Below are 71,263 nucleotides of genomic sequence, written 5' to 3'. Positions count from 1 at the left end.
CTTCCCCCTCCTCCCTTTCCTCCCCTCCTCCCCTCCTCTCCTCCTCTCCCTTCTCCCCTCCATCTCCTCCTATTGAATTACCAAAGGGAAGAGGAGTGTTCATTCACCTGGGCTATATTTTTGGACATGTATTGAAAAATGATTCCTGTCTTTTTCTACTCTGTAAAAGCCTTCATTGCTGATACATTTTTACTTGTACTTAAGCTAAATACTTTAATGCTGGTTCCTCACGTTTGTTATCCTTTGAAGTGCCCTGCATATGGGCTCTTGAGAATAGGTATAAACAAAGCAAAACAAAACACCTCAACTTACTTTTAAAAATTTTTAATTGAGAGGTGCACACGTTAATCTAGTTCTTTTGTATTCACATATGACATTTGAAATTGCTTGCTAGAACAAAAAGCAATATATGGAACATAAATCCTATAACACAACAGTTTCTCTAAATACTAATACTCTAGGTGTCAAATTGCTTTTGAAATGACCACAGTTACCTGAGATTTAATCATGTGTCATATTGAGCAATACCTGAATCAGTAGTAATGCTGGCAAAGGTTGGAAGGGCTGTAATGCAAAAGAAAAAAAAAAAAAAAACTTTGCTAAACAACTTGAAACTACTTTTTTTTTAAAAAAAGGATTATATATATATATATATATGTTTTCAGTTAAAAATTAAGTCTGTATATATAATTCCTTCTTTAATTTTCAGTTAATTGGCTAACTGCCAGCCCCCATCACATTGGTAAGATGGTTCCTCTGTACGTCTGTCTGGTAACTTTTGAGAATTATAAAACAAAACTAAACATTCCTGGAGGGTAGAAACCATTTTTCATCCCACTTTATATCCACACTCCCTCACCATTTGGCAAGTTGTATTACACAAAGTAGGTACTTGTTACATTTCTGCTGATTAATTTTCATCTTGGTTCTTAAGGTAATATAAAACCAAATTTTTTACTTTTTTTCTAGGCAAACATGTATCTAGTAATTTTATTTACATATGATAGAATAAATATTGAGAAATAGAGAAGTACAGAGTTCCATAATTTAACTGTCAGAAATAAGAATTTGCTGTTTCAGTGAGAGTGACTATTTTTAAATAGAACTAGAATTTAATAAGATGATACCATCACAATTTAATTCCCAATTATGTGGATAATTTTCTTCCCTTCTCTGGGAAGAAGGGAAACCAGAATTTATGCATTATTGATAGTCATATATTTATAATGTAGCCAATCACTCGAATTCTCCTTATATTCCTGAGACATAAGATGTTCTAGAATCATTTTCTGAAAACTTGCTCTGGTAATGACAGTCATTATGAATTTTGGCACCCAAAGGAGACTATATGAAAAATCTTAAGACAGTTGCATACCTTAACTTTTACTGTACTTTTCCAATACAAATGATCTTCTAATGTGTTAATACCTAGTATCAAGAAAAATGTTTTGAATTTTAATTGTATTTTTTTTAACCTTTATAAGGAATCAAAGATCTAATTTTGCTGTGTGGCCGGATTTTCTTACTGCTTACTCTCCTTACATTAATTATTTCTGTGACTACCTCATGGGTTAACTCGTTTAAATCTTCCCAAGTTTATCTGAAAGGTAAGTTTATTGTTTATGCTACCCTTTTATACTTTTCTACCGAAATTTCTTTCCTTTATTTATTCTAGAACTTTGCACAATAAGAATCATTTTACCATTAAATTGTGCTGTGTAATTTCAAGGTAGAGTAATCATTACAACTTTAGTTACAATTTTGGATAGGCTATAAATCCCAATATTTTTATGAGAAATTATACTTTTTTCTTGTATATACATTTGAAACTATAGCATTTCTGCACGTTTGCTAATTTTAAATTGTCTGTGTGTTTGTGCATCTTAACTGCTGTTTGGTACGTACAGCTTGTAAACTGTTCTACAAATGGTAAATATATCTATCGTTAAGATTAAGAGTTAAAGATAATTTATTTTTCATTCCATTCTGGCAGTTTTTATTTACGCACTTATATCGTATGTATAGTTAAGTGCTCTTAATTTTAGGAAACCATGCTTGTTCTTATTTTTGTTTTGTTTTGTGGTAAGTAAAAGTTGCGTTAGAAGCCTTTTAAAAAAATATCGTAGTGACTTCCCCGGTGGCGCATTGGTTAAGAATCCGCCTGCCAATGTAGGGGACACGGGTTCGAGCCCTGGTCCGGGAAGATCTCACATGCCATGGAGCAACTAAGCCGGTGTGCCACAACTACTGAGCCTGCGCTCTAGAGCCCGCGAGCCACGACTACTGAGCCCGCGTGCCTAGAGCCCATGCACCGCAACAAAGAGTAGCCCCCACTCACTGCAACTAGAGAAAGTCTGCATGCAGCAACGAAGACCCAACACAGCCAAAAATAAATAAGTAAATAAATTTATTAAAAAAACAAAACAAAACAAAAAACAATATTGTAGTTCACCTCAGAACAGATGAATCCTGAAACTGATGTCTACTTTCTTATATCCTATTAGAAAGAAGCTTGCCAATAGTGAATTTGGTGCATTATGTTCTGTTTTACTGTTTATTTATTTATTTAAATTTTATTTATTTATTTATTTATTTATGGCTGCATTGGGTCTTCGTTGCTGCACGCGGGCTTTCTCTAGTTGTGGTGAGCAGGGCTACTCTTTGTTGCAGTGTGCGGGCTTCTCATTGCGGTGGCTTCTCTTGTTGTGGAGCCCAGGCTCTAGACGCTCGGACTTTGGTAGTTGTGGCACGGGCTCGGTAGTTGTGGCTCGCGGGCTCTAGAGCGCAGGCTCAGTAGTTCTGGTACATGGGCTTAGTTGCTCCGTGGCATGTGGGATCTTCCCGGACCAGGGCATGAAACTGTGTTCCCTGGATTGGCAGGTGGATTCTTAACCACTGTGCCACCAGGGAAGCCCCATGATTATTCTTGAAGTCTCCTCACCAAAACTGTAACACACAATACATGTCAGAGAATTTTAGTTTTCAGAATAGACCTTTTCTTACAGAAAGAAATTTCTTGCAGATTTCCTTGTTTCAACTGTCTGTGTGTATCTCATTTTCATTATTTGAAAAATACAGTCTGTTTTTTGAAGGCTTTTCTCTCCCAAAATGTGAAGATCTACAGAAGATTTTCAGAGAAAATAACATTCAACGTACTGATACTTGGGAATTAAAAAGTACTTATATGTTTTGATGTCTTAGAAGAAGAAGAGAAGAATGAGAAAAGGCAAAAACTTGTGAGGAAAAAACAGCAAGAGGCACAGGGTGAAAAGGTAAAGCATACGTTTCAGAGAGTATATAAAGAGAATACAAAAATGTCTGGGGCATTTTAAATTTAGGTCTGTTGCTTTATGTGTTTGTGTTCAGATTTTTTTTATTATTGAGGTCAAATTCTCATGACATGACCATCTTAAAGTGTATAATTCAGTGGCAGTTAGAACATTCACAGTGTTGTGCAACCACTACCCCTGTCTAGTTCCAAAACATTTTCTTCACCGCAGGAGAAAACCCCATACCCACTAAACATTTATTTCCCCATTCCCCACTCCTTCCATCCTCTGGCAACCAACAATCTGCTTTCTGTTTGTATGGGTTTATCTATTCTGAATATTTCATACAAGCGGAATCATATAACATGTGACCTTTTGTGTCTGGCTTCTTTCACTTGCATAATGTGTTCTGGGGTTCATCCATATAGCATATATCAGTACTTCTTTCCTTTTTATGGCTGAGTCATATCCCATCGTATGGATGGATCAGAATTTGTTTATCCATTCACTGATAGACATTTAGGTTGTTTTCACCTTTTGGCTATTGTGAATCGTGCTGCTGTGAATATTTTTGTGCAAGTATTTGAATACCTGTTTTCAATTCTTTGGGGTATATACATAGAAATGGGATTGCTAGCTCATATGGTAATTCTATATTTTAACTTTTTGAGGAATTGCTGAACTATTTTCCACACTGGCTATACCATTTTGTATGCCCACCAGCAGTTTCTGAGTGTCCCAGTTTCTCTGCATCCTCACCAACATTTATTATTTCCATCCCTCACCCCTCCAGTACTCATCATAATGCATACGAAGTGGTATCACATTGTGGTTTTGATTTGCATTTCCCTATTGACTAATGATGTTGAAATCCTTTTCAAGTGCTTGTTGGACATTTGTATATCTTCTCTGGAGAAATGTCTGTTTAAGTTCTTTGCCTGTTTTTAAATTGGGTTGTTTGTCTTTCTGTTATTGAATTATAGGAGTTCTTTATATATTCTGGATACTAAACTCTTATCAGATATCTGATTTGTGAGTATTATCTCCCATTCTGTGGATTGCTTTTCACTTTTTTGTTATTGTCCTTTGATGCACAAAAATGTTTTTAGTTTTTTTTTTGTTTGTTTGTTTGTTTGTTTTGTGGTACGCGGGCCTCTCACTGTTGTGGCCTCTCCCGTTGCGGAGCACAGGCTCCGGACGCGCAGGCTCAGCGGCCATGGCTCACGGGCCCAGCCGCTCCGCGGCATGTGGGATCTTCCCAGACCAGGGCACGAACCCGTGTCCCCTGCATCGGCAGGCGGACTCTCAACAGCTGCGCCACCAGGGAAGCCCAAAATGTTTTTAGTTTTGATGAGGTCTAGTTATCTATTATTTTTGTTGTTGCTCACGCTTTTGGTGTCATATCTAAGAATCCATTGCCAAATCCAAAGTCATGAAAATTTACCCCTCTATTTTCTTCCAAGAGTGTATAGTTTTAGTTTTTATATTTAGGTTATTAACCTACTTTGAGTTAGCTTTTGTGTATGGTGTGAGATAAGAGTCCAATTTCATTCTTTTTCATGTGGATATCTAGTTGTCCCAACAGCATTTGTTAAAGAAACTATTCTTTCCCCATTGAATAGTCTTGGCACCCTTGTTGAAAATCAATTGGCCGTAGATATATGGGTTTATTTCTGGGCCCTCACTTCTATTCCATTGCTTTATATATATATATGTATCCTTGTGCCAGTACCATACTATTTTAATTACTGTAGTTTTTTAGTAAGTTTTGAAATCAGGAAATGTGAGTCATCCCACTTTGGTTTTCTTTTTCAGTGTTGTTTTGGCTGTTGAGACCTGTTGCAATTCCATATGAATTTGAGAATTGGCCTTTCCATTTCTGCAAAAAAGGGCTGTGGGATTTTGAGAAGGATTGCACTTAAATCTGGATATTTCTTTGGGTAGTACTGACATTTTAATGATATTAAGTCTTCTTTGCTGCGAGGAGTATTGGCATCTTAATTCTTGCAATCCATAACCATGCAATATCTTTCCATTTATTTCTGTCTTTAATTTCTTCCAACAATGTTTTGTAGTTTTCAGTGTACATAGCTTTCACCTTCTTGGCTAAATTTATTCCTAAGTATTTTATTCTTTTGGTTGCTATTATAAATGCAATTGTTTTCTTAATTTTCTTTTTTGATTTTTCATCACTAGTGTATAGAAACACAAATGATTTTTGTGTGTTGATCTTGTGTGCAGCAATTTTACTTATTTTTTATTAGTGCTAGTGGTTTTTGTGTGTGGATTCTTTGGGATTTTTAATGTATAAGCTCGTATAATTTGAGAATAGGGATAGTTTTACTTCCTCATTTCCAAAAGTGATGTCATTTATTTCTTTTTCTTGCCTTATCACTCTGGCTAAAACTTTAAACAGTGTTGAATAGTAGTGATGAAAGTAGGCATCCTTGTCTTATTCCTGATCTTAGAAAACTTTTAATCTTTCACTATTGAGTATGATGTTAGCGATGGATTTTTTTTCCTAGATGCTTGTTATGTTGAGCAAGTTCCCTTCTATTCCTTGTTTCTAAATAGTTTTATCATGAAAGAGTGTTGAATTTTGTCAGACGCTTTTTCTTCATCAATTCAGGTGATCATGTGGTTTTTTCCCCACTTTGTTTTATTAATATGTATTACATTAATTGATTTTCTTATGTCAAACTCTCTTGCATTTTTGAGATAAATTACACTTGGCATTGGTATATACTCCTTTCAATAAGCTGTTGGATCAGTTTGCTAGTATTTTGTTTAGGATTTTTGCATCTGTATTCATAAGGGATATTGGTCTTTAATTTTCTTGTAGTGTCTTTGCCTTGCTTTGGTATCAGGATAATGTTGACCTCATGGAATGAGTTAGGAACTGTTCTCACCTCGTCTGTTTTTTGGAAGAGTTTGAGAAGGATTGGTGCTAATTCTTCTTTAAAGGTTTTATAGAATTTAGTGGTGAAATCATCTGGTCCTGGACTTTTCTTTGTTGGGAGGTTTTTTTTTTTGCGGTATGCGGGCCTCTCACTGCTGTGGTCTCTCCCGTTGCGGAGCAGAGGCTCCGGACGCGCAGGCTCAGCAGCCATGGCTCATGGGTCCAGCTGCTCCACGGCATGTGGGATCTTCCCGGACCGGGGCATGAACTCATGTCCCCTGCATCGGCAGGTGGACTCTCAACCACTGCGCCACCAGGGAAGCCCCTGTTGGGAGGTTTTTAACTACTGACACAGTCTTATGTTAGGTCTGTTGAGAGTTCCTATTTCATATTGAGTCAGTTAGTTTAGGTAATTGTGTGTTTCTCAGAATTTGTCCATTTCATCTTGGTTATCTAATTTGATGGCATACAATTGTACATCTTTATAATCCTTTTTATTGCTGTAAGGTTGATAGTAATTTCCCCACATTCATTTCTGATTTTAGTTGTCTTCTCTTAGTCAAGTTAAAGTTTTCTGGAATTTGTTGATCATTTTAAAGAAACAATTTTTGGTTTCATTGGTTCTGTTGTTTTTCTATTCTATTCTCTGTTTATCTCTTCCTTATTATTTGCTGCTGTGTGCTAGCTTTGGGTTTAATTTGTTCTTTTTCAAGATTTTTAAGGTGTAAAGTTAATGATTTGATATCTTTTCTTCTTCTTTAATTAGATATTTACAGCTGTAACTTTACCTCTGAGCACCGCTTTTGCTACATCCCATCCAAGTTTGGTTTTGCTAGCTAGGAATTGCATTTACCATGGATGATTATCTAACAGTTATTTTCGTGACCTTGACATGTCAGGTAGCATTTGGGCAGTTGCCAGATTGATGATTGACCTTTGTAAAAGAGGAGACTCATCGTGGACTTTTACCTAAATATTAAAAACACAAACCCTTTACAAAGGCCTAGGTACAAAGGCATTAAAATTTTGACATCTACCACTTGTTTTTCTGGTGAGCAGATTATTCCTTTTTTAAGTAAACAAGTGAAGGCTGAAAGAAGATCCCAAGAGTAAAAGCCTATATATTTGTTAGGGGGTGGGAGTAGTTACTGTTCAATATATTTGTAACTACCCTGATCTGAATTCAGTAGCAAGGAAAGTGTCCTTGCCAGATCTTTTGTAAGAAGTTCTCTCGTAAATATTTGAGCTTCTAATGTTTAATGTTATTTCCTGTGGAAGTTACTATTCATTTTTAAAGATTTGCATGTGAGATGGATTAGTTAACTATAATTCCATCTATATGCCAATTATATACTAATTGGCATCTGTAATTCCTGAGGGTTCAAAAAAAAAAAAAGTTGGGATTCTTCTGTTTGGCAAAAGTCTAAAAACTTTAACCCTCTGTCTTCTCTCTTTGGACAAAGGGAAACTAATAAATCAGTATCTCACAGTGTATCTGTGTACATGGTGAAGTGCCCAGCCTGGGCAGACATGTGCCTGGTGATGCTAACATTTTTGAGTCTTTGGATTCTAAAAAGGTGACTTTTCTCCTCAGACACATTATTGATAGTTTGATTTGGTATAGAATTACAGGTTGAAAATCATCAGAATTCTGAAGTATTGCACCATTAGCCTCAAAATTCCAGTGTGGTTTTTCAGGTTCCGTTTTTCTGTTTGTTAGTTCTAGTCTCCATTTTTCGCGTCGGAGGCTTTCCTTAATCATCTGGTAATTCTTGGCTCCGTCCTTTCAGTTTAAGAATCGTACACTAAAAGCTAACTGATGGTGTCAGTATTTGTAAAATTTCATCAAACTTTGTGTTTTACTTCAAAGAAAAAGGAAAATCAAGCTAATTGGAATTTCTGTGTATGGGAGCAAAGCTTGATGGGTTGTCTGCCGATATAGGGTAGACACCAATTTAACTGTAGGGTTACTGAGGAGTAAGTTAGCTTTGTCAGTATCTCCGGGTTTCTCTTTTGCAATTCACCTCCTCTAGACAATGCATCTCCATTCTCCCAGGTTGGGTGGGGGTGGGGGGGGGCGGGGGGGGCGCTGTTAAGGCCTGGCTGCCAGCAATCTGAGTCAAGTTGGGAAGGGCTGGGGAGTGTCACCTTCCAGTGGGAGCATTTTCATGTGCTCTTTCTGTTTTAGTTTGCATTCCTGCCCTCCACTAGGCCTGGATCTGTGACTCAGCAGCCTTTCTGGTTCATATTCCCAGAGAATAAACCTTCATGCCTGGATGTGTGGTAGAGTAGTGGGTCTGGGGGTCCAATAACTCTTTTATAATTTTCCCCCCTTTTCTCTAAGAAACTCAGATGCAAGGAATTGGAATAGTCCTAATCCTTGGTTCAGTACAAACTCATTGTGAGACAGGCTGGGACCTGGGACCCTTTACTGCAGTTCTTGCCCCTGGACAAAGCAACAGAATCCAAAGAAACTATAAGGGACTAAAAATAACAGCATGCCTGTGCAGTGAGACAAATTATGAACAATAAGATACAAAAAGGCCAAAATCCAACTGCCTCTCCTGAGGTGCCAGGAGCAGAAGCAGGGTACTGCTCGTGACCCCTGCACACAGTACCACCATGGGGGTGGGCAGGCCACCTAAGCGCCCCTCCAGGCCTCCCCTCACCCTATTTAAGGGACCAGCTCACCCCCCTGCCCCAGGGAGTGAGCAAGGGAACCTGCTACTTGTTCCCGCTCCCAGGTGCTGCAGCAGGAGTCCCAGTAAAACGTTGCCTGAATTTCTCATCTGGCTTCTTACCAACTCTGTTGATTAGAGTCCCAGAACTCAGGTTGGTAGCACTTGGCTGATGCATGGTTTCCTCCGACACCCCCAATATTAGCTCTGCCCCTCAACCTGTGTCCCCGCCAGGGAACCTGGTGTCTCTCTTCCTGAGCTGTTCCAGTCTGTGGCGTGCACGGCTGGCTTCCTGTTGCTGTCATCCTTTGCAAGCACCTAGGTTGCAGTTTTATCACTCAGATCAGTTATCATTCCTCTATCTGTCCTTACATATAGTGGTTTGGGGGTTATAGTGTTTCTCTGTTTTTCATTGGTGATGGAATTAGGGTTTCTGTTTCTTGTTCCCTTGGTTGTTTTGGGGTGATTTTTCAAGAGGCAGGGGAGGCAGAAATAATTTCACTCTGTCATCTTAAAACCAGAATCTCCATGTCTTTTGAGTCTAAAAATATTTTCTACTTTACCATGATCGAGCAACATTTAATTAATGCTCTTCCAAACCAGTTCATGCCTTAGGCATCATGCCGTGAGCAAACAGCTTTGGGTTTAAGTTCCTGGAAGTCAAAGGCCTTGTCCTCTACATCTTTGTATTCCAGCCCCTCGTAAATTTTTTGTTGCATTGAAAACACATTAAAGGATATATAGGTACACTGCCATACAAGCAGAAGTGTAGAACATTTGTTTTTATTTGCATTAAACACGAATGCAGATTTTTAGAGAGTGATGCAGAAGTGGAGGATGTTGCTTTTTTGGCAAAATTGAATTAGTGTGAAAACACCGTTTCTTACTTGGTTCTTATTTACAACATTATAGACAATGTAAATAAGATCTTAGGAATGTTAATGTATAGTAACACCACCTAATTTATGTTTTTTGGAACAGGCCAGCAGATACATAGAGAATGTTCTAAAACCACACCAGGAAATGAAATTGAAAAAGCTGGAAGAACGCTTTTATCATATGACGGGTGAAACCTGGAAGTTAAGCAATGGTCATAAACTTGGGGTTAGAAAATATTATATTTTGAATTCTGCTACTGCTTATGTTTTCTTTAGCATGTATTGATTTTTAAAAAATTACAAGTGATTAGTCCAGTCTATTTTTAGGAGTCTTTATTTATAATGATTGTATATCAGTTTTTATTTAGCATATTAGTATGTCACATGTGTTTAAGTGGTTTTTGATGTCTAAAGAGTATATAACTTAGATCCTCGAAAAGCTCTAACAGAAGGCAGTCTTTGAGAAGACTGTTGACCAAATCACATCTTTCATTTGAGGGAATTCAGATCTCTAAGGTATTATAAGCTCTCATAATATTCATCATGTTTAGCTTTGTTTTTTTAAAGCCAAATTGACCTTTGACTCTTTTTTCCTTTGGCATTGAGTATGAATTTTGTCATTTGCTAATGGATGTTTACAATGTTAAGTTTTCTTACAGAGAAAAAAAGGCTATTCATAAAGGAATTCAGTTTTAGAACTGGCCGCAGACTTTTTGTGTAAGATCCTTTCTGTCCCAAAGACATTTTTGTTTGTTTTGTTTTGCTTTCTGTTTATACTGCACCTTTCACCATTTTGTAAAGAAAATGATCCAGTAGAGGTAAGCAGGATTCTGACAGTGAAGCAGAGTGTTTGTGTTCATTTCATAATGGTAAATACGTCATAAAACATCAAGCGTGGGTAATAAAATTAATGTGAAAGACGGCAACATAAAATGCAACTACTCTATGTAGTGACTTCACTTCTGAGTTGCATTTGTCTTCTGTTAGTTTTGTATGTTAGACGTTGACAGCGTGACCTTAGCCTGCCACGTTTCTTTCTGAAATGGTCACGGTGTGAATTAGTCATTCTGCCCCTTGCTTTTAGGCTATGTCTCCATGGTACTACTAGTATATATTTTAACCTAATTAATGGAGACAAAAGAAAGTCAGGGAGCGAGTAGACTGTTGGTGTTATGACCTGAGACTCTAGGAAGGAAAGTGTACCCATTGTTGATCCAGCCCCTAGTTTTGCAGTGAGGCGGCTTAAGTTTGGCCAGTTAATTGTTCAGGATCAATCTCTCTCTTTTTTTTTTTTTTTTTTTTTTGGCGGTACGCGGGCCTCTCACTGCTGTGGCCTCTCCCGTTGCGGAGCACAGGCTCCGGACGCGCAGGCTCAGCGGCCGTGGCTCACGGGCCCAGCCGCTCCGCGGCATGTGGGATCTTCCCGGACCGGGGCACGAACCCGTGTCCCCTGCACCGGCAGGCAGACTCTCAACCACTGCGCCACCAGGGAAGCCCTAGTATCAGTATCTCTTGACTCCCATGCCCCATGCTCCTTCCAACAAATTCTCTTAGGATAAAGGAATGGGGTAAACAGCCCACCAAAATGGTGCCCATTTTTAGTTTGATAAAGAGAACTTTTCAAAGGTCAGTACATATAGAAGAAAGGCATTATTGAACTAATAAGTATATATTTGAGACTTTGACATTTAAGTGAATTATCTTGCTAAGGAAAAGGTTTTAATAGATAATAAAAAGTAATCTTTAAGATTTCTGGAATAAAATCCTATCCCTCCTAAAGTGATTAATTCAAATGGAAGATCAAAGTTTGAATTTGAGAGCTAAAATATATTTATATATAACAAGATACTAGGGCCACACGCAGCTATGGAAGTATTGCCTGGTCACGTGCATAGACCTGTGTTTTTACACACATGTTCTATTTTCACAGCCTTTTAAAGACACAGTCTCTTGCACTGCTTTGCTTCCTTTACTGCAGGGAGGAAAGGATATTCAGGTTTTCTTCTTTCTTCTTACTGAAAAACTTAGGGGTCAATTAAAATGGAACAGTCCCTCTCAGCCTTGTACTATCAGAGGGAGCCCCAGAGCTGGATCAGGGTGGTTTCTATGAGATGTTAGTTAAGTTCCATGTGTTTTTGGTCTAAGGAGATAATGCTTTAAATTTCTGGGTCTAATAATGACTTAATTATATATTTTTTACTGAAATGCCATCAGGGTAAAAGAAATAACTATTGTGAATAGAATAAAGTCGATAGAGAGCATCTCTTTAGAACTTGTCTTGTTTTTGACCAGGGTCATGAAGATTTGGTGCTTGAACGTGAGAGTCGAACATCTTCTGAAACATCAAACAGAGAAGCAGCAAAGAGACGGAACTTGCCTAAGCCTGTAACCAAAGTTTCACCACCCGCTGAACAGCCCACGCAGAAGGAGGTTCATTACTTAATGCCTGCTCACTGAGCTGTATCCGCGTGCAGTAAGAGTATTGTTCTGTGGGTGAAAGTGTTATACCGAGGGAAGATTAGGACTGGCTTTTAATCCAGATGGTGTCTCCATCTGGATTCATTAAGCTTCAGCTTCATTAAGAATCACTTTTCCTGTTTAATATTAATGTTCTGAGCCAAACTTTAGAAGGAATCTAGGAAGCTAAATGGTGATAAATTTAGAAAATAGTTCTCTTTGAGGAAGTAATTAAATTATATAGAAATGAAAAGTATTATGTTTACTAAGGGAAATATTCCTATGGGTAGGTAAGACACAATGAAGTCATATTTAGTGAGTGGCTAATATTATTAACATGAGTGTAGCACTGTTCTCAGCGGCCCTTCTAGGGAATGAGTTAGCAACTGTTCACTTTGGAATGATGCCCAGGTTTATCAGTCCTTTTTTTTCCCTCAAATCTTTAATCCCTAGGTTGACTATGATTTGGAGCTGGTTAAGGTTGAAATAAGTCTGTTTTTATTGAGTCTTAGGGAAAGCTAGTAGGCTATCCAGTCCCTAAAAGTAGTTTCTAACATATTGCTTTTCAGTCTGAGGTTTCCTGGTCCCTTCATGGAGCTTGAGAGTAAGAATCAGATCATTGAACTATGTCTAACATTTAGTCCATAGGACTAATTAAAATTTCAAGATTCTTTGCTTTTTGTTAATAGCACAGATTATCTCATGCTGATGGTAACCTTCGGTTGACCGTCACATATGCTTTTTATACCAAAGAAAAACAAATGGTTTATTTAATAAATGCAGTTAATGTTTGTTAGACAAAATGTTATAAAACATGGAATCTGTGGTATTAAAAAATAAAAAGCATCCCTGGAGGGGAGGTGAAATTGTTCATAACAAGTGTTTTAATGAGAGAAAATGGTCCGTACATCTGTTTTTTTAATAGATTAACAGAAATAGGGAAACATGAGTAAATCATGAAAGCAACCGAAGTGAATGGTGGTTATCCAGTCCCCTAGAAGATGCTGGTGAAGAAAAATAAATATGCACTCATCTTACTGTGTATATGTATGAACCAAAATAATTTGGGGGTCTTATTGAACTTAATTAATATTTACCCTCTGTTTCTGTAAATAGTACATTTTTGTCTAATGTCTTGGAACATCATAAACACGGAGTTCTTTAAATGTGTATAGATTGGTAGCTATCGTCTCAAATCCTGCTTTTATGATCTACTGTTAGCACAAAGTTGCTTATCCAAAAATGTTCATTAAGTGAGTCTCATTCTCACTGTAAATGTTTTATAAATATATATTAAAAGAAAATATTTCATTAACGATATGTCCAAACACTATATCGAAAGGAACTCTTCATGTTGAGGTTATTTTTTTCTTCTTCAAACTGTTTACATTCCTGTTACTAAATACTTACCTTTTTTTAGGTTCTTGATTTACCTGAGGAGCCTCCTGAAATAGCTGAAGAAGTAAGCTTATTTTTTTTCTCTTTGAAAATTAAATATATTTTCTATTTTCTTTAATATCAAGTAAGTACATTTTATCTAAATTTGGGTTTAGATGGGAATTCCCTGGTGGTCCAGTGGTTAGGACTCGGCACTTTCACTGCTGAGGCCTGGGTTTGATCCCTGATCGGGGAACTAAGTTCCCACAGGCCGTGAGGTGTGGCCAAAAAATAAATAAATAAACTTGGGTTTAGAGAGGAGAGACAGCACAGTGCTTATGTGATTGCACTATGATTAGATCTTGTTTTGAATATGGGATAATATCAAACTCCTCATCGCGAGTCCTATTTTGGAAGCCTGCTGTCTGCCGAGCTTGTGTTTCAAAGCCCTCCCACTTCATCAGGCAGAGATAGGATACTTGGGCTTTTCCAAAACTTTAGGTCAGCAAATGAGTTACCTATTAAAACAGAATCAAAATAGGCAGATGACTTCAAATTGTAGTTTTCCCCGTAAAGAGAAAATGAAGAATGCAGCTACTTTGTAGGTGTTAGAATTGAAGGCTGGTTTGGTGTTTGCACAGCGGGGTTGGACTGAGCCCCGCCCCCTGCACTGAGCTGCCCTCTGCCCAACTTTGTCATAATCTATGCTGCCTTCCTGCGGTTGCCCAGCTCAGTTTCAGACAGTCTCTAATGTACGGGAACATGTGTCCTTAAAACCACGAAGTGGCTTAGGCAAAGGAGAGCTGGATGGTTTTCCATTTCCTGAGGCTCAGCAACTGTTACACTCCCTGAAAACCATTTTTGAGGCAGCCATGAAAGCCATAGGAGGGTCTCTTTTTTGTCAACACATTTGCAACATTTAAGTTTAGTATTTTGGATGTCTGAGGAAAATCTGAAAGTCATACAGAATTAGAGACAATGAAGTGTGCGATCAATCCTCAGGAGAATCACAGTCCCCGGGAGAAACTCAATTTAAGGAAAAACCAAACGTCTAATTCCTCCCTGTTACACCCATCAAATCCATACCCATGACATGTTTGTCCTGAGCCTCCTGCACCCTCACCTCTCCTTAAGCTCTGGGTTGGTATCCATAATAAACACTTACAATACAGGAGTGATTAAGTACAGCTCAGGTTGACAGGGAACACCTTTTAAGAAGTTACTGGGGCTTCAAAGCACATGATGTTACTCCTACAGGAGTCTGTCACCAAAGGTGATGATAGACATCAGATTGTTGGTGAATCCTTTGAAATTGTACCTTTTTGTGATTATAGGTAGAAGGACAGTGTTGTTCTTCAGAATCTCAGGTCTGTGCCCTTTTAGGAGACCTCAAGAGACCTCCACCCAGAGGCATTTGATGTTGCTCTCCTCTTTATAAGAGTTATTCATAGTTATTCCACTTTGTTTCTTTTCTACCCTTTTCCCATACTGGGTAGATGACATTTTGTGCTACACTTAGTAAAGTGTATGTCAGAGTAATGGAATTTTAGAGCTGGAATGAACCTAAATGAGATCTCCTCCCGTCTCCTCACTTGAAGCTGAAGCCATAGGCAGGAGTTTCCAAGGTCCCTGCTGGGAGAGCCCTGGCCCTCTGGCCATGCCAGAACTTTTCCTTTATTTTTGCTATGAGCAGTACTATCCCTATTTTCTTCTCCCTGCTCCTGTTTGCTCTTCCTCTGGCTCTGCTCTGATTTTTGGTCCTCTTTGCTCTTTTTTTGGTTAATAAAGTCAACAAAATTAAGGTAAATAATTGTTACCTGAAAATCACATGTTAAATGTATGCACCGTATATATAGTATATATATAGTTAAATGTACTGTGTATATATATATATATATATATAGTATTAATGAGGTACAAGCAACTTTATATTATGTAATGAAGCTTTATGAAGAGTGCTGCTTATATATAGCTGATACTGGTTGATACTTTTACAGTGTATTCTACACTAATCAAGAAAAGCAAATAAGTATTGGAAGATTTTGATTCTCTTAGAATCATCATTGGGCAAGGCATTTTCCACCTGTGCAGCTGCTACTGCTCAGATTTCTAAGAATTCAAAGCATAAATTCCTAATTCCCGCTAACCATTCACCAGCCATTAGTTTTACCTCCTTGGATGAGTCTCGGTGTCCCAGTCCCTCTTTCAATAACGCTCCTGTTCTCATTGACCTTGTTATCCTACTCTTGATCTAATGACCTGTTTCTGGGCAGTTAGCCTGGTCCCTCTGGACATCTGCCTGGCTTTTCCCCTCCCTTGTGGTTGACTGTTTCCTAATAGTGAAAGTAGACCTTAAGTGTGGAGTGTCATCGTCATCATCAAAGTTAAAAACAAGAAAAAGAAAGCATTCTAGTTTTAGGGAGTGTACCTTTCTAACCCATCCTTCACCCTATCACCCTAAAGAAGTGTTTTCAAAGTTAAAAAGGCACACTTGGAGTAGGCAATAAGTGCTTTGCCACAGTTACCCAAGATTTTAGGATGTTTGTAAGGCATGTAGTCATATTGTTTCTGGATTTCTGCAAAGTACCATTTTGTATTTGGCCAACTTTGCAACTTTGCTCTGGTATCATAATCATGATATATCATCATACATAAAGCTTGCCCTGGGGCTTCCCTGGTGGCGCAGTGGTTGATGGTCCACCTGCCAATGCAGGGGACGTGGGTTCGTGCCCTGGTCCGGGAGGATCCCACATGCCGTGGAGTGGCTGGGCCCGTGAACCATAGCTGCTGAGCCTGCGCGTCCGGAGCCTGTGCTCCGCAACGGGAGAGGCGACAGCAGTGAGAGGCCCGCGTACCGCAAAAAAAAAAAAAAAAAAAAAGCTTGCCCCATCATAACTAATATATTTTAATCCTCAAGCTACACAACTATTTCATGAGTCCATATGTAAAAGAATAATTTCACTTTTAGGAATACTGGAGGTTATAATTTTCAAGAAATTCTCTATTTCCTTATTAGTTAGGCCCATTAAATGTGTGGTGTCACCCACAGAATAGAGGGACATTTTTTTTTTTTAATTTCTATTGGAGTATAGTTGATTTACAATGTTGTGTTAGTTTCAGGTGTACAGCAAAGTGAATCAGTTATACATATATCTACTCTTTTTTTAGATTCTTTTCCCGTATAGGCCATTGAGAGACATCTTTTTTTTTAATATATGAATTTTATTTTTTTATACAGCAGGTTCTTATTAGTTACCTATTTTATACACATCATTGTATACATGTCAATCCCAATCTCCCAATTCATCACACCACCATCCCCACCCCCTGCCACTTTCCCCCCTTGGTGTCCATACGTTTGTTCTCTGTGTCTCTATCTCTGCCTTGCAAACCAGTTCATCTGTACCATTTTTCTAGATTTCACATATAAGTGATATTATACGATATTTATTTTTCTCTTTCTGACTTACTTCACTCCGTATGACAGTCTCTAGGTGCATCCATGTTCCCGCAAGTGACCCAATCTCTTTCCTTTTTATGGCTAAGTACTATTCCACTGTGTATATGTACCACATCTTCTTTACCCATTCGTCTGTCCATGGGCGTTTAGGTTGCTTCATGACCTGGCTATTGTAAATAGTGCTGCAATGAACACTGGGGTGCATGTGACTCTTTGAATTACGGTTTTCTGTGGGTGTATGCCCAGTAGTGGGATGCTGGGTCATATGGTAATTCTATTTTTAGGTTTTTTTAAAATATGGAACGCTTCATGAATTTGCGTGTCATCCTTGCGCAGGGGCCATGCTTATCTTCTCTGTATTGTTCCAATTTTAGTATATGTGCTGCCGAAGCGGGCACTATTTTTAGTTTTTTAAGGAGCCTCCATAATGTTCTCCATAGTGGCTGTGAGGGACATCTTTATAATTCTTTGTTGCTCGGGAAGGGACTAACATTCATTTTAAAGGTTATCAGAACAGAATGAAGTTTTCACTCTGTGTGTGTGTGTGTGTGTGTGTGTGTGTGTGTGTGTGTGTTTCTGTATATGTAGTAGCTGTGGCTCTATAATAATGAGCCATATGAGAAAATTCCTGTTATAGTGGAAGCCTGCTTGGACTTAGGAGCAGACTAATAGATGAGTGAACTAATAACTAACATGAATTTCTGATAAGGGAGTGGGGAATCTGAAACATAATGCAATTCTTAAGCATTATACCCTGATTTTTTTAAGTGCCTGTTATGTATTTCGTATTACAACTATCCATAGAGTTCTAAAATAATACAGTAAGATTTTTTTAAATGAGAGGGAGAATTAACTCATGGTAGTCTAGAATTCACAATGGAATAGTTACCATATGTTACTCTTCTACTTTTAAATTGAAAAGACAATAAGTATAGAATTTAAGATAATTGGAAAATAGTTTTGTAAATCATCATATTGTTACCATAATACCATAGCAACTATTTTCATTATTGTATGCTATCTTATTTCATTCTAAAGGGAACTACATTTTAATTATTGCTGCTACTTTTCATTTAGATTTCATTTAATAATCTGTATTTGGGACAGTGATTTACTTTCCAATTTACACTGTGCCCAGGCCTTTTACCCATTCATAGGCCAGTCCACTAGACTGTCAGTAATCTTAGGAGAAATTGGACACCCACCTTTCACAGTAATTGTAATAACAGAACAGTAGCTGGGTTTCAAACAACGATAGTTCATTTCTCTTAAGTATTTAATCATAATAGAAAATGTTAACTCACTGTATTTTTTTTTAATTTAAAAAAAATTTTTTTTTTTTTTTTGTGGTATGTGGGCCTCTCACTGCTGTGGCCTCTTCACTGCCGTGGCCTCTCCCGTTGCGGAGCACAGGCTCTGGACGCACAGGCCCAGCGGCCATGGCCCACGGGCCCAGCCGCTCCACGGCACGTGGGATCCTCCCGGACCGGGGCACGAACCCGTGTCCCCTGCATCGGCAGGCAGACTCTCAACCACTGTGCCACCAGGGAAGTCCTGACTCACTGTATTTTAACCTTAGTTTTTCTTAAAGCATTTGGCTTTAAGTATCCTATCAGAGCATTAAAGTTTGAACAAAACCTCACTGTAAAAGTTAAGTTTTATTGTTTCTAAAAATAAACATAATTGGCTTTTAATCAGTGATTGTTAGTTTGTGATTTCTTTGTTTTATTATAAAATTTTCTTTAGTAGAAGTAGTGACAGAGCTAAAGATTGCACTGATTTGGGTATGAGTCAAACACCTTACCTACTTGAATAGAAATATTTTCTAACATGGCTTTCCTGAAGGGTGGCGGGTGCTGCTATAACACCACCATTTCTGCAAACTGTGCTGCCAACAGAACTCCCAGGACAGTTGGGATAATGTTGACCATAGTAAAGGGTTTCCTAACAGTAAATAACGAACATCAGAATTAATAACTAAATCGTCATCTTTTCTTGTTTTTAAGTTGAAGTATAGTTGATTTACAGTGTTGTGTTAGTTTCTGGTGTACAGGAAAGTCAGTCGGTTATACATATATACACGTATTCTTTTTCATATTTTCCGTATGGTTTATCACAGGATTTTTTTTTTTTCTGGCTTTATTTATTTATTTTTGGCTGAGTTGGATCTTTGTTGCTGGGCGTGGGCTTTCTCTATTTGCAGCAAGCGGGGGTTACTCTTCGCTGCGGTACACAGGCTTCTCATTGCAGCAGCTTCTCTTGTTGCGTAGCATGGGCTCCAGGCGTGTGAGTTTCAGCAGTTGTGGCTTGCAGGCTCTAGAGCGCAGGCTCAGCAGCTGCTCTGCGGCATGTGGGATCTTCCTGGACCAGGGATCGAACCCGTGTCCCCTGCATTGGCAGGCATATTCTTAACCACTGCGCCACCAGGGAAGCCCTATCACAGGATATTGAATAGAGTTCCCTGTGCTATACAGTAGGACCTTGTTGTTTATCTCTTTTATATAGAGTAGTTTGTATCTGCTAATCCCAAACTCCTAATTTATCCCTCCCCTTACCTGCTTTCCCTTTTGGTAACCATAAAGTTTGTTTTCTATGTCTGTAGTCTGTTTCTATTTTATAAGTTCATTTGTATCATACTTAGATTCCACATACAAGTGATATCATATGGTATTTGTCTTTCTCACTCCACTTAGTGTGATAATCTCTTGGTCCCTCTCACTCTTTTCTTCTTAGAGTGTCCTTTAATATACTAGCACGTTGCAGGCTCTTTTTAGCTGTTTAACTCTTTTATCAGAGGAAAGATGGTGGGGAAACTCAACATGTAAAACGGACAAAGCTGCTCCCAGGAGGAGGGTCTCCTGCAGCCCCAGCAACCAGGACCGGCTCCAGGCTTGTCTCTCATTTGCGCACATGATGTAGGCATGGAGCACAGCCTACAGTGTTGGAGTGAAAAGGGTAGTTTTTTGTTTCCTTCCAGTCTAGTGTTTGTCTTGTCTGCAGACTCTGAGGTGTCCCTGGATCTTCTTGGTTTGGTAGGTCACTTTCAGAGCCCGGCTGCAGTCTTGATGTTGTCTGGCAGACAGAAGCCTTGCATCTCGGTGTCCTCTCTGGAAGGCTCTGTCACTGGTCTCCTCAATCAGTGGGAAGATGTTTTTCAGGTTTAGAAGAATTATTTCTGTGTTTAGGGTGAATTTTATCTGGACCTTAATTTTTGTGTACAACTCTCAGAGCTAAATTCCTACAAAACTTCTTGTGAGCTCTTAGAACTGTGTACAGGTGTTTCGTAGGAGTAGTGGTTTTGGAATTGCAAAGAGCAGTGGTTGGAATTCTCATTTGAACATTTTTATTCCTCAGGTCGTGACTGTTGCTCTTCGATGTCCAAGTGGGCGTGTCCTGAGGAGAAGGTTTTTTAAGTCTTGCAGTTCACAGGTGAGGAGAATCATATTTGGAGAAATTTTTTTTTTTTTTTTAAAGAAGATGTTGGGGGTAGGAGTTTAGTAATTTATTTATTTATTTTTGCTGTGTTGGGTCTTCATTTCTGTGCAAGGGCTTTCTCTAATTGTGGCAAGCAGGGGCCACTTTTCATCGCGGTGCGCGGGCCTCTGACTATCGCGGCCTCTCTTGTTGCGGAGCACAGGCCCCAGACGCGCAGGCTCAGTAGTTGTGGCTCACGGGCCTAGTTGCTCCATGGCATGTGGGATCCTCCCAGACCAGGGCTCGAACCCGTGTCCCCTGCATTAGCAGGCAGATTCTCAACCACTGCGCCACCAGGGAAGCCCTGGAGCAATATTTGTGTTGAATTTGGCAATAGTTTATTCCCATGCAGGGAGGAGGTGTTATCAGTTGTCTGTACCCCCATCAGGTGAGGATAAATGGGATTTTTTTTCTTTTTAAATTTATTTTTTGGCTGTGTTGGGTCTTCGTTGCTGTGTGCGGGCTTTCTCTAGTTGCGGCGAGCAGGGGCTACTCTTTGTTGCGGTGCACGGGCTTCTCATTGCGGTGGCTTCCCTTGTTGTGGAGCATGGGCCCTAGAGTGCACAGGCTTCAGTAGTTTTGGCGCATGGGCTCAGTAGTTGTGGCTCGTGGGCTCTAGAGTGCAGGCTCGGTAGTTGTGGCACACGGGCTTAGTTGCTTCGCAGCATGTGGGATCTTCCCGGACCAGGGCTCGAACCTGTGTCTCCTGCATTGGCAGGCAGATCCTTAACCACTGGGCCACCAGGGAAGGCCTGGTAAATGGGATTTATATGTACTCTATGTGGAAGAAATTTGGAGAATTAGGTATGCTGAGCCTTCTTGAACTGTGATTTTTGCATTCAGATTTTTTTCAGTTCCTTTTTTTTATTTGTTTTTTGTTTTAATTACATTTTCACAGCTTGGTGGGTAAGATGCTTTCAAAGCTTTTGGAAGCAGGTGGTATTAACTTTGTTCTTATTATCCCTGATGGATTATTAACGTAAACCCCATTGCTTGTATGTAGTTTTCAGGTCATTCTTTAAAGCTTGTTCCTTTTTGTTCTAATAGACTTCTTTTTTTCTTTTGAAAACAATACTGTGTTCACTAGCAATAATTTGAAAAATATAGAAAAGTAGAAAGAAATTTTAATCTGCAGTCTGGCACCAAAGCCAATTACTAATATTTGGGTGTATTTCTACTTTTAAGTGCATTTGAACATATTATGTGTGTGTTAAAAATTTCTGTTATTATTTAACTAATTTTCTATCCTTACTGTTACATTTAACCTTCTATGTCAAGAATACTATAAACCATAATAGAAAATACTGACAGATTTGACTACATAAAAATTTTTAAATTCTATAAAGTTCATCAAGTTAAAAATTTGGAAAAGTTATTTTTTTCTATAAGGAGCTTATGTAAATCAAGGAAAAGAAATACCTTAGTGGGCTTCCCTGGTGGTGCAGTGGTTAAGAATCCACCTGCCAATGCAGGGGACACAGGTTCGAGCCCTCGTCTGGGAAGATCCCACATGCTGCGGAGCAACTAAGCCCGTGTGCCACAGCTACTGAGCCTGCGCTCTAGAGCCCATGAGCCACAACTACTGAGCCCACGAGCCACAACTACTGAAGCTTGCACGCTAGAGCCTGTGCTCCGCAACAAGAGAAGCTACTGCAACGAGAAGCCCGTGCATCGCAACGAAGAGTAGCCCCTGCTCACCACAACTAGAGAAAGCCCGCACGCGGCAACAAAGACCAAACACAGCCAAAAAAAAAAAAACCTCAGTGGAATGTTAGGCCTCACTTAGAATCAGAAAAATGCAGATTAAAATGGATACCGTTTTCTACCTATCAAGTTGTCAAAGATCAAAAAGAATAGTACCCAGTTTTGGGCAGTGTGTGCAGAAAACAGGGATTCTTATTAATTGTTCATGTGAATGTAAGTCAGACCACTGTTTCTGTGGGATAATTTATCAGTATATATTTTAAAATACATCTTTTGGCCCAGTAATTCCATTTATGAGAACTTATTCTTTGGAAATAAGACAAATGGTCAAAGGTATAAGTGTTTATGGAAGGATTGGTTAAAAGAAGGCATATTCATGTATTGGAAAATTATGGCACTCTATGACATAGTACACATTTATTACATGGAATATCAGTAGGTACATGGATGGTGGTAGAAGTCAGGGATTATCTATAATTGATACACCACCATCCCCTGGGAACATTCTATCATTCAGCTTTCTTCCTAAAGCAACAAACCATCCTTTAGCAGGCATTATTTTTAGGCAATAATAAGTGGAAATTTGGACAATTACTAAGGGAATCTTCATGAAAGGAAATGTGACGTTTATAGGGATGGCCCATTGAATACTGGGTTATCAAAAGGCAGAGTCTCTGGGACGTGGACATGTCTGTTGTGACAGTTCCTGGGTGATTTCGATGTGGACTGTTGGCTTAGATTATAATCTAAATGACTTTTTTCCCAAATGCTAACCTTTTGTTCTTAACCTTTTTATTGGATAATCTTTCCATTCCTGTTTGGTTGGGGCTTTCCTAATTGTTAAATGCTTCTGCTGTCTGTAGGTGCCAGTAGTCCCTAGGCCTTCTCTGAAACAACAGGTATTAAAGGTCATTCACATCTCAAAATTCATGGCATGCTCTTTTCCTTTAAACTCTTGAAAGTTCCTTTGAAAGGTATGAAAGTTCTGTTTCATGACTCCTAGGGGCATGGTTTAACAATGAAAGAATCGTAAAATATTATGGTGATCTAGAGGGACACAATTTTGTACAGTATTTGATAACTAAGCTTTTTATCTTTTAGGTCTTGTTTGACTGGATGATGAAAAGTGGGTACCACACATCCCTATACAGCCTTTCCACTTCCTTTCCCAGAAGGGCTCTGGAAGTGGAGAGAGGCTGGTCACTGCAGGACGTAGGAATAACTGTGGATACTGTACTCAACGTGGAAGAGAAAGAAGAGAGCAACTAGTTAAGAAATGCGAACCACCTGTTCTACATGAAATCAGTTATGCCATGACCTTACAGGACAATAAAGGATTCACATTAAAATCATGCCATACCTTGATTGCACTCAAGGCAGTAAACACTTTAATGTTGATCTCCATGGAAATATATGGACATAAAGGATTAGAAAAGGACTGCTCTCTGCATATAATAATTTTTGGAGTGTGCCATCTTACAGTGTACCAAATGAGAACGAGATAGAAATATATACAGTAAGGTGCTCGTTCATTTGTATTTTTGCTAGCTGATGCCATTTGTCAGTTTCTGCCTCTTCCGTCTGTTTTGCCACATTGAACATTTCACAGTTCAGCCAAGCTCTTTAAAGTCTTATCAGCCGGAATGTTTTTTCTGCTGTAATTCTAGAAATTAAACTTTGAAGGCATGTCAAAGCTCTTTTAAGGCTTTAAAGTTCTTTTTGATAGTAAACATTGTATGTACTAATGTTAACTAATGTTTGAGGTTTATTTCATTTTGTCTTGCACTGAAGTGTAACATTTACAACATTCCAGGTGGATCAGTATTTTTAAAGATAAAACAATGAAACCAGTGTAGGTGAGTTTTTAAAATATATCTGGTCATTTCATTTCCCTGCTTATACTCCTGTAATGGTGCATCCACGCACTGTAATGCCAAGTCCAAACTCCAAGGCTGGTATAAAGGCTCTTTGTTCTAGCCACGCCCTTTCTCTTTCCCATCTGTCTTAAGGAGTCAGTTTAAGTTGGCTCCTCTGTGTATTGCCCTTTATTTAATGCTCCTTTATTCCTCTTCTGTAGAATTTATTACATGTATTATAGCTGTGTTTTTGTCTTCCTAAATATATAATTCCTTAAAAGCAAGGATTATATCCTTTTTTCCCCTTCAGAAATACCTAGTGTCTAGTAATGCTTCATACAAAATGTTTGAAAATAATAAGTTGTCTCAACCTTTACCTTTTTTTGTCTCTGGAATATTCCACATTGAAAAAGATGAAAAAAATTCTGATTATAAATTAATTATAAAAGCATTGGGAAACCAAGTTACAGAAACAAAAATAAAATCACCCATAATCTCAATAGCCAGAAATAAACATGACTGACATTACGATTCTGCTGGTCCTGCCAGACATTTCTATGCTTACGTGCCATCGATTAAAAAAAGAACAAAAGACCTCATATTTTTAGACATTTTGGAAAAACCGATTACCAAGTAATTACGCTACTTAGGAAATGTGATAGCAGGCTCTGAGGTGGTCCCCGCTGATCCCTGCCCCCTTGGCTGCCACATCTTGGTGTGCTCTTCTCCCTCATTGTACCAGGGTTGGTCTGTGCAGCCAATTAAAGTGAACAGAAATGGTGTGTGTCACTCTGAGATTAGGTTATACAAGACTGTGGCTTCTGTCTCGGTGTCTGTCTGTCCGGTCACTCACATGGGGGAAGAAGTCGTGTTGCGGGCAGCCTCCTGGAGAGAGGCCTGTGTGGCATGGAACTGAAGCTTGCCAACAGCACCGGGGCTTGTGCAGTTATGTGGGAAGTGGACAATGGAGCTAACGAATTAAGAGATCTAGCTAAATATATTCCCAACCAGATTATTGAAAATACCAGTGGTTTCTTCTTGCTGCTTATAGTAAAATGTGTGAGCAAAGAGAGAAGTTAAAGAAGGGACTTAAAGAGGAACCAGGCTCACTGGTTTGCAAGATGCCAAATAATGCAAAATTAAATGCCTTCAGAGTGAAGATTAAATCTAGAGCACAGTCTAAAGATTAAGCCAAGAGTGTAAATGTAAAATCCCTTGTTAAGATCTGAGACAGATCAAAGGTGATGCCTCAGAATAAGACTCACAGATGATTCAAAGTTTAAAAAAATACATCAGCGGTAACCTGGCCAGCTTGGACTGAAAGAGAGAAGTGAAAATGAAGAGAGGCCTGTGGACCCCCCAAATTCTGCTGGGAAGCAAGCTGAGAAAACGGCTTGGCTCGGTTGTAAACCTGTCCAGTAAAAGAATGACTCGGAAGGTGAGTCCGAGGCCTCCGAAGGCCAAGTCAAGAGCCGTTGGAAAGTCATTTTCTGGCAGGAGGACTGAGTTCTAGTCAAGGAATTTCTAACACTTGCCCTGCTGGATTTCAGAACTGCTCACCAACCAGTAACTTCTGTGTGCTGTTCATTTTCTGTCTGAGCAGGAATCATGCTGTCTGAGCAGCATTTATACTGGGCAAGGGGAGGGGGAATAACGTTTCTATTCACAGGCCTACAGATCTGGAGGAACTGCTTGAGAGCTGGGCTTACGAGCTACATATACTCCCGTAGTTCCATCTTCACCTGGACCTGATTTAGGTAAGATTCTGGACTTGGAGCTGATGCCGTAGTGGGTTGAGACTTTTGTGTCCCTTGGGAGGGGGTGGGCTGTGGAGCCAGCCTCCCAGATGGCCCCAGTGATCCCTGTGTCCTGGTGTTCACGCTGTTCTTCCTGCTGTTCCCTCCTGCGATGTACCAGGGTTGATCACAGGAGCAACAGAATTAATCGGAAATAATGATATGTCCTTTCTTCGGTGAGATTACAAAGGACAGCTGCTTCTCTCTTGGTTCTCTCTGTCTCTGTGTCTCATCAGTTACTCTGACGGAATCATGCTGTTCGCAGCCCGATGGAGAGGACCCCGTGTCAAGCAATGGGAGCCTCCTGCCAACAGCTCTGCAAGTGAGCTTGGAGAGAATCCTCCAGCCCCAATCATATCCAGAGACTGCAGGCCTGGCCGACACCTTGACTGCAGCCTAATGAGAGACCTAAGCTGCTCCTGGATTCCGGACCCTCAGAAATGGTGGGAGAGGTAATACACGTTGTGTAAAGCTATAGTGTTTTGGGGAAGTGTGTTATGTGGCAATAAATAACTAGTACAAGAAATATTCAGGGCATTTCCCCCAACAATATAAAGATGTCCTTAGTAATACACGTTGTGTAAAGCTATAGTGTTTTGGGGAAATGTGTTATGTGGCAATAAATAACTAGTACAAGAAATATTCAGGGCATTTCCCCCAACAATATAAAGATGTCCTTAGGAATGACTTTTACTTTTCTGGATAGATTCTTTGGTTCCTCTAGGTGTTGATATCTCTTTATCAGGGTTCCTTTCAAAGAATTCTTTGAAATAGACTCAAATGCAAATAGAAATGCAAAAGAAAAAAATCCAAACATTTCCGTATTTACCTGTTCTGATCACAGGCTCTATTTTCAGTTGTCCATCCACATCCATTTCCAAGGGTATTGACTACAGAAAAGAATTATTGCCATTTTAAAAAGATCTGTGTTATCTTTTAAAAAGCTAAAATTTCAGTCATTAACAAATAGGTCCTAAAATTTGTGGAATAAAGGTTCCTCTAGCCCCCCACTCCCCAATTTCTAACACAAAAACATTAGGGCCATTTCTTTGCCTGGCAATACGTTTTTCTTTAACACAAAGAAAAAACACTATCAGCCATGTGTACAGGTAAAGGGCTAAAAATAGATGGTTAATTGTTTCCTTGGTGACAAAAGCTAATTCTTGCTCTGAATTTAGGGAAATTACAGATGCCTTAAATCTTTAGATTCTTGGTTAATAATACTATTCTTTTATACTGTAGTCCTCGTGCAATGAGTTGGAAAAATTAGAAACATGATTAAGGAATTATTTTTTCTAGGTGTGATGATGGTATTGTGGTTGGGTGAGAGAGAGGACAGTATGTGGGGATATAGATGAATAAATATTAAAGCTAAGTAAAAGGTACATTGAGGTACCTTATACTCTTATTTCTACTTTTGTATAGTTTTCCACGATAAGATGTTTAAAGATACCAATAGCTTAAGATAAAAAAGGGGACAGACTTGTAATTCATCAAGTGATATATGAGAAAGGTGTGACTTAAAATAGCTTTAGATTTTTTAAAAGAATAGCCCCAGGGAAAAGTAACTTGAATCCTCTTTCAGCTTAGCCTGTTTATTATTGTTTTTAATAATATCCTTCAGTGAAGGAGTAATACTGAAAAATTTAGAAGACCTACATCTTAAGTATACTAAAGAATATTCCGAGTGTCGACTGAAAAAAAAAATGCACAACGTTTGAGAGTTGTGAGTTAAGTTTTATTTGGGGCAAAATGAGAACTATCGCCCAGGAGGGAGAGAGAGCATTTCAGGGAGCTCTGAGAAACTGTAATGGCAGAGAGGCGGGGGGAGGTCGGTGTTCCCCGTGACTTTAGTGACGGGGTGCGTGCGGTGAAGCACGCGTTTTGGCAGAAGCTTGTCACGAGGAGCAGACGTCACCATCAGGGATTTCAGTGCTTTTCTAGATACGAGGAGATGCAAGAATTGGGCTCCTAAAATCGTCTCCTGAAAATATCGAACTCTCTGAAGACCTGTTCCGCCAGTTTTTCCCAGAGCGCAGAGGGCCTCATTCCTGCTCTCCACGCTGAACTCCTTTCAGGGGGTGTTGAAAGCCAGCAGTTGCAGCAGCACATGGTTTAATCCTTGTAGAGGTAGATGGCAAGTGCCAATTTGTAGTTGGCACGGGTATTTAAAAATAGTGTGCAGTCAGCATGGTGAGGAGTGCATTCTATAACCTGTTTATCTCTAGCACACAAGCCACATATCCTTATTTAGAGAATTTCCCCTACTTTTATTACTCTTCCTCTCTGTTCCTGCCTCACGTCGTAACTTTCTCCCTCACTGTCATGGACCGATGTGGGAGATCAATTGAGTAATTGGCCATGTGAAAATATCTTTCAAAAAATGAATCATGAGGGAATGCCCTGGCGGTCCAGTGGTTGGATCTTGGTGCTCTCACTGCCGTGGGCCCAGGTTCAATCCCTGGATGCAGAACGAAGAGCCCACAAGCCATGTGGCATGGCCACAATGGATGCCTGTTATCGAAACAACCTATAAATGTCATTTCAGGCTGTTCTACTATTGACAGTGACACTAAGGCGTATTTTGTTGTGGGGAGAAAAGAAAATAAAAAGCATAAAGCCATCTTTTTTTGAAGGAAATTTTAAAAGAAATGTGACATTCCTCTTTAAAGGGGCGGGGAGTGGGGTGTAGGGGAAGAGACTAGCCTTAATGAGTTCATTGTTCCGCTAGCTGAAATTGAGATCCTGAAAAGAGCAAGTTCTAAACCATACAGCAGTTCTGGACTTCCACTTAGGATCTGAAGAAATCCACTTAGAAAGCTGCAAAAAATGTTTCTCCCACCCTGACAAGAAACGGCTGGATGACAGACAAAAGCGTCACATTTTTGAGCCCTCAGGTGACTGAGGCTGCCAGGTAGACACAGAAACTGAATTCCGAAGAGGGAAAATCCACTGAGAGGAGAGACGGGGCACACAGACTCTCTTCTGTCTCACATCAATGGGAGAAAAGGTAGCTGCTATATAAGCAGGTAAGAAAAATTTAGCTAAGATTTTAACATTTGTAAAAGCCAAGCGTGGGCTATTGCATCACTTTGGAACGGGACTGGCTACTTAATTTGTGGGTCTTAGCGCGAAATGAATATACGAGAACCCTTGCTCAAAAAGGAAGACTTCAGGATGGTGACAGCAGAGCATGAAACCAGACGCAAGGACCTTCTAAGCGTGGGCTGTTTGTGAGTGCACAGGTCATGTGCCTTGAAGCCAGCGCTCAGACGCAAAGGCGGTTCCCACTCACCTGAAAGCTGTTCGCCCTCCCTCCGCCTTCACCAGGTGTCCGCCAGAAGGAGAGAGAGCACTGCCGACCTCCGTGCAAACGAGGAGGTGATTGGTGCCTGTGCAGGAACAAGCTCAAAGCCCCACTAGCTTCCCCGGATCCTTCTACCCCGCAGAGCCGAAGTCTTAAGGTGCTGGGGGTGGTACACCAGGTACTGTGGCCACAGGACACTGGCAAAGATTTACTGTTTCTAGAGAAACAGTAAAAGCAAAACCCACCTTCCTCTTCCAGGACGCAGGCGAAGACTTGTTGCTGCTGGGGGAAGGGTAGAAGCAGAAAGTCTCTGCTGCTGGGGGAGGGGCAGATACAGATACCAGATGATGGCTGTCCTGCTACGGGTGGTGGCGCAAAGAACAAGCACCCCAGACCCACCACAGTTATCAGCCCGAGTTTGGAGGCCACAGGTAGGAGGAACAGGAATGCCAAGAAAACCTCACCCCTGAAGCCAAAGTACAAAGGGCCTGCCTGAGATTTGAGGCCAAATTGGAACAAACAGCGTGTCACCTGCTCCTACCACGAGTTTAGCACCCAGCCACAAGCAACAGCTGTCTACAACTGGGGCGGGGTCAGAGCATGGAGGAGGACCCTCTCTCTGATACAGGTATGTGGGGACCATGGAAAGCTGAGGGGGGCACAGGGACACAGGAAGCCTAACACCCAGCCCCTGCCCTGAGCACAAGGTGACAGCAGCCAGCCCACCGTTAGTGGAATCTGAGGCCTCCATAGGCCTGAGGCTCTGAGACTGTCAGTGATACTGAATTGTATACCTAGTGAAAATATCTTTCAAAAAATGAATCATGAGGGAATGCCCTGGCGGTCCAGTGGTTGGATCTTGGTGCTCTCACTGCCGTGGGCCCAGGTTCAATCCCTGGATGCAGAACGAAGAGCCCACAAGCCATGTGGCATGGCCAAAAAAAATCATTTTGGCAGAAAAAGAAAGAAAAATCAGATTTCAGTTGCCAGGTGCAGTACTGGACATCCAAAAAGGCTGTCAGGCAGGAGAAATATTTTTTAAGACATACAAAAGCTGAAGGAATTCATCACCAGCAGACTTGCACTACAAGTAATCTTTAAGGCAGAAGAGTAATTATACCAGAGTGAAATATGAATCTAAACAAAGGCATGAGGAGCCCTGGAAACAGTCTATATTTAAATGACTAAATATATAAAATTCTTAAAGATTTTTATTATTTATATCCCTTTAAATAATAATCTACTGTTTAAACAAAAGCAGTAACGTTCTATGTGATTTTTATTTCTCATTAAAAAAATTTTTTTTGGTCTCTCTTCCCCCCATTCCCCCCCCCAGCACCACACAAGCACTGCACCACATGTGGGGTCTTAGTTCCCCGACCAGGAATCAAATCTGTTCCCCCTGCATTGGAAGCGTGGAGTCTTAACCACTGGACCGCCAGGGAAGTCCCTGTGATTTTTAATATGTGCAAAAGCAACATGTATGACAATAGCACAAAGTTTGGGCAGGGATAAACAGAAATATTATAAGGTTCTTATACGGTATGTGGCATGGTATAATATTACTTGAAGATAGACTGTGTTAAGTTAAAGGTATACCACAAATCCTAAAGCTACCACTTAGAGTAACAAAACAGTAAGCTAATAAGTCACTAAAAAGATAAATGGAATACAGAATACTTAATTAATCCAGAAGAATTAAGAAAAAAAGAATGTATGGGACAAATAGAAAACAAAGAGCAAGATGATAGACTTAAACCTAACTGTACTGATAATCACATTAATTGTAAATAGTCTAAATACCCCCGGTTAAAGACAGAGTGTTAAATTGGATTTATTTTTTTAAATATTTATTTATTTAGGCTGCCCCGGGTCTTAGTTGCGGCATGCAGGATCTTTAGTTGAGGCATGTGAACTCTTAGTTGTGGCATGCATGTGGAATCTAGTTCCCTGACCAGGGATTGAACCCGGGCCCCCTGCATTGGGAGCGTGGAGTCTTGCCCAGTGGACCACCAGGGAAGTCCCTAAATTGGATTTAAAGATTAGCACGCAACTGTATGTTGCCTTAAAAAAACAGTGGTAATGGATAAACACCTCCGAAAAAAACTACAGCTAATATGAAATATTGGTTGTCTTAGCTAATACAATGATGAAACATGTAAGAAAAGTCACAAAGATTAGGAAGGAAGAAAAGAGCTTTGTATTCACAGACAACATGATTTTGTAATTTAAAAAAATCCAAAGTAATTTCTAAGTATAAGAATTAAGTGTCTTGGGCTTCCCTGGTGGCGCAGTGGTTGAGAGTCCGCCTGCCGATGCAGGGGATGCGGGTTCATGCCCCGGTCCGGGAGGATCCCACATGCGGGAGGATCCCACATGCCGCGGAGCAGCTGGGCCCGTGAGCCATGGCCGCTGAGCCTGCGCGTCCGGAGCCTGTGCTCTGCAACGGGAGAGGCCACAACAGTGAGAGGCCCACGTACCGCAAAAAAAAAAAGAATTAAGTGTCTTTAATATGGCTACTGGATACAAGCACGATACTTTATTTTTTTAGGTGCAAATGTTTTGCTTTTTTTTTTTAACATCTTTATTGGGGTATAATTGCTTTACAATGGTGTGTTACTTTCTGCTTTATAACAAAGTGAATCAGTTATACATATACATATGTTCCCATATCTCTTCCCTCTTGCATCTTCCTCCCTCCCTCCCTCCCTATCCCACCCCTCCAGGCAGTCACAAAGCACAGAGCTGATATCCCTGTGCTATGCAGCTGCTTCCCACTAGCGATCTACCTTACGTTTTGTAGTGTATATATGTCCATGCCTCTCTCTCGCTTTGTCACAGCTCACCCTTCCCCCTCCCCATATCCTCAAGTCCGTTCTCCAGTAGTCTGTGTCTTTATTCCTGTCGTACCCCTAGGTTCTTCATGACGTTTTTTTTTTTCTTAAATTCCATATATATGTGTTAGCATACGGTATTTGTCTTTCTCTTTCTGACTAACTTCACTCTGTATGACAGACTCTAGGTCTATCCACCTCATTACAAATAGCTCAATTTCGTTTCTTTTTATGGCTGAGTAATATTCCATTGTGTATATGTGCCACATCTCCTTTATCCATTCATCTGATGATGGGCACTTAGGTTGTTTCCATCTCCGGGCTATTGTAAATAGAGCTGCAATGAACATTTTGGTACATGACTCTTTTTGGATTTGGGTTTTCTCAGGGTATATGCCCAGTAGTGGGATTGCTGGGTCATATGGTAGTTCTATTTGTAGTTTTTTAAGGAACCTCCATACTGTTCTCCATAGTGGCTGTACCAATTCACATTCCCACCAGCAGCAAGCACGATACTTTAAAAATCACTTTTATTTTTATTTATTATCAGTAAACAATTAGAAATTACAATAGAATGGTATCATGTTTTACAACAGCATTTTAAAATCAAATAGGAGAGATAGGCAGAGAAACATTTCTGATACAGTGAATCCCGGAAACAGCAGAGAACATGTTAATCTCAGGGAGGGGTGGAGGGACTGGGGAGGGATCCCAGAGGAGATGTTCTTGAAGCTGAGTCTCAAAGGCCCCCTGCGAGGAGAAAGAGTGGAGCTTGGGAGAGGAGCTGTGGGCTACGTGCCCTGAGTCTGGGGTGAGACTGGACAAGTACACAGGACCGAACTAGATAGAGTTTAGGCACAGAGGAGTTTGGGCACAAAGATTTTGAGAACTTTTCCATGTTTCTGTTGACTTGGTCTAGGGACCACCTGCTCTGCCAACCCCACCTGCCTCGTTCCTCCCAGGTGCTCCCCACCTGGAGTCAAGGTACCAGGTGTCTAAGCCAGAAACGTGGGAGTCACTCTTGACCCCTCCCTTGTCCTCTCCTCCATCCATTTAATTATCAGGCCCTGCCCTATCTTCCTCCTAAACCCTCCCCAGGTTCACTGTCTGCTCTCCATCCCTGTGGCCATTCCCCTCCTCCAGACAGCCCTCTTCACTCCTGCCTGAATCCAGTGGCTGGCAGTGACTGGGTCTCACCACCTCCAAACTTTCACATTAGAGAAATCCTTCTAAAGCACATCTGACCACATTCCCCCTCTGATTGAAAACCCTTTTCATCCATCCATTTCACAAATACTGAGCAAGAGTTTGTTACATGTCGAATACTGTGGACACAGCGAAGAGTAAAACATAGAATTTAAAGCCGATTGGGGTGGCAGACATCAATCCAGTGATCCTCCATCACCAAAACAATATATAATTACAAACTGGGATGTGTGTCATAGGAGGGCCTGACCTAGTGAGGGAGGTCCTAGAATGCTCCCCAAGGTATCCATCTGAAGTTTGAATAGCAGTCATCCAGATCAAAGAGTCAAGAATGGGGAAAGAGCTGATGCAAAAGCCTTAGAGGTGCTTCTCTAAGCCTCAGTTTCCTCATCTGTATAATGGGGATATTTAGAGTTGTGAGGATTAACTGAGTTACTATGTATAAAGTCCTTAGAACAAGTCCTAGGATGTAATAAATTTTCAATAAGTGTTAACTATAATAATAATACTAATTTTTTTTAAAGTAGAGCTGTTGGAAGCCTATCAACAAAGGAGTTAAATGAGAAAGTAGCATTTTTTAAAGGCATTCTGGCTTCAGGGAACATGGATTGGAACAAGAAAAGAGCAGATTTGGGGGATTTAATGAGGATTCTTTTGCAGGGGTCCATTGAGAGCCATGGGACATTTAAACTTAAGGAGGCAGAGGGGACTTGGAGAGATTTAGGCAGAAGAAACTAGTAACCTTGATGTTTGATTGGCAGTGGGATGCCATAGGAGGTAGCAAGGGGCCTCCCAAAATTGTGGCCCTGGCAGCAGGGGGTGGTGGTGATGTTCTTCACGCAGGTCAGGGGAGCCTGGAGGAGGACCAGGTCGGGGAGGTGCTGAGCCCAGTTCTGGACATGTTCAGATTCAGGTACCATGGGGCATCCAGGATGAGGGGCTGCAGAAGCAGCTAACTAGGTCTGGAGTTCAGAGGAGAAATTGTGGCTGGAGACGTAAGATTGAAATTGTTGGCAAATACGTGAAAACTGGACCACAATCAACCCTTCTGGAAAAGGTGGGAGGAAGGCAATAGCTACATGATTTTTAAGGTTTCTCCTGGTTCCAACATGTGTAGGATTCCAAGTGTTGAGGTTGGTAGGACCGCAGAGACAAAAAACCCGCAAAAATAAATAAATAAATAAAATGAAATACGATTAGATGGCAAGAGTTTTTGTTTGTTTGTTTTTTTGCAGTACACGGGCCTCTCACTGTTGTGGCCTCTCCCGTTGCGGAGCACAGGCTCCAGACGTGCAGGCTCAGCGGCCATGGCTCACGGGCCCAGCCACTCTGCGGCATGTGGGTCTTCCCGGACCAGGGCACAAACCCGTGTCCCCTGCATCGGCAGGTGGACTCTCAACCACTGCACCACCAGGGAAGCCCTAGATGGCAAGATTTATACACAAAATATAATACCCCAAATAGTATAATACGATGTTGAGAGAAATTAAGGAAGACTTAAAGGAGGTATATGCTATCTCCATGGAGTGGAAGACTCCATGTGAAAACATCTATTCTCCCCAAAGTGATAGATGCTACAATCCTGGTCAAAAGCCCAGCAGGTTTTTGTTTTTTTTCTTCTCCTACGTGTGTGACTATAACAAGCTGATTCTAAAAAGAAAAAAAATTTATTGTGGTAAAATATACAGAATTTACCATTTTAACCATTTTAAAGTATATAATTCAGTGGCATTAAGTACGTTCACAATGGTGTGCAACCATCACCACCAACAATTTCCAGAACTTTTTCATCATTGCAAACATACTACACATTAAATAGTAACTCCCCCTTCCCTCCTTCCCCAGCCCCTGGTAATCTCTATTCTACTTTCTGTATCTGTGAATTTGCCTATTCTAGGTACCTCATGTAAGTGGAATTAAACAATATTTGTCTTTTTGTGCCTGGTTTGTTGCACTTAGCATGTCTTTGAGGGTCATCCGTGTTGTAGCATATATCAGAATCTATCCTTTTTATGGTTGAATAATATTCCATTGTACGTATATACCATATTTTCTTTATCTACTTGCCGGTTGATGGACATCTGGGTTTTTTCCACCTTTTGGCTATTGTGAATAACACTAGTATGACCATTGGTACCTAGTGTAGTCTTTGTAAGATTTAAATGAGTGATTCAGTTTCTTTAATAGTAACAGTAGTAAGACTCCATTTTTTTTTCCTTTTCCATTATCGTTTATTACAGGATGTTGAATATACAATAGGACGTTGTTGTTTATCCATTCTATATATAATAGTTTGCATCTGCTAGTCCCAAACTCGCAGTCCATCCCTCCCCTCCCCCCTCCCCCTTGGCAACCACAGGTCTGTTCTCTATGTAGTGTTTTTTTTAAAGTAGTGTTTAGATTTCTCTCTTTTTTTAAAATTATTTATTTATTTATTTGGCTGTGTTGGGTCTCCGTTTCTGTGCGAGGGCCTTCTCCAGTTGTGGCGAGCAGGGGCCACTTCTCATCGTGGTGCGCGGGCCTCTCTCACTGTTGCGGCCTCTCCCGTTGCGGAGCACAGGCTCCAGATGTGCAGGCTCAGTAGTTGTGGCTCACGGGCTTAGTTGCTCCGTGGCATGTGGGATCTTCCAAGACCAGGGCTTGAACCCATGTCCCCTGCATTGGCAGACAGATTCTTAACCACTGCGCCACCAGGGAAGCCCTCCATTTATTTATTTTTTAAATTTTTTTAAGTGTATTTATTATTATTTATTTATTTTTGGTTGCGTTGGGTCTTCATTGCTGCGTGCAGGCCTTCTCCAGTTGCGGCGAACAGGGGCTACTCTTTGTTGTGGTGCGCGGGCTTCTCACTGCGGTGGCCTCTCTTGTTGCGGAGCACGGGCTCCAGGCACATGGGCTTCAGTAGTTGTGGCACGTGGGCTCAGTAGTTGTGGCTCGCGGGCTCCAGAGCGCAGGCCCAGCAGCCGTGGCACACGGGCTCAGCTGCTCCACGGCATGTGGGATCCTCCCAGGCCAGGGCTCGAACCCGTGTCCCCTGCACTGGCAGGCGGGTTCTCAACCACTGCACCACCAGGGAAGCCCCCCTCCATTTATTCTTGAGTCAGTTTGATAAGGTCAAAATACCCTAGTAATTTGCTCAGTACTTCTTTTTTGCTCAGTTTTCAAATTTATTGGCAAATATTATTCATAGTACCCTCTAGACTTTTTAATCACTTCTCTTTTATTCTGCAAATTCATGCTTTTGTTTGTGCCCCTGAATGTTTTCCTTCATTTTATTAATCTTTTCAAGTACCAACTTTGGTTCTGTTGATATTTTCTTTTGAATCTTTTCTTTCGATATTTGCTCTTAACCTTTTAACTTTTATGGAATAGTAAACACTTAGCTCAATTTTCAGCTTTTCCTCTGTTACAATACAAGCATTTAGTTATAAATTTCCCTGTAAAGCCTGGTTTGGTTGCACTGCACAAGTTTTGTTTCTGTAAACAGCTTCATTGAGGTATATTTTACATATGAAATATTCCCATTTCAAGGGTAAAGATTTTTGGTAAATTTACCAAAAGGCGCAATCATGACCATAAACCAGTTTTAGAACATTTTCATCATTCTAACAAGAACCCTCATGCCCATTTACAGTTAATTCCCATTCCCACTGGCCAGGCATTCCATTCATTCATTCATTCATTCAGCTAGCTGCGCCAGGTCTTTAGTTGCTTCATGCAGGATCTTTTAGTTGTGGCATTGGGGATCTAATTCCTTGACCAGGGATCGGACCTGGGCCCCCTACGTTGGGAGCGTGGAGTCTAAACCACTGGACCACCAGGGAAGTCCCAGGGCTAATCTCCTTCTTTCTCCATAAATTTGCCTTTTCTGGGCATCTCATAGAAATGGAATATGTGTAGTTTGTCATGTCTGGCTTCTTTCATTAGCATGTTTTGAAGTTCATCCATGTTGTATTATGTTTCAGTTCACTACTTTTTATTAATGCTGGTTTACTATTGTATAACATTTTTGTCTATCCACTGAACAGTTGATGGACATTTAGAATGTTTCCAGCTTTCAGCTATTATAATTAATGTTGCTGTGAACATTTGCATGTATGTCTTTGTATGAACTTTTTTTTTTTTTTGCGGTACGCGGGCCTCTCACTGTTGTGGCCTCTCCCGTTGCGGAGCACAGGCTCCGGACGCCCAGGCTCAGCGGCCATGGCTCACGGGCCCAGCCGCTCCGCGGCATGTGGGATCTTCCCGGACCGGGGCACGAACCCGTGTCCCCTGCATCGGCAGGTGGACTCAACCACTGCGCCACCAGGGAAGCCCTGAACATGTATTTTAACCATATACGTGGGTAGCTATGAACGAGTGGAATTGCGGGGTCATAGTTACTTTACATTTAAGAAGCTGTCAAGTTTCCCAAAGTGGCTGCACCATTTTACGTTTATCAATAGCAATGTGGGAGGGTTCCAACTTTTCCACATTCTTACCAATATTTGTTATTTGTTCATAAATAAGAAAGGCTTATTATACCCTTTCTAATGGGTGTGAAGTGATATCTCAATTGTGTTTTTAGTTTACATTTCCCTAATTACTAATGATGTTGATCTTTTCATGTATTTATTAGCTATTTGCATATCTTCTTTGGTGAAATGTCTTTTCACATCTTCTGCCCATGTTCTGATTGTCTTATTGAGTGGTAAGAATTCTTTTAAAATCTGCATACAAGTCTTTTATCAGATGTGTGATGCAAATATTTTCTTTCAGTGTATGTCTTTTCATTTAATTCTGTCCTTTGAAGCACAAAAGTTTTGAATTCTTTCACAGTGCAGTTTATCAACTTAAAATTTTTGTGTACCATTCTTTTGGTGTTATTTAAGAAATCTCTGCTTAACCCACGTTGTCAAAGAGGTTCTGTATTTTCTTGTTAAAGTTTGATCCATTTTTAGTGAATTTTTGTGTATGATGGGAGGTAAGCATCTAAGTTCATCCTTTTGCATTTGCATATAACAATTTTCCTAACACCATTTGTTGAACAATCCTTCCCTTAATGAATTGCCTAGCTATTTTTGCTGAAAATTATTTGACTATAAATGTAAGGATTTATTTCTGGACTTTCAATTCTGTTCATTGATCTGTATGTCCATCCTTACATTTTGGCTGCGTTGGGTCTTTGTTGCTGCGTGCAAGCTTTCTCTTAGTTGTGGTGAGCGGGGGCTACTCTTCATTGCAGTGCGCGGGCTTCTCATTGCGGTGCGCGGGCTCCTCATTGCGGTGGCTTCTCTTGTTGAGGAGCACAGGCTCTAGGTGTGTGGGCTTCAGCAGTTGTGGCTCGTGGGCTCTAGAGCGCAGGCTCAGCACTTGTAGCACATGGGCTTAGTTACTCCATGGCACGTGGGATCTTCCCAGACCAGGGATCAAACCCGTGTCCCCTCCATTGGCAGGTGGATTCTTAACCACTGTGCCACCAGGGAAGTCCTATACTACACTGTCTTGAAAACTGTACTTTTATAAAAGTTAAATTTTGACACAGGGAAGTGAACATGCTCTTTGTTCTTGTTTTTCAAAATAGTTTTGGCTATTCTATTTTATCCACATAATTTTATATGTATTTTCATAACCAGTTTTTCTAAATTCTGTTTTATGGAAGTTTAAATTTCCTTTACTTCCTCTTTCACCCTTATTTTTGAAGTTTCAAAATATATAGGTATTTCTATATTTTTGCTATTAACCTCTAAATTAATTGCACCATAGAGAATGTCAATTTTTTGAAAGTTTTTGAGACTTGCTTTATGGCCTAATAATTGCCAATTGTTATAAACGTTCCATATAAACTTGACAAGAATGTGTATTCTGTTAGGATACAGAGATGTATATGTTTATTATATCAATCTTATTCAAACGTGTTGTTCAAATCTTCCAGTTTTTGTATTTTACTTTATAATAACAGAGAAGAGAGTTGAAATCTGCCACTGTAATGAAAACTTGTCAAGCTTTCTCTGCATTTGTAAGGCTTTTTGTTTTTAACATATTTGAGCCTATTTTGGTATATGCATTCAGGTTTAGAATTATGAGATAACTATTTGTATTGGTTCTATGCTCTTAAATTTTGTCTCAGTCTATTTTAATATTTATATAGCTACTCTAGTTTTCCTTTTAGTATCTTTTCTTGGTCTATCCCATCTTCTAATTTCAACCTATCCAAGTCACTTTGCTTCTGGTGTGTGTCTTGTAATCAGGTATATAGCTGGATTTTCTAAAAAACCAACTCTTACCCTTTGTCTTCTAACTAGAGGATACAGTTCATTTACGCTGATTGTAATTTTGAGATGTTTATACCTATTTTTACCATCTTGTTTTCTTATATAAAGACAAAAGAGTTTAGTTTTCCTCTGTGTCTTCCATCATCTCCCCCCTGCAGACTCAGCATGTTCTCTTCTGCCATCCGGAATTCATGCTGTACATTTAAACAGCACTACGACTTGTACTAAACTTTATGTGGAGGTTAATTTATTCTCATTTCTAGATCAAAAGGTAAAGATAAAATAACATTTTGGTTTTTAAAAGATTCTACCCAGCCATATGATATCCTACAGTTTTTAGCATATCATCCATAGTTTAAAATGTGAATACAAATTACCTAATGAAATGATGTTTAGAAATAAGAATGTCTTTCATGGCCTAAGAAAGAGTCACCAGGTATTCTTAAAAATTTTTTTCTTCTGAAAATAAGTCCTAAACAAAGAACACTACATTTAAAGTACCTCAACACAACTATTTATTACAGGTCAAGAGATCTCATACGAAGTTACAAAAGACTAAAACTTTCATTTAAAGTGTACCACAGTAAATCAACATGTTTTTGTTTAAAATGGAAAGTTTATTTGCTCAGTACACCAAATAGAATGCAAGCACTGTCATGACAAATATACAGAAATATGCAGATCAACATAAAATAGTAATTTAGTTTAAAGGAAGGGAAATCTCTTTAAATGTTATGACAACGTACTCCCAAGAATCTTTTTTTCAGTTAATTATACATTTCAATAAAATACACGGTAATGAATTAAGTGGAAGTTAGCTTGTGAATTTTTCTTAAAAATAAAAATCCAACCCTATTAATCCATGCCAGTTAAACACTCTAACTAAAATTTCCAAGTAAGTGCAAAAGGAGATGGAGTTAGTTACCTTTTTTGCTTGAACAGTCCCAAGGAAAATGGTTACTACAAACACAGCAGGCAAACTGTTAAGACCGACCGATCTAGAACATAGTGTTGAACTAATTTCAGTCTCAAGTTGTGCTAAATGCTCATCATTAGTATGGCACAGTTTGGTCCATGATATGGTTTAATGCCAAGACAGATCCCAATTTGTTAGAGAAACACATAGATTACTGTTGCTTTTTTTTGTTTTGTTTCTAAATATATATATTTTTAAAAGCCAGGTATACTTCCACATACAAAGGCAGGTTTTCCCTGGAGGAATTTACAGAAAGTAGTCTGGGGTGCGCCGGGTCACGTGAGGCTCTCCACGACGAGGTGCTGGGTCAAACTGAAGGCTATAAATGGCAAAAAAGAAAGCAAATGGTTAAAGGATTTGACGCTGCAGGCAAACGAATCAATAAAGAACAAGACACCGAGGTAGAAAGAGCAGTCCTCGTCTCCCACCTTTTCTGTGTTCTTTATGACTGGAGTGACCCTGGGTAGGTCACTGCAGGTGTTCTCTTTCATAAAACTATCTCACAGAGCCACGGTGAAGATTTAGGCAGACAAGATGTCTGGTTCATGTCTGGCATAAACGGTTTGTAGTATTACTATCAGTTGAATAGAAGTAAAGAGAGCAGACATGCTTGTTTTAGATTTTAGAGGAAAAGCATTCAGTCTTTCACCATTAAGAATGAATGATGTAATTAGCTGTGGGGTTTCTGTAGATGACATTTACCAAGATGAGAAAGTTCCCTTCTTTGACTAGTTGAGTACAGCTGACCCTTCAACCACACGGGGTTGGGGTCCCGACCCTCTGCAATTAAAAATCCGAGTATAACTTAAAGCCAAGCCCTCCGTATATGCGGTTCCTCCCTACCTGTGGTTCCAAAGCCCCTGTAGTGCTGTAGTGTTTATAGAGTACTAAAAAAAAAATCCACATACAAGTGGACTCACACAGTTCAAACCCATGTTGTTCAAGGGTCAACTATACTTTTATTGTGAAAAGGTGCTCGATGTTGACAAATACTTTTTCTGGCCTTAATGAGATCATGTGGTTTTTGTCCTTTATTAATATGGTTTATTACAAGAAGTGATTTTCATATTTTGAACCAACTTCGCATTCCTAGGCTAAATCCCACTTGGTCCGTGTATAATTTTTTATATACTTATGGATTTGGTTAATATTTTGTTGCAGATTTTTGTGTCTATACACATAAAGAGTATTGGTCTGTAGTTTTCTTAAAATGTCTTTGATTTTGGTAGTAGGGTAATACAATCTTTTTTTTTTTTTTTTGTTGGGTAATACAATCTTTAAAGAATTGGTTGGGAAGTAATCCCTCCTCTTCTGTTTTTTGTAGGTCTTTGTGAAGGACTGGTGTTAATTCCTTTTTAAACATTTGGTCAATTCACCAGTGAAGCCAACTGGGCCTGGGCTTTTCTTTGTAGGAAGTCTTAAAATTATTAATTTTATTTCTTCATTTGTTATAGGTTTATTCAGATTTTCTGAGTCAGTTTTGGTAGTTTTCCTTTTTGTCTTTCTACGAATTTGTCCAGTTTATCCAAGTTACCTAATTTGTTGCCATATAGTTATTGTATTCCCTTACAATTCTTCTTCTTTCAGTAAGGCTTGTGGGGATTTTGGTAATGTGAGTCTTCGCTCTTTTTTTTTCTTGGCCAGTCTAGTTAAGGCTTTTCAATTTTGTCAAAAAGAAACAACTTTTGGTTCCGTTGGTTTTCTCTACGGTTTTTGTATAATTTCATTTTATTTCCACTGCTAATTTTATTTCCTTCCATATGCTTGCACTGAGTTTAGTTTGCTCTTCTTTTTCTAGGTCCTTAAGGTGTACAGTTAGGTTATGGAGGCTGGAAGTTGGAGATCAGGGTGCCAGCATGGGTGAGTTCTGGTGAGAGCCCTCTTCTGGGTTATATATTGTCAACTTCTAATTCTATCTGACTTTTAATACAGGCATTTACAGCTATAAATTTCCCTGCAAACACTGCTTTCACTGTATCCCACAGGTTTTGGTACACTGTGTTTTCATTTTCACTCATCTCAAAGTATCTTCTCATTTCCCTGGTGATTTCTTCTTTGACCACCCCCCCACACAAAGGTTATTTAGGAGTGTCTTAGTTTGTACCTATTTGTATATTTTCCAGTTTTTCTTTTGTTATTGATTTCTGATTTCATCCCACAGTGTTTGGAGAACATACTTTGTATGACTCCAATCTTAAATGTTCTAAGGCTTAGGGTTTATAGCCAAGCACATGGTCAGTGTTGGAGAATGTTCCATGTGCGTCTGAGAAAACTCTGTGCTCTGCTATTGCCTGGTGGAGTGTTCTGCAGACGTTAGGTAAAGTTGTAGTGTTTTTCAAGTCTTCTATTTCCTTGCTGATCTTCTGTCTAGTTCTGTTATTGCAGGTGGCATAATAAAGTCTCCAGCTATTTTTGTCTGTCTGTTTCTTCCTTCAGTTCTGTTCATTTCTGCTCCGTATATTCTAGGGCTCCATTGTTAAGTGCATACGTTTATGATATATTTTCCTAATAGTCTGACTCTTTATCATTGTGAAGCGTTCTTCTTTATTTCTAGTAACAGTTTTTGGTTTGAAATCTGTTTGGTCTGGTATTAGTATATTCAGCCCAGCACTTTTATGGTTACTATTTGCATGATGTATCTTTTCTCACCATTTTATTTTTAACCTATTTTTGTTTTTGAATCTAAATTACGTTTCCTGTAGACATTATAAAGCTAGATATTTAAAAACAAAAACACCAACTTGATAATTTCTGCCCTCTGATTGCATTGTGTTGATGACTCATTCAGTGTTATTGATAAGACTGGATTTATACCTGCCATTTTCTTTTCTTTTTTTAAATATGCCTTTCTTTGTTTACTGGTTCCTGCTTTAACTGCTTTCTTTTTAGTAAAATATTTTCTAACATAGTATTTAAATTCCTTTAATAACTTTACCATTATTTTTCTTTTTTTAGTGGTTGCTCTGGAACTCAGAATACACAACTTATGAAATTCTACTTCAGATTTATAAATTCTAGTGATTTAAGAGGTATTTTACTCCTAGATAGCATATAGCTCCTTTCCATTTCCATTCCCCGTTTTTGGTATTGCTGTTATACACAGTATATGTTACAAACCCCCAAAATTATTATATACACTTTTTAATATAATTACTATAATATATAATTACTATTTTATATACTCTTTGTGTATTTATAGATTTTGTTAAATAACCTTCTCATTTGTATTTTCTTCATATTCTTCCTTTAATTCAAGTTACCATCTGGCGTTACTTCCTTCTTTAGTACAGCTTTGTTCCCAACCACCTCCTCTGTGCTGTTACTATCAAATCTACGACTGCATTTCTATATATTCTGTTTCTTTTAAGTTCAGTTATACTACAAGTATATCCTTACTGTGTCATGCAACTGGTTTTTAAATCAGTTAAGAAGGTGCAATTCTACCATCTTCTACTATTACTACCTTGTGTGTGCAGCTGACTTACTTTCTGGTATCATTTGCTTTCAGCCTGAAGCTCCCTCTAGTATATCTTGTATGGCAGGTCTGCCAGCATTGAATTCCCTCCGTTTTTGTTTATCTGGGTATGCCCTTCTTTTGTGTTCATTCCGAAGTTGTGCTGGATATGACCTTGGTTTTTATTTTCAGCACTTTGAGTATGTTTCATTGCCTTTCTGAGGAAATGTCAGCTGATTATTCGATTGAGGTTCCCTTTTGTAAGTCATTTTTCTCTTACTGCCTTCAAGATTATTTCTTTTAGACTCTCAACATTTTGACCATGATGTGTCTGACTGCTCCTGTGTGGGTACAGCCTAATGTACGTGCACAGCCATCTTGTCTCCCAGAGTTGACTGTGATGATCTCAGGAAAGCTCTTCTTCACTATCTCTTTCCCTGCTTTTACCTGTTAAAGTTCTCCTTGCTCTCCTCTTTTGCTTGTTGCTACTAGTATCATGGGAGCTATGAGAGCCTTCTTCATTGGTCTCCACCATGATACCCACTGTCTTCAACAAAATACTTAGGCGTGCAATTCTTGACCCTCTGTTCTAAGTAAGGTCAGCCCCCTCAGGCAGAGGTAAGGAACTTTTTGTTCTGCATCTCTCTCTGAACAGAACTTCTATGCCACTGTTCCGGAATTGCAGGCAGGTATGATGGCCCACTTCTTAGTGACATCCCCTGTTCTAGGGTAGGCACTGAGGCAAGAACTGGGGAGACAGCATTCTCTGCCTGCCACACATGACTGGAACAGAGCCTCCACCCTAGGAGCCAGGGAGGGGAAGGGAGTCTCAGCCTGACCGACTGCACCCACTGGGAGCAGAGCCTCTGTAACCCTGGACTGGGACAGGTGAGATATGCTGGCACCTGCCCCCCAGGGGGGAGAAACAACAGCCCTGGACTGGGAACTGGGGGAGGGGAGAAGCCCCATCTTCTTGACCACACCCACCCGGGACAGAACGACTGCAGTGTAGTTTCTGTACAGGGGATCTGGAAACAGGAGGAAACACTCGTGACTCAAATTCCACAGACTCTGGTTTTATACTGAGAGTTAGCAGATCCAGAATAAGTGTTTCTGTATTTGCTGTATACATTTAGGACAAATTCCAAACACTTGAAACAATTGTTTAAAATAACGTTTTCCAGTCCAGTGTTTGTTCCTACTGGGGAGAGGGTTTGCCATGTTCCTCACTCCGCTATTCCAGAAGCAAAACTCCTCTACCTCTAACTTTAATAATCCACATTGCAATTTTCCTTCTGAAAGTGATTACATACAATTAAAATTTAAAGTTACTTACAAGGAATACTTCAAAGTGTCATCTAATTCCATGATAGCAGCCTGGTTCCCACAACGATAACAGTAATTCGGTGCGCTGAAAATGGTAACCACATTCCGATCGTGACACCAATTGTATCCCTGCAGCATTTAAAAAAAAAAAAAATCAGTATTTCACCATAAAATCATAATGTTGACATAGCTAAGTTTAGAAAACTAAACTCAAAAGTTACACGAGTATTCTCTGTGGAAATGCAGTCTTGTGTTACCTTATGTGGTGTCCATCTTTAATATGTACACCTGCACTGAGATTCAGCTATGGAGCTCAGTAACTTTTTCTGCTTAATCTACGCTTGAGATCGAGGCTAGGATGTGTATTCAGATTTCTCCCACAATGATGGAAGATGTCTCAATTCTTCCTCATAAATTATGTCAATTTTTGCTTTACGTACTTTGACTGTATTACTAGGTAAATAAAAATTTAGAATTATTCTCTCCTATATAACTGGGCCACTTTTCATCAGCAAAATACCTCTTTTTATTTCTAAATATACTACTGTCTTACAGCCTTTTCTGATTCATATTATTAACTATATTTTGGATAATTATCTAATGATGTATTAATACACCATTTTCCATCCCTCTATTTCTAGTCTGTGGTATCATCATGTTTTAGATAAATCCCAAATAATGGGTGAATTTTTTGATTATTTATCCAATTTGAGACTCTCAGTATTTTAGGTAAGTAAAAATTTTTATCCATTCACATTCCTAATGATTATAATGAGGTTTATCTTTACTGTACAAATCTACGCTCTTTATTACCATGCTGTTACCCCTTCTGCCTCTGTTGGGTTAGTGAAATTTTCTCTAACATCTTGAAGCCACTCCCTACTGGTTTGGAAGGATTATATTCTATTTATATTCCTTTAATGTTTAAAGAATAGTAACATCATGGTAGAGAAATGTGGCAGGCACCACCTTAACTAAGTGATCCAAGTTAGTTAATAGCACCAGCACTGGGAAAGATCCCATGACCTGACACGATGTGCCGAGAAGGACACATCCTCATACTGTGATATGCCCGCCAAAAGCGCACATCCCGAATCATAAGGAAACATCAGCCAAACCATAAATGAAGGCGATTTCTACAAAATAAAATTGCTTGTAGTCTTCAAAAATGTCAAGATTATGCAAAACAAAGGAAATCTGAGGAGACTGAATACAGCATGATCCTGGATGAGATTATAGGTGCACACACATTATTAAATTTTGCTATTAAAAAATTCTGCTATAAAGGACATTGGTGAGATAATAAAAATTTAACTAAAGCGTTTATAGACTTAAAAATTTTTTTTATTATTTTATTTTTTTGGCCGTGCTGCGAGGCTTGTGGGATCTTAGTTCCCTGACCAGGGATCAAACTTGTGTCCCCTGCAGTGGAAGCAAAGAGTCTTAACCACTGGACCATCAGGGAATTCCCTGAATAAAGCACTTAGATAATGGTACTATATCAATGAAAATTTCCTGACCTTGATAACTATACTGTGGTTATTTAGGAGAAAGTCCTTATTTTTACAAAGCACACATGGAAATTTGGATGTAAAGGAGGATCTCACCTTCAGCTGACGTTCAAACAGCTAAAAAAAAAAGTAATGTGTGAGGGGAAAGGGGAATAGGAAGGGAGAGAGAATGATAAAGCAAATATTAAAATATTTATATTCTAGGAATCTGAGTGTAGGACAGAAAGGAATTTTTTTGCAATTTTTCTTGAAGTCTAAATTAATTACAAAAGTGAGATATAATTTCGCTTTGGCCAACTAGTACTTTCCCTACTTGCTTAAATCAGCCAAGTTTTTTTTCCTTTCATTTAGGTAATGGGGAGGAATGTTTCTGACATTCTAAGTCATGAAGCTTTATTAGAGAGACATTTATTTGAAACAGAGATCATCATCCTATAAGAAAAGGACATACCTCCATTACAAGTTGGTGAGCACGAGAAACCAGTGTGAGACCATTGGCATGGTTAAACGTTTCAGAAATATCTTGTCCAAATGTGTAGCCAGCGCCGCGTGGTGAAATACCCCACCCACCACGATCATCTGGATCTGACCATAACAGATCACACATTGGGCCCTGGCAAAGAAAATGGAAGTATGCGACGTAAGTTATGAGTATTCATATTTAACTAATCTAGGGTTACCACAATGTGGTTATATTGCTTTCTTTTTCATTAAAACTAAGTTTACCTCATGTGGAACTTCTTGTAAACGATCCAGGGCTCTTATATGATCCAGTGTATCTATGGATGGGGAGAGGCCACCATGGAGGCAGAATATCTGTTTATGAATTTAAAAAGAAAATGAATTTGTTTTATTAAATGCTAAAAGTTAATGGAGAGTAAATAATGGTTACCAATGTCAATCCTAGTAGCTTTTCTTTTCAAAATAGCATTTAATAATATTCACAGTGGAAAATGTATAATATACAATGGAAAAAAACAAAAAATGCATGATCAGAGAAAGCTGTTAACATTTAAAATACACTTCTTTTTTCTTTATAATCCTAGGTATTTTATATAGTATATTTCCACTTTCTCTAGAATGCGATTTCCGTGCTTTGTGACCCACCATTAACTTTTCTGTTGGTTACTGCTGACATATAAAAATTTTAAATTTCTCTTACAGCAAAGACCCTACTGACTCCTGTTATTGGTTGTAATAGTTTTTCAGTTTTCTAAGAGTTTGAAAAAATATTTTTGTTATTTTGTTCTCAATGTTTATACCGGATTTATTTTTATTTTTATATATATATATATATATATATATATATATATATTTTTTTTTTTTTTTTTTTCGCGGTACGCGGGCCTCTCACTGCTGTGGCCTCTCCCTTGCAGAGCACAGGCTCCGGACACGCAGGCTCAGCGGCCATGGCTCACGGGCCCAGCCGCTCGGCGGTATGTGGGATCTTCCGGGACTGGGGCACGAACCCATGTCCCCCGCATCGGCAGGCGGACTCTCAACCACTGCGCCACCAGGGATGCCCTCTAGATGAGTTTTGACTATTATATTTCTTTAACAGACTTTTCAAAAACTGCTTTGGGCCATATTGATCAACTATGTATTTTTGGTATCTATTTCTGCTTTTATTTTTAATTAATCAAGTTTATTTTACTGTTTCATTCTTCGAATTAAATGTAATTTATAAATAAATGCATTTCCTTGCATTTCATCCCTTACTTACATCTAAAAGTTTTGGTTTACACTATACTTCCACTTGGTCATTTAGAAATGACTTCTATTTTATGAGTGTTAGTAGAAGACTGTGGAAGTTCCCAAGGAGGTAGACCTGTCCTACTACTCAGAATCAGAAACTGTCACTTAACACATGGTGTATAAACAGATATATCAATAGATGGAAAGGGAAGCAGGAAGATGGAGACGATGAAAGGAAGAACTTGCTGGTCTCAACGTGTATAAAACTTACCCAGTTCCCTGTTCTGAAACTTTAAGTATAAGGGAAAGAGGCAGAGAAGGCCAAGGAGATGCAGAAAGAATGTCATGTCAATCTAGACCCTAAAGTACTAATAGAAAATCTTTTCCTACTTGTATCTGTCCCCACATACATACCTGCCCATCCACTAGAGCTGTAAGTGGCAGATAGTCAAACAGATCTGTAAAGTATTTCCAAACATTGGCATTCCCGTACTTTCGCAGACATTCATCATAAAAGCCATATACTTGGGTAATTTGTCGGCTTTCGTGGTTTCCTCTCAATATTGTAATACGTTCTGGGTAACGCACCTGGAGGAAAAGGCAAAGAAACCCATGGAAGTATTTTTACTAGTGTTATGCTAAGCACATTAACCTCTGACCCATTTCTTTAAATGGCCCTTCAGTCTGCTAGTACATTAAATGTAAATTTTTTCAGAATAAAAAATTTTCTCATTCATCACCAGGTCCTCTTGATTAACCTTTGAAGTATTTTTTTATGGCCATCCTTCTTCATACTGTGTATCCATACTCCCCCCTCACTGGAATCCTTATTAACTGGTAACTATTTTATTATAATAAAATCGTATCTGACTCTTTGTCTCCAATATCTTTTTCATACTCAAATTATCACTAGTCTTCTTAGTCTTTCCAGAACACTATGACTTTTTAATGCTCCACAGACACAAAAGAGATCTGGACCCAAGACAAACTCTCTACAGACTAACTTCTCCCTCCCTTTTATTTCCCACAGAAGAATGTATTTGCCAACAGAACACAAAAACAGGCCCTGCCAGGCTGGAGATGAAGATGGTGAGGTGTAGGAAGGGAATGAATAACTTTTTTTAATGTATCTTTGTTATGCTTTAGTTCACTTCCTAGAACCTGTATATTTTACAGTATTATGTTGAAAACCAACTTTTTATGATGCACATGTATTGTTAAAAATTTTCATAAATAATTAAATATTTGACAATTTGGGGGGAAAAAAAGAAATTTTAGACATGTCAAAAAAACCCCCCAAAACAGGCCCTGCCAAATGTGGGCAAGATTTCAAATGTATTTATATAGTTTCCTTTCCATAACAGAACGTAGAGACATACTTTATGGCATACTTTTTGGTTAGCAATGTGTCTGATAAGAAGTATAAAAAAGCATCAGATTCTGCAAACCGAAAAGCTGCAAATGCATACTTCACACGTATTCACTAAGCACCTGTTATGTGTCCAGCAGTAAAGCACAGAGTTCAAATCTAGTACCAGGTCCACACAAATATAGTACATGAATTCTACTGGTTAGGGACTTATTTCACTTAAGGAAGTATGAGAAACAAGGCAATACACCACTATGTAACATAAATAAGGGATGGGAGAATACATTTTACGATAATTTAGAGTAGAAGGAGTAAAGCTAAGGTGGTTGAAGGCTTCATGGAAGAAGTAGGACTTGAGCTGAGTCTTGGCAGAAGGGGTAAGAAATCAAAGACAGAGTAATCGTTTGGGGAAATCAGGTAAATATTTGGAGACAGCCAGAGCACTGAAATACTCTGATCTGAGGCAAAGAGTTTATGCTACCAACTACTAGCAGCAAATTCAGGCTAGACAGTAGAGGAGACTCTACTAGACTCCAGCCAAGGAGTGTGAGCTCGATTCTGCAGGTAACACAGAATCATTGAAGAGTTGGGAACAGCGAAGTAACAAGATGAATGTTAAATGAGAGAGGTTTAATCTGGCAGCATATGCAAGGTGGATCTGGAGGGGTCAGATCTTGGAGGCAGAAATATTAGCTACCACACTACTGCACTAATTAAAGTGTGAAGTGATGAAGATATACATTGTATGATAGTAAAAATAGAAAGACAGGAATAACAGATTTTGCAAGGCAAGAATTTTTTAAAAACTTATTAGTTGACTATATATGAGGGATAAGTTGACTAAAAATGATTCCAAGACTTCAGCTATGGATTACCTACAACAATAATTTACCAGAAGTAGGCAGGAGAGGTTTAATATATCTTTTTCATGTCTCTCTCTCAAAAGATGTAAAATGAAGTGTTATTTTACGGGGCTATAAAGTGAATGGATCATAAACTAGAGCAGGTGATATGCAATGCCCCCACTCTTGCCTTTTGCCTATTAAAGCTTGAAAAATAAATAAATAAACTTCATTAACCATACCTTTAATGCCACAAGAAGAGTCACAGTCTCCACAGAATAATAACCTCTGTCTACATAGTCACCCATGAATAGATAGTTTGTATCTGGTGACTTCCCACCGATTCTAAAGAGTTCCATAAGATCATGGAATTGACCATGAACATCTCCACAGACGGTAACAGGACAACGGACCTCTTGCACATTTGATTCTTTTGTTAAAATTTCCTTAGCCTGTTAAAAAAAAATGAAATCAACAATTAAAAAAAAAATTCTATCACAAATTTTTTTTTTTTTTCGGTACGCAGGCCTCTCACTGTTGTGGCCTCTCCCGTTGCGGAGCACAGGCTCCGGACGCGCAGGCTCAGCGGCCATGGCTCACGGGCCCAGCCGCTCTGCGGCATGTGGGATCTTCCCGGACCAGGGCACGAACCCGTGTCCCCTGCATCGGCAGGCGGACTCTCAACCACTGCGCCACCAGGGAAGCTCCTATCACAAATCTGAAGGCATCATTTCTTGTCTATTAAAAGAAAATCTGGAGGAAAAAACCACCTGAATGTGTATTATAAAATCATAAAACTAAAACCACAACAAGATTCCACTTTACACCTACTAGGATGGCTAAATAAAAAAGAATTACAAGTGATTTTGAGGATGTGGAGAAATTGGAACTTTCACACAGTGTTGGTGAAAATCTAAAATGGTACGACTGCTGTGGAAAACAGTCTGACAGTTCCTCAAGGTGTTAAACATAGAATTACCATGTGATTCAGCAATTCCATCCCTAGATATATACTTAAGAGAAATGAAAACTTAAGTTTACACATGTTCATGGCAGCATTACAATAGCCAAAAAGTGGAAACCACCTAAATGTCCATTAACTAATGAATAGACAAATATGGTATTATTCATTCAATGGACTATTAATAATAAAAAGAAAAAGAAATGACGTCCTGACACATGCTATAACTCTGAAAACATATTAAGTGAAAGAAGATAGTCACAAATGGTCATATATTGTATGACTCCATTTATGTGAATTGTTTAGAACAGACAAATCTACAGAGACAGAAGATTAGGGTTGCCTAGGGCCGAGAGGTAATAACTAAGGGGCATGGGATTTCTATGCCTATTCTCATACCCTATAGGCAGGAATGCACATATCTGGAAAGCTAACAAAATGTAAACTGATCTGAGGCAAAGACTGCCTAACCTCAATATCCACTATCCCTTTCCTTCTCAATAATTAAACTCATTGTATTCAATTAGATAGCCATGCTCCGAGCTGAAAAACTACATTTCCCAGCTGTCTTAGTTCAGGCTGCCGTAACAAATAATAGACTAGGTGGCTTAAACAACAGAAATTTATTCCTCACAGTTCTGAAGATTGAGAAACCCAAGATCAAGGTGCCGGTTGATTCGATTCCTGGTGAGGACCCTCATCCTGGTTTGCAGAGGGACGCCTTCTTGCTGTGTATGCCTTCTTCACATGGTATTAAGAGAGAGAGGTCATCTCTCTAGCGTCTCTTCTGATAAAGGGCACTAATTCCATTCATGAGGGCTTTACCCTCATGACCTAATTACCTACCAAAGGCGCCACCTCCAAGTACCATCACACTGGGGATCAGGCATCACCTATGAATTTTGAGAAGATACAAATATTCAGTCCATAGCACCAGCCTCTCATGCAACTACAAATGGCTGTAAGACTAAGTTCTGTGTGATGTAAGGAGTGTTGTGTGGGAACCAGAAAGTTTCCTTAAAAAGGGGATGTGCCCTTCATCACTCTGCATCCTGTTTCCTAGAATGTATATGTGATGGCTGGACTCCAGGAGCCACCTCTACCATAAAGAGGGGCTGCTCCCTAGGAAGAGCAAGCATAGTGCTGGAAGGTGTGGCAGGCTGACAAAACACACTGCAAAGCGATACTCTCTTCCCGATCACCAGAACCTGTGTATATTACCTCGTATGAAAAAGATGTGATTAAGCATCTTGGGGGGAGCACTTATCCTAGATTATCCCAATAGGCCCTAAATGTAATTACATATACCCTTATTAGAGAGGGAGAGGGAGTTTTGAGACAGACACACGGACAGAGAAGTCCATGTGAGGAGAGAGGCAGATTGAAGTGACGTGGCCAAGGAGTGCCAGCAGTCTCCAGACGCTGGAAGAGGCAAATAACGGATTCTCTCTTAGAGCCTCCAGAGGGTGCGTGGCCCTGCTGACACCTAGGTTTTGGACTTCCAGCCCCCAGAGCCATGAGGGATAAATGTCTGTTGTTTTAAGCCGCCCAGTTAGTGGTAATTTGTTACAGCAGCCCCAGGAAACTAACACAGCAAGATGTCTGGTCTCCTGATACCTCAGTGGAGTTATCACCCCTGGACTGCCTATCTCCAGATTTTCCTGTACATGGAGAAATACAAACTGCAACCTTGGTTAAGCCTTTATTACTTTGGATTTTCTGTTACACAAACCAAACCTAACGCTAACTGATACATGGTTACACATTGGACCAAGCAACTCCACTTCTAGGCATCTACACTATGAATAAAATCAGATAAATATGTATGGATATAAGTAAAGGAATGACTGCTTTTAAGAAAAACAAAACTATAAATGTACACTGGATAGTTAAGAAAACAAATATGAAACATCCACAGAATGGAATACTAAGTAGACATTAAGAATGTTATAGAAGTATATTTGATATAATGGGTATCTGGTATATAAATGAAAAAGGCAAGTCACAAAACTACAAGATCCCCTGTTTAACAAGAAAAACTGTCTAGGAGTTCCACACCAAGAAAACTGCTCTAACAATTTTCAGACACGATCATGTTAGGTTCTTCAAATAGCTGGTTCAGATCACAGGACCAAACTTTCACAGCAGAGTCATTCAAGTCAAGTCCAAAGCATTAATGAACTGGGGTTAAAGACAAAAAGTCCTTAATACAAAAACCAATTTATAGGGACTTCCCTGGCAGTCCAGCAGTTAAAGACCTCGCCTTTCCAATGCAGGGGGTACAGGTTCAATCCCTGGTTGGGGAGCTAAGATCCCACATGCCTTGTGGCCAAAAAAACCATAAAAAACATAAAACAGAAGCAATACTGTAACAAATTCAATAAAGACTTTAGTAATGGTCCACATTAAAAAAAGAAAAAAATCTCTGAAAAAAACCAAAAACCAGTTTATAGAAGCCAAATCCCAAAGTTAAAAGGATCCTAGTATAATGGCTGAAGATTGAGAAAACAAGTAGCAGAGGTCTTTCAAGAGCAACATAACCTCCTGCAATGGAACTAACAACTGGAAAACAGTCATGGCAACAAGCTTAAAAGTGAGTAAAATCACTATGTCATCTGCTTAGCAAGCATCAAGTAATTTGTTTTTCAAGTCAAATGGGAGCAAATAACCAACATTTTCCAGAAATATTTAAAACAGAATCCTCAAGTCATGTAACGTTAAGAATTTTTAACAAGCTCACCCTACTTAAAGAACCTACTAAAGGAAGTATTACCAAAAACAGAGGAAAGATTACTTAATATATAGTTCCCACACAGGACAAGTCAGGAGGCTGATAAACCACTCACTCTGATGTACACCATACACCGCAATCACGTGACATATCAAAATATTCCTGAAGAGTAAGGTTCATGTATCCATGTCACATCTGTCAGGTGTCTATTATAGGCCAGGCACCAGAGATAAAAAAGAACAGGTAAACTCTCCACCTCAAACACGCTGGCTTTGATGAGCTCAAACCAAACAAAATTAAAACTTCTGTTTACAGAAAGAGATAAAAGAAATATGCCTGGGGAAATACTTACAGCACACAGGATAACAATAATACTGACATCTGTAGTATAAAGATATTTGTAGAGTAAGTTACAATATGCCTCAAAAATAATTGATTCAGTCAATCCTAATTAAGAGGTCACATTTTTGAGAGGCCCAAGAAAACTATTTATATGAAAGCATTTGAGAATATAAAGCTCTGAATTAGCCTTCATTGTTTAAACTGTTAAATGAAAGAAGGTTTTAAACTATTTTTATAACAGTTGACTTAAAATGTAAAGTTATATTTTCTGTATTTTAAATCAAAAAGTTAAATTTTAAGTCTAGGTAGGGAGATTTTCTACATTGATGGCTTTATTAGTTCCCAAACTTGTAATAGTGACACTATGAAGTTTTGCTGAAAAACTTTTATTCACTTACTATACTGATCTCCTTAAGTTTTAAAAGTAAAAAGGGGTCACGAGACTAAAAAGCTTGGAAATCATTATATTAATGCATCTGTTCTGTTGACCTACATGTAAGATGTAAGATGTAAGATGAAAGATAAGGGTAAGTCGGTTCACATTACTACAAAGACATGTATCATTCACCTCAACTTGCTTTCAGTGACTATTTCGTCCTATTACACCAATCCAAAACACTGATGTTAGAATACATAAAACAAAATCCCAACGAAAGTCTGTATACACACTGTTAGAATCACAAAGAAAGTCAGTCTACCTCCAGGTTCATCTATGCCAACTGGATGCACCTAGCCCAGACTTTTAACCTGAAGTGACTCTAAGCAGTAGAGACAAAGGCAAGTTCTACTCCCACACAGGTGTTCTCTCCAGCATTCTAAATCGTTTCTATGGTATGATTTTGACTGCGGCTCCAATCTCTCTTTAATTTCTGCAAAATTTCCAAGCTTGGTTCTCCAGCTTGCCTTCTGATTCTAGGCTACTAAACATTCTTCTGGCAAATGACATTTCTGCTTAAGTTAGCCTCGTAAACTTCCCAAGAGTTATGAACAGTGTAGTCCATATTTTTCTTCTCTTTGCCTATAATTAGTTAGAATGAGATATGTGCAGAAGTCTTCCAGAAGAATGAGTTCTCCCATTTGAAATCTAACTGTGTAACCCTAAGACCTATATACACTTCAGTTTCTTCACTGAGACTAGGTATCTGTGAGTCTGTGTCTCTCTAAAATGTGAAGTCTTACCTTCCACATGTGTAATATGGAAATAGCTATGCTTTTCCAAATTCAAATTCTCTAAGGGTTGATTCTTAGCTGTGTGGCAAAATACATTATTTTATTATCATCATGTTACTGAAGTATCTTTTTCTCAGGGGGGAAGAGAAGACATAAACTGTGGGTTTATTTTTCTCATGTAACAAGAAGCCTGGACATAGGCAGCGCTGGGTTGGTGCAGCTTCTCAAGGACCACTGGGGCAGCAGACTCTTTCCCTTCACCTTCTCTGCCATCCTTAGTAAACAGAATCACCATCTCATGGTCATAAAATGATGATGCATCTGTAGGCACTGCATCTGGTATCTTACTCAGCAAGAAGGGGCAAAAGGCCAAAGGGCACATGCCAGTCTAGTCTATCCATCTCACAAAGTTTTCCCAGAATTCTCACTGGCCAGCTGAGACACATGCTCCCTGCTGCCCAGTCAGTCACTGGGATGGGGCGAGAATGAGGGCAGAGCTGCTACAAGGTGTAATTCCAATTAGAACTGAAGGAAATTTTAGAGATTTTCAAGCATCTCCTTAAAGTTCTGGCAAAAGGCCAGAAATGTCCAAGATCACAAATGAAACAGCATTTTTACCAAGTTTATTCATAAGATAGCTTCCCAATTTTGTACAGAAAAAAAATCAAACTGAAGAGCGTAAGTCATTAGAGTTCAATTGGACCCGATGTCTATTTTTGTGATTATTAATTAAAAAAAAAACTCAGCCAATGGTTCCAACTCTAAAAAGGAAACCTGCTTCATATACGAACATTATCATTACTGTCTCACTTTAAATATAGAAATAAAAAGCCCCAAAATGTAAATATTATCCAATTCAATTTAAAAAAATTTATTTATTTTTGGCTGCGTTGGGTCTTCGTTGCTGCAGGCAGGCTTTCTCTAGTTGCGGTGAGCGGGGGGCTACTCTTCATTGCTGTGCGTGGGCTTCTCTTGCGGAGCACGGGCTCTAGGCGTGTGGGCTTCAGTAGTTGTGGCACATGGGCTCAGTAGTTGTGGCTCACGGGCTCTAGAGCACAGGTTCAGTAGTTGTGGCGCACGGGCTTAGCTGCTCCGCGGCATGTGGGATCTTCCCAGACCAGGGCTTCAACCTGTGTCCCCTGCATTGGCAGGTGGATTCTTAACCACTGCGCCACCAGGGAAGTCCCACAATTGTTCTTTTAAGGATATATGGTTATCTTAACCCAGCACAGGTTTTATAAAACTATGAGGATGGGTTAAGATATGTGATTTACAGTGTGTGTGTGTGGTGTGTGTGTGTGTGTGTGTGTGTGTGTTTGCTTTACCATAATACTTCCTAAGCTTTTATCTACATAACAGTGAAGTACTTTGTCAGGCCAGAGCCAGCCCCCCTCCACTATTTTTATCTTTACTGTACAGATTCCTGATGTTTCTAAACACTTGATTTATAGCTAACACCCTTTATTGTAAAGTGATCTTACTGTGAGATCACTCTGGCTTGCCTTCAAGGAAAGAATGTGCTGGACTGGCAGAAGTAAGTATACAGTTCATCTGATACTTGGAATTCTCAGTGTAAAAACCCTTGTGTGTCAGGGGTCCCCAAGACCAGCCCCAGGTTTGGTGGTGATTCATAAAAGAAGGTCCACACAACTCAGCACGTAGTTGTACTCATGGCTATGATTTATTACAGCAAAAAAGCAAAATCAGCAAAAAAAGGCACATGGGGCACAGCCCTGAGTAAATCAAGCGCAAGCCTCAGGAGTCCTCTCCCAGTGGAGCTACAGAGTGAGCCTAACACCTGCAGCAACAAGCTGAAACTACACATGTGAAATCCGTCAGTCACGGGGACGCTCATTAGAGGCTCCGTGCCCAGGATTTGTAAAGGGGAGCTGGTCACATGGATACCCCCTGCCTAGCATGTACCAAAATTCCAGACTTCAAAAGAAAAGCACGTGTTCCGCATAAATCACATTGTTTGCATAAACAGTTTAGGCACAGTGAGCCACGCTTAACAGGGAATGGTGGGAAGCCTCCCCAAATCCAAGTTTCCAGACACCAGACAACCTTGAAATGAGGCCTTTCTACATACAGTGGTCTTAGGACTGCTACACTCTTTTCTGTACACCGTGTAATTCTATATATAATTCTCACGAGTGCTTTTTAATGTGACTTAGCACCCAAAGTTTAATTATCTCTAAGACTCTGACAAGACCAAGTTTAAACTGTGAAGTGAAGGACTGTGGTGATGGTAAACGCCACCCGGCACAGACACATCCAGGCATAAAGCTTAACAGTATACCAGCAAGTTTAATGTGTCGCTGTATACCTATCCATTCAAACTTGCTTCCTTTCTCACCCATTTAAAACAAATTCTTTCTTGTTGCTATAAAGTCAAATCTATCTTAGGAAGAGAATTGAGAAAAATAAAGCTTTGGGAATGACATTCACATATAATACTTTATTTTTCCTCTACCCACATTTTAAGAATGCAGAATATATAAATGTCAAGTCTCCCCAGTTTCTCAACAGGTGACATTCTATTTTTAGTTTTGTGTTGGTGCCCACTGCCAGAGCCATAATCCCAAAAGGCTACCGTATTTGGTTTTGGCAGAGCCAGTATACAAGTTCTTTTCCTTCCCCTCTATTTACACATAAATAGTCTGCTATAAAACATTAGAGTCTACCTCTTACTCCTAGGCAAATTCATCTAAAGAAAGCCATAGAACAGAGTGATCTTCAAAACAGATGAGATTAAATGAAGTTCCAAATCCTACAGGGCTAGGTTAATGTAAGTAGGGTGGCCTGTCCTCCTACAGTTACAAGGTTCTTCCATAAATGAGAACTGACCTTTTTTTTTTTTTCAATACAAAGAAATAAACCTTTTCTTTCAGTTCAACCACAGTCAAGAGTCTGTATGCCAGGCAATGTCAAGCTTGGAAACACAAGAATAAATCATATGGTCTGTTGAAATTAAGAAAGAATGAACTATATGTATGTACACAGGCCAAGACAGATTGTTTGGTTAAAAAAAAAGATTTTAGTATAACTGTGATCCCACTTTAATGAAAACAATACACCACAAACATCCTCCCTACCCCCCAAAACCCATGTTTTTTGCACACAGAGAACAAGGCCTGGAAAACTACCTAATGTTTGCCTCTGAGGCAGGATGGTAGTGGACAGGGAAGGTGGGGGCAACAGTTGAGAGCATTTGCTTTTCCCCTACATTTCTGAGATGTTCAAATTTTTAAAAAACAAATATGTATTACTTTTTCAATCTGAAAAAAATAACTTTTTAAACTTCAAAACAAATTCCAGATGGCAATAACTTAATTATAAAAACAACGACAGTGCCATATTCATATAAGGGAATTTTATTCAGCCACAAAAAGGAATGAAGTACTGACACATGCTCAGCATGGAAGAATCTCCAGCCAGACACAAAACATTACGTATTACATAATTCCATTCATATACAATGTCTAGAACAGGCAAATCCATAGAGACAGAAAGTAAATCAGTGGCTACCAGGGGATGGGGGGAAGGGAGAATGAGGAGTGACTGCTAGTGGGCAGGGGGTTTCTTTTCTGGGGTGATGAAAATGTTCTGCAATTATATGGTGGAGATGGTTGCAAAACATTATGAATATACTAAAACCACTGAACTGTACACTTTATAGGGCGACTTTTATAGTATGTGAATTACATCTCAATTTAAGAATATGAGGAGCGGGCTTCCCTGGTGGCGCAGTGGTTGAGAGTCCGCCTGCCAGTGCAGGGGACACGGGTTCGTGCCCCGGTCCGGGAGGATCCCACATGCCACGGAGCGGCTGGGCCCATGAGCCATGGCCGCTGAGTCTGCGCGTCCGGAGCCTGTGCTCCGCAACAGGAGAGGCCACAACAGTGAGAGACCCGCGTACCGCAAAAAAAAACAAACAAAAAAGAATATGAGGAGGGACTTCCCTGGTGGTCCAGTGGTTAAGAATCCGGGCTCCCAATGCAGGGGGCCCAGGTTCGATCCCTGGTCAGGGAACTAGATCCCGCATGCTGCAACTAAAGATCCCGTGTGCTGCAACTAAGACCCGGTACAGCCAAATAAATAAATAAATATTTAAAAAAAATATATATATATATATATGAGGAAAACCCCAAAACTAAATGTGAAATGCTGTTGCAGCTCTGACTTAGCCTTCTTTGAAGATGACAGTGATTTTAATGCCATTTTTCTTAGAAAATCTAAGTTCAGAAATATAGTTTACATAGTCTAAAGTGCAGTGATTGTTTTGGCATTAATTTTATCTTCAATTTCTGGTATTCTGGTTTCCTTTCATCAAAGAGGACTTCATTCACCAAGTCCTTCAGAGCATTTGTCCTGAAAAAAACACTGAAGGAAAACTTTCTGCAAGATCTTCAAAGTAGAATAAAAGGCACATGTTGCAAATAAAACTACTCCATGTGAAACGTTTATAATGTAGCTTCATTTTTTCTATCTATGAACATGATTTTACACATCATATGTAAAGTCGAGAAATGATGAATTGATTTTAAAAGGTCTGTTTTCTAGTCATTAGCAGTAGTTCATGTTAGTCTAGTTTGCTTTAGTTACTTTACCTGTCTGCTATGAAAGGTTGGCTTAGATAAGCACGGAACATGATGATTTGTTCAGTCAGTAAAATTGGGTTGTAACCTCATATTCCACTGTAATCATGTCATTCTTTGTTATAGTAGAAAGAGACGAGCTATCTAGGTGAGAGGCCCGCGTACCGCAAAAAAAAAAAAAAAAAAAAAAAGTTCTAGCCACAGAATGTCCTTGGCAGTGCCAGACCGGCTCTCCAGGCACACTCTCTTTCTAAATCACTGTGCATACTGCTGCTGCAGAAACAAATGGCAGAAGCAATCTCTGTACACACGTAAGACGAGTCAAATGTGCAATCAGCTCCAAAGCTGGACTGCTAATTTAAGTTCATGTTAAGAGCTAGTCGCCTTCTTGGAAGACATGCCTTAACTACTTTATGCAAACAGTTTTTCTGTAGACAGAAATTAACCTTGAAGGCCAGACATACCATATCATTCATACCCATATTTTTTGTAGCTGTTCTCCGATTGGCATTAGGATGGGTTTTATTTTTGCCACTACCTCAAAACAGGGCTTTTTCCAGTACCACTTTGGTCTTAATTTCAGCTGACTCCTTCACGTTTTAGGCAATCTGAGTTAGAATAGGAATTTAATTTTGAGGGAGAAATCACCCTCACAATGATGTACCTTTCTATAGAACAGTATTTCTAACAGACTCCAAAAAAATCATGTTACTTAAAAAAAAAACCTAAAATCTAGTCACAAAGAATTAAACAAAAAGATATTTACAATTAGGTTTGACTTTTTATTGTCTCTTACATTTTTTCTATATGCCTGCCCCCAATGCAGGGGACACGGGTTCGAGCCCTGGTCCGGGAAGATCCCACATGTCACAGAGCAACTAAGCCCGTGCGCCACAACTACTGAGCCTGCGCTCTAGAGTCCTCGAGCCACAACTACTGAGGCCACGTGCCACAACTACTGAAGCCCGCGTGCTCTAGGGCCTGTGCTCCGCAACAAGAGAAGCCACTGTAATGAGAAGCCCGTGTACCGTGACAAAGAGTAGCCCCCGCTCACCGCAACTAGAGAAAGCCCGTGCGCAGCAACGAGGACCCAACGCAGCCAAAAAATAATAATAATAAAAATTTAAAAAGATATAATGAAACTGCATTTTTCAGAGTTCTAGAACCACTCTATAGAAAACCTCTTTTGAAGTACATTCTCCACAGAGAAGTCATATCAACACTTCTACTTATTTTGCATCTTTTTCCAAAAAAAAATAGGATGACATTTAAAACAAGATAAAATAGCTACTTTTATTTTTAGCTTTTCTTCATTTAATACTCATTGCTGATTTCTGGTCAGCACTTTACACCAGTAGTATCTTAATACAACCGCCCCAGGAGATCAGCAAGTACGATCATCCCTGTCTTAGATAAGGAGTCAGAGGTGCAGAGACTGGCAGCCATCAAGCTGTGGAGCCAGGGTTTGAACTCAGGCTGCCTACTAGAGTTTGCTATAAACAAACACTGCACTTGGCAGGAAAAAGGCGGGTAGAGGTAGGGAAATGAAATGGAACTTTAGACTAAGGCTAGAAGACAGAAAATATACACCACAGAGGTTCACCACAGCTGCTAGAAGGGGGCTGCCGCACTAAGCACTGCTCAGGGGGGTAGCGAGGAAGGGCTACCGTCACTCTTCTCCAGCCCGTCGGCAACCCCATCAAAGGGGTGGAGGACAAAGATGAATGACAGGAGATTTTCACTTAAACAAATCATGCTTAATGGAAAAGTACGAGTATACAAAGAAAGAAGTGGATAAGATACCAGCTGAAATATGCCTCAGAGGTCCTAGAGATGGGTAGTCCAATTTATTTAGGAGCTGAAGTTAAAAGAATCTCTCTGGGCAAATTCAGAAAGCTTGCTCAAGTGATTAAGGCTCAAGTGTGACTGAGCAGGGGTACAACATTCTTCTCCAGGAAGACATCTTAAAATTATTAGAGTCAAAGGTAAAACCAATTCAACTACCAACTTTGCCCTTAACTTCAAGTCTACATCTACTGTTCACAGTGAGGTTAACTGACTCAGCTAATTTCAGAACTGGCTATTTCACCTGACACTATAGCCTGAGAGATCGATTTAAAACATATATTCTAAGACATGAAGTTATAGTTTATCATGCAAGAAAACCGAACGTCGAATTTGAAGCGGTAAGTAAACAATTTGTTTCAGAAACACAAAAATACCACTTGCTTCGCAGTTCTATTTACAGAGCTAAATCCTCTTGAGTCAACATATAGTTATTTAATAGACTCACAGACACAGAAAACAAACTTATGGTTACCAAAGTGGATGGGGGGGGATAAATTAGGAGTTTGGGATTAACGTATACACACTACTATATATAAAATAAATGAACAACAAGGGCCTACTGTACAGCAAAGGGAACTATACTCAATATCTTGTAATAACCTTTAATACAAGAGAGAATCTAAAAAAGAATATATATATATATATATATAAATATATATATATATGTAAAACTGAATCACCTGGCCCTGAACCAAGATGGCGGAGTAGAAGGACGTGCTCTCACTCCCTCTTGCGAGAACACCAGAATCACAACTAGCTGCGGGACAATCATCGACAGGAAGACACTGGAACTCACCAAAAAAGATACCCCACATCCAAAGACAAAGGAGAAGCCACAGTGAGACGGTAGGAGGGGCGCAATCACAGCAAAATCAAATCCCATAACTGCTGGGTGGGTTACTCACAGACTGGAGAACACATACCACAGAAGTCCACCCACTGGAGTGAAGGTTCTGAGCCCCACGTCAGGCTTCCGAAGCTGGGGGTCCGGCAACGGGAGGAGGAATTCCTAGGGAATCAGACTTTGAAGGCTAGCGAGATTTGATTGCAGGACTTTCACAGGACTGGGGGAAACAGAGACTCCACTCTTGGAGGGCACATACGAAGTGCTGTGCGCATCGGGACCCAGGGGAAGGAGCAGTGACCCCAGGGGAGACTGAACCAGACCTCCCTGCTAGTGTTGGAGGGTCTCCTGCAGAGGCAGGGGGTGGCTGTGGCTGTGAGGACAAGGAAACTGGCAGCAGAGCTTCTGGGAAGTGCTCCTTGGTGTGAGCCCTCCCAGAGTCCACCATTAGCCCCACCAAAGAACCCAGGTAGGCTCCAGTGTTGGGTTGCCTCAGGCCAAATAACCAACAAGAAGGGAACCCAGCCCCACCCATCAGCAGTCAATCGGATTAAAGTTTTACTGAGCTCTGCCCACCAGGGCAACACCCAACTCTACCCACCACCAGTCCCTCCCATCAGGAAACTTGCACAAGCCTCTTAGATAGCCTCATCCACCAGAGGGCAGACAGCAGAAGCAAGAAGAACTACAATCCTGCAGCCTGTGGAATGGAAACCACATTCACAGAAAGATAGACAAGATGAAAAGGCAGAGGGCTATGTACCAGATGAAGGAACAAGATAAAACCCCAGAAAAACAACTAAATGAAGTGGAGATAGGCAACCTTCCAGAAAAAGAATTCAGAATAATGATAGTGAAGATGATCCAGGACCTCTGAAAAAGAATGGAGGCAAAGATCGAGAAGATGCAAGAAATGTTTAACAAAGACCTAGAAGAATTAAAGAACAAACAGAGATGAACAATACAATAACTGAAATGAAAACTACACTAGAAGGAATCAATAGCAGAATAACTGAGGTAGAACGGATAAGTGACCTGGAAGACAGAACGGTGGAATTCACTGCTGCAGAACAGAATAAAGAAAAAAGAATGAAAAGAAATGAAGACAGCCTAAGAGACCACTGGGACAACATTAAACGCAATAACATTCGCATTATAGTGGTCCCAGAAGGAGAAGAGAGAGAGAAAGGACCCGAGAAAATACTTAAAGAGATTACAGTCGAAAACTTCCCCAACATGGGAAAGGAAATAGCCACCCAAGTCCAGGAAGCGCAGCGAGTCCCATACAGGATAAACCCAAGGAGAAACATGCCAAGACACATAGTAATCAAATTGACAAAAATTAAAGACAAAGAAAAATTACTGAAAGCAGCAAGAGAAAAATGACAAGTAACATACAAGGGAACTTTCATAAGGTTAACAGCTGATTTCTCAGTAGAAACTCTACAAGCCAGAAGGGAGTGGCATGATATACTTAAAGTGATGAAAGGACAACCAAGATTACTCTACCTGGCAAGGATCTCATTCAGATTTGATGGAGAAATGAAAAGCTTTACAGATAGGCAAAAGCTAAGAGAATTCAGCACCACCAAACCAGCTCTACAGCAAATGCTAAAGGAACTTCTCTAAGTGGGAAACACAAGAGAAGAAAAGGACCTACAAAAACAAACCCAAAACAATTAAGAAAATGGTCATAGGAACATGCATATTGATAATTATCTTAAACGTGAATGGATTAAATGCTCCAACCAAAAGACACAGGCTTGCTGAATGGATGCAAAAACAAGACCCATATATATGCTGTCTACAAGAGACCCACTTCAGACCTAGGGACACATACAGACTGAAAGCGAGGGGATGGAAAAAGATATTCCATGCAAATGGAAATCAAAGGAAAGCTGGAATAGCAATACTCATATCAGATAAAATAGACTTTAAAATAAAGAACGTTACAAGAGACAAGGAAGGACACCACAAAAAGATCAAAGGATCAATGCAAGAAGATATAACAATTATAAATATATATGCATCCAACACAGAAAGCATCTCAGTACATAAGGCAAATGCTAATAGCCATAAAAGAGGAAATCAGGGCTTCTCTGGTGGCGCAGTGGTTGACAGTCCACCTGTCGATGCAGGGGACACAGGTTCGTGCCCCGGTCCGGGAAGATCCCACATGCCGCAGAGCGGCTGGGCCCGTGAGCCATGGCCGCCAGAGCCTGTGCTCCGCAGCAGGAGAGGCCACAACAGTGACAGGCCCGCATACCAAAAAAAAAGAGGAAATCAACAGTAACACAGTAATAGTGGGGGACTTTAACACCTCACTTACAACAACGGACAGATCATCCAAAATGAAAATAAGGAAACAGAAGCTTTAAATGACACAATAGACCAGATAAATTTAATTGATATTTGTAGGACATTCCATCCAAAAACAGCAGATTACACTTTCTTCTCAAGTGCACATGGAACATTCTCCAGGATAGATCACATCTTGGGTCACAAATCAAGCCTCAGTCAATTTAAGAAAATTGAAGTCATATCAAGCATCTTTTCTGACCACAACGCTATGAGATTAGAAATGAATTACAGGGAAAAAAACGTAAAAAACACAAACACATGGAGGCTAAACAATGTTACTAAATAACCAAGAGATCACTGAAGAAATCAAAGAGGAAATTTAAAAATACCTAGAGACAAATGACAATGAAAACACGACGATCCAAAACTGATGGGATGCAGCAAAAGCAGTTCTAAGAGGGAAGTTTACAGCAGTACAAGCCTACCTCAAGAAACAAAAAAAATCTCAAATAAGCAATCTAACCTTACACCTAAAGAAACTAGAGAAAGAAGAACAAACAAAACCCAAAGTTAGCAGAAGGAAAGAAATCATCAAGATCAGAGTAGAAATAAATGTAATAGAAACAAAGAAAACAATAGCAAAGATCAATAAAACTAAAAGCTGGTTCTTTGAGAAGATAAAATTGATAAACCATTAGCCAGACTCATCAAGAAAAAGAGAGAGGACTCAAATCAATAAAATTAGAAATGAAAAAGGAGAAGTTACAACAGACACCACAGAAATACAAAGCATCCTAGGAGACTACTATAAACAACTCTATGCCAATAAAATGGACAAGATGGAAGAAATGGACAAATTCTTAGAAAGGTATAACCTTCCAAGACTGAACCAGGAAGAAACAGAAAATATGAACAGACCAATCACAAGTAATGAAATTGACACTGTGATTAAAAATCTTGCAACAAATAAAAGTCCAGGACTAGATGGCTTCACAGGTGAATTCTATCAATCATTTAGAGAAGAGCTAATACCCATCCTTCTCAAACTCTTCCAAAAATTTGCATAGGAACACTCCCAAACTCATTCTATGAGGCCACCCTCACCCTGATACCAGAACCAGACAAAGATACTACAAAAAAAGAAAATTACAGACCAATATCACTCATGAATATACATGCAAAAATCCTCAACAAAATACTAGCAAACAGAATCCAACAACAGATTAAAAGGATCATACACCATGATCAAGTGGAATTTATCCCAGGGATGCAAGAGTTCTTCAATATACACAAATCAATCAATGTGATACACTATATTAACAAACTGAAGAATAAAAACCATATGATCTCAATAGATGCAGGAAAAGCTTCTGACAAAATTCAACACCCATTTATGATAAAAACTCTCCAGAAAGTGGGCATAGAGGGAACCTACCTCAACATAATAAAGGCCAGGTACGACAAACCCCACAGCAAACGTCATTCTCAATGGTGAAAAACTGAAAGCACTTTCTCTAAGATCAGGAAAAGGACAAGGATGTCCACTCTCATCACTATTATTCAACATAGTCTTGGAAGTCCTAGCCACAGCAATCAGAGAAGAAAAAGAAATAAAAGGAATACAAATTGGAAAAGAAGAAGTAAAACTGTCACTGTTTGCAGATGACATGATACTATACATAGAGAATCCTAAAGATGCCACCAGAAAACTACTACAGCTAATCAATGAATTTGGTAAAGTTGCAGGATACAAAATTAATGCACAGAAATCTCTTGCATTCCTATACACTAATGCTGAAAACTCTGAAAGAGAAATTAAGGAAACACTCCCATTTACCACTGCAACAAAAAGAATAAAATACCTAGGAATAAACCTACCTAGGGAGACAAAACACCTGTATACAGAAAACTATAAGACAGTGATGAAAGAAATTAAAGATGATACCAACAGATGGAGAGATATACCATGTTCTTGGATTGGAAGAATCAATATTGTTGATATTTGTCCCAAAGCAATCTCCAGATTCAATGCAATCCCTATCAAATTACCAATCACATTTTTTACAGAACTAGAACCAAAAAATCTTAAAATTTGTATGGAGACACAAAAGACCCCAAATAGCCAAAGCAGTCGTGAGGGAAAAAAGTGGAGCTGGAGGAATCAGACTCCCTGACTTCAGACTATATATACTACAAAGCTACAGTAATCAAGACAATATGGTACTGGCACAAAAACAGAAACATAGATCAATGGAACAAGATAGAAAGTCCAGAGTAAACCCACACACCTATGGTCAACTAATCTATGACAAAGGAGGCAAGAATATACAGTGGAGAAAAGACAGTCTCTTCAATAAGTGGTGCTGGGAAAACTGGACAGCTACATGTAAAAGAATGAAGTTAGAACATTCCCTAACACTATACACAAAAATAAACTCAAAATGGATTAGAGACCTAAATGTAAGACCGGACACTATAAAACTCTTAGAGGAAAACATAGGAAGAACACTCTTTGACATAAATCACAGCAAGATCTTTTTTGATCCACCTCATAGAGTAATGGAAATAAAAACAAAAATAAACAAATGGGACCTAATGAAACTTAAAAGCTTTTGCACAGCCAAGGAAACTACAAACAAGACGAAAAGACAACCCTCAGAATGGGAGAAAATATTTGCAAATGAATCAATGGACAAAGGATTAATCTCCAAAATATAAACAGCTCATGCAGCTCAATATTAAAAAAACAACCCAATCCAAAAATGGGCAGAAGACCTGAATAGGCATTTCTCCAAAGAAGACATACAGATGGCCAAGAAGCACATGAAAAGCTGCTCAACACCACTAATCATTAGAGAAATGCAAATCAACACTACCATGAGGTATCACCTCACACCAGTTAGAATGGGCATCATCAGAAAATCTACAAACAGCAAATGCTGGAGAGGGTGTGGAGAAAAGGGAACCCTCTTGCACTGTTGGTGGGAATGTAAATGGATACAGCCACTATGGAGAACAGTATGGAGGTTCCTTAAAAAACTAAAAATAGAGCTACCATATGACCCAGCAATCCCACTACTGGGCATATACCCAGAGAAAGCCATAATTCAAAAAGACACATGCACCCCCATGTTCATTGTAGCACTATTTACAATAGCCAGGTCATGGAAGCAACCTAAATGCCCATCGACAGACAAATGGATAAAGATGTGGTACGTATATACAATGGAATATTACTCAGCCATAAAAAGGAACGAAAATGGGTCATTTGTAGAGACGTGGATGCATCTAGAGACTGTCATACAAAGTGAAGTAAGTCAGAAAAACAAATATTGTATATTAACGCATATATGTGGAACCTAGAGAAATGGTACAGATGAACCAGTTTGCAGGGCAGAAATTGAGACACAGATGTAGAGAACAAACGTATGGACACCATGGGCGTAAAGCGGCAGGGGTGGGGGGGTGGGAAGTGGTGGTGGTGTGAGGAATTGGGCGATTGGGATTAATATGTATACAGTAATATGTATAAAATGGATGACTAATAAGAACCTGCTGTATAAAAAAATAAATAAAATAAAATTCAAAAATTCAAAAAAAAACTGAATCACTTTGTTTTATACTTGAAACTAACACATTGTAAATTAACTATACTTCAAAAAAAGTTATTTAATACATAAAGACCCTAAGCAACATTACACGTAGTTAAAAAACATTATTCTAACTACTTAATATTAGCTATTACTCCTCCATTCCTAAGATGCTTAATTTTAAGGGTACCCTATAAATAATAATGACAAAATCTTTCTTTCTTTAGTGCTTTTCTGAGGCATCCTGACTTCCAAACACAATTATGAAGAAAGTCTTACGGATTTTGGCTTAAACCCCCTCCCCCAAAACCCAAAAACATTAAAAAATAAATAACTTCGTTACTCCTTCACATAAGACCTTCTTACATAAAAATTTAGTCCAAACTACATAAAAGATGAATGAGAAAACTAAGATGTAAAGTCCAAAATAATTACAGTGGTTAAGAAAACAATGCACACAGAATTCAGAAAGTTGTCTCAGATCACACTATCAACAGCAACTGTAAACAGTAAACCACCTGCATATTTTATTACTTTCTGGAAATGAAAAAAAACTTACATATAATAGAAATAACTTTCTGAAAAGTGCTAGCCTGCACGAAAAACACATACCCCATTAAACATTTCAGGCAAGCACTGTTGCCAAACTTAAGACTTGCCGTCTTGTTTCTGAAAATCAACAATTTTTTGCTTCCAAAGAGCCTCTCAACGTGAAGACCAGTCACCATCTGTCTCAACTAAAGTCAAGTTCTATTTTAAAAATCACAGTCTGTCATCACACCCACCTCTCTACAAACAAATGCTTCACGCATACCAATTTACCGATTTTTGATGGGCCCGAGTCACCTGAGAAAAAGCCTGGGTGTATTACCGAGCGCGTTGATAGTCACAACACCCAGGTTCGTTTTCGGTGCATTTTCAATTTCGAGACCGCACGAGATTCATCTGCCGGCCAGCTAAAGCGCCGGGATGGCTAGTCCGCACGGGAAATGCTGGGGTGTCAGCAGTCCCCCCACAATAGCGTTGGCGACCCCAATCACACTCAGGGCGTGGATTCCGGGTGCCACAATGCCCCCGCCCACCTACCCCGGACCCCACAGGCCAGGACCGGGAGCGTCCGGTCCGGATCGTGGGCTGGGTTCCCGGGGATCCTGGAAGGGCCCGACCCCACCCGGGCAAGGATGCCCAAACCGGAGACGCAGCCCTGCGGGTCCCCGGACCGGCGCGCCGGACACAGGGCAGGCATTCCGGGAGGGGGTGGGGGGAGGGCAGAAAGAGGAGGGGGAGGAGGAGGAGGAACGGGGTCCCCGCCCGCATCTCGCCCCTTTTCTCTCTTACCTTTTCGCACAGCGTCCGCACCTGGTTCTCGTTCAGTTGTTTACACTCGTTCAGCTGCTCGACCCACTGGTCCAGCTCCTTGGTGAACGCCTTGTCGTCCATGGTGGCCCGAGCCCCTCCCCCACTGCTTCCCGCCCCCCTCCCCGCCCCCGCGCGCCCCAGCCCCGGGCGCCGCTCCCCTCGCCCAGCGCCGCCGCCGCCGCCAGCTCCCAGCGGGAGAGGAAGGAGCCGGGGAGCGCGACCCCGCGCCCCGCCCAAGCCCCGCGGGCGGCTCCGGGCGCACGGCCTCCGGGAGACCCCTGTCCGCCCTGGCCCGTTGGGCCGCGCGCCCCAGGAGTCGGTGAAGGGCGCGGAGAGGTGCGGGGCTTCCGCGCAGCTCCCGCCGGACGACGGGCACCTGCCGCCGCCGCCTCCCGCCCGCCGGCCGCTTCCGGTTCCCTTGCCCCTTGTCTCTCGCTCTTTCTCTCCCCTCCCTCCGGGTGTCCGTCATCGCCCGGGCATTTCCGCCGGGAAAAGGCGAGCAGGCGGCGCCGCCGGGACCCGGGACGCGGGGAGGGGTGCAGCGCCCCCGTGTGGCTCGGCGGAGAAACGGGCCGAGGGGCCGAGGGTCGCGCCGCTTTCTCGCTCTTCCACTTTGTACCATCCTTTTCCACTTCGGGTCCGGACCAAGCGCTCCAGGTTCTTCCTTCACATCCTTTTCTCTGGGAATTCTGTCCCCACCTTACTCTCTTGCAGTGCTTTCTCTTTTCTCTCTCTCTCATTTTTTTTTTTTTTTAGCGCTCTGAGGAGGGAATTGGTAAGCTTGTGTCTCTCCTCGACCACATAGACCCGAGAGTCTAGCACTCTCCTATAGCAGGCATTCCGTATCTATTAAATAAATAAATAAATAAATAAATAAATAAATAAATAAATAAATAA

The 71,263-nt window shown here is 40.0% G+C and overlaps 2 protein-coding genes, 1 long non-coding RNA gene and 1 other non-coding gene across 5 annotated transcripts in view; 2 read left to right on the top strand and 2 right to left on the bottom strand.

Moving 5' to 3' along the window:
* The window catches only part of UBXN8 (UBX domain protein 8), a 27,714-nt gene extending 2,022 nt beyond the window's left edge, over positions 1–25,692 (top strand). Inside the window, exons 2-8 of one of the 2 annotated variants that reach the window (XM_029226649.1) lie at positions 1,485–1,607; positions 3,202–3,272; positions 9,828–9,950; positions 12,017–12,154; positions 13,602–13,643; positions 20,373–20,447; positions 23,298–23,878. In XM_029226649.1, the coding sequence (XP_029082482.1) occupies positions 1,485–1,607; positions 3,202–3,272; positions 9,828–9,950; positions 12,017–12,154; positions 13,602–13,643; positions 20,373–20,447; positions 23,298–23,465 (740 nt within the window). In that variant the 3' untranslated portion in view covers positions 23,466–23,878. Of the gene's footprint in view, positions 1–1,484; positions 1,608–3,201; positions 3,273–9,827; positions 9,951–12,016; positions 12,155–13,601; positions 13,644–20,372; positions 20,448–23,297 lie in introns of both variants that reach the window. The other variant, XM_029226650.1, reaches the window with a different exon arrangement.
* Positions 17,310–17,416, bottom strand: LOC114897711. The gene has a single exon (XR_003794240.1). It is a non-coding gene; the product is annotated as a U6 spliceosomal RNA (small nuclear RNA).
* Positions 25,693–40,045: 14,353 nt separating the features above from the next.
* On the bottom strand, positions 40,046–70,792 carry PPP2CB (protein phosphatase 2 catalytic subunit beta). Its single transcript, XM_029226508.1, has 7 exons — positions 70,346–70,792; positions 50,865–51,074; positions 48,826–48,999; positions 47,443–47,532; positions 47,168–47,329; positions 45,216–45,334; positions 40,046–40,744 (listed from the first exon to the last, which is right to left on the bottom strand). Exons 1-7 carry the CDS (start codon positions 70,445–70,447, stop codon positions 40,672–40,674), a joined length of 930 nt encoding a protein of 309 aa, XP_029082341.1. The 5' UTR covers positions 70,448–70,792; the 3' UTR covers positions 40,046–40,671.
* Positions 44,637–48,802, top strand: LOC114897580. The gene is made up of 4 exons (XR_003794224.1): positions 44,637–44,767; positions 45,847–45,934; positions 47,068–47,356; positions 48,093–48,802. It is a non-coding gene; the product is annotated as an uncharacterized LOC114897580 (long non-coding RNA).
* Positions 70,793–71,263: the final 471 nt, after the last annotated feature.

The sequence above is a fragment of the Monodon monoceros genome, unplaced genomic scaffold (assembly GCF_005190385.1).
Source record: "Monodon monoceros isolate NGI ecotype Baffin Bay Population unplaced genomic scaffold, NGI_Narwhal_1 Super_Scaffold_17, whole genome shotgun sequence".
Classification (NCBI taxonomy): domain Eukaryota; kingdom Metazoa; phylum Chordata; class Mammalia; order Artiodactyla; family Monodontidae; genus Monodon; species Monodon monoceros.
The sequence above is the reverse complement of the archived record's forward strand: the minus strand, read 5'-3'. Positions and strand labels throughout refer to the sequence as shown.

Excerpts from the sequence above, each read along its gene's own strand:
- PPP2CB (XM_029226508.1), bottom strand. The coding sequence starts at position 70,447 with ATGGACGACAAGGCGTTCACCAAGGAGCTGGACCAGTGGGTCGAGCAG. Across the intron at positions 49,000-50,864 it reads CTCTTCTTGTGGCATTAAAG|GTGCGTTACCCAGAACGTAT; the intron begins GTATGGTTAATG and ends CTTTTCCTCCAG. Across the intron at positions 45,335-47,167 it reads CTCACCAACTTGTAATGGAG|GGATACAATTGGTGTCACGA; the intron begins GTATGTCCTTTT and ends TAAATGCTGCAG.